The sequence below is a fragment of the Dipodomys ordii genome, unplaced genomic scaffold, assembly GCF_000151885.1.
Source record: "Dipodomys ordii isolate 6190 unplaced genomic scaffold, Dord_2.0 Scaffold24, whole genome shotgun sequence".
NCBI classification, from domain to species: domain Eukaryota; kingdom Metazoa; phylum Chordata; class Mammalia; order Rodentia; family Heteromyidae; genus Dipodomys; species Dipodomys ordii.
In genome coordinates, this window is record NW_012267240.1 from 4,771,212 (window position 1) to 4,832,421 (window position 61,210).

At 44.0% G+C, this 61,210-nt stretch overlaps 1 protein-coding gene across 1 annotated transcript; it reads left to right on the forward strand.

Annotated features, from left to right (window-relative positions):
• Positions 1-18,461: 18,461 nt before the first annotated feature.
• Kiaa1462 (KIAA1462 ortholog) lies at positions 18,462-45,380 on the forward strand. The gene is made up of 3 exons (XM_013014747.1): positions 18,462-18,797; positions 34,591-38,339; positions 43,916-45,380. Exons 1-3 carry the CDS (start codon positions 18,517-18,519, stop codon positions 43,948-43,950), a joined length of 4,065 nt encoding a protein of 1,354 aa, XP_012870201.1. The 5' UTR covers positions 18,462-18,516; the 3' UTR covers positions 43,951-45,380.
• The last annotated feature ends 15,830 nt before the right edge of the window (positions 45,381-61,210 follow it).

Consider the following 61,210-nt stretch of genomic DNA (forward strand, 5'->3'; position numbering starts at 1 on the left):
CGGGTCGGGCCGGCCCCCCTCCTCCCGCCCCCCAGCCTCGCACACCCCTGCCCCCCTGGGGTTGACAGCCTCCGTGCGGGTGCTCGCCGGGGGCACCCTGCGGGGCGGGACGGTGGGAGTTGGCTGGCGGCTCCTCCGCTCGGTCTCCGCGGGGGACTGAAGCTGCCACCCTGGCGCGGGCGGTTCGGGACGGGGGATTAGGGAGGGCGCTAATCGCGGCAGCCTCACCGCCGGTGCCCGGGGCAGCCCTGCCCCAGGCTGCTCGGGGAGGCGCGCGAGAGGGAGAGAAAGGAAGGGGCCCCGCCTCTGGGAGGGATGTCTGCAAATCCCGTTCCTCAGCTAGGGGGGAGGGAGAGAATGGTGGAGAGGAGGGGAGACGGATCTATCCAGGGAACGAGCGACTCCTCCCCCTCCCCCCCCCCCCCCCCCACAACTCGCCAACGGTTCGCCTCCAGATGCCAGCGTCTTCCTAGATGCCCATAACCACATTCCACTCCTGGTCACTGGCCGGAGCAGCCGAGTCCTGTTTGTGTGCAGATTTGAAAAGGAAGCTGGGATCTCACTAGTTTAAAAAAAAAATAAAACAAAATGGAACTTTACTCCAGCACAACCTGGCTGGTGCCCCGGTCCTCACTCACCCGTGATGCATAAGAGCCCCTGTTTGGGGGAGTGCTCCTCCGCTGCTGCTTCACCTCCCAAACGCACGCAAGCTCTCCCCAGGCTGGGAGCCTGCGTGTCTGGCCTGGATCTCACCACTCCCAGGTGTTTTTTTTGGTGATGACAGTTTAAAGGATGTTTGTCCCACGGTTTTGTGTTTTCATTGCTTGGCATTTTGTCTTTTCAGACTTAGAATAGACATCCTAGGGACTAGGGATGAGGGTTAGAAGAGCATTAGGCTCCTTGGGAAGGGCCAAGAGGAGATGCTGGCAACCAGAATTATAAATTCTCTAACCAGGAAAAACAACAACAACAACAACAACAACTCAGTGTCGTAAACGGAGTGATCACCGGCTGGATAAATAAAACCTCGGGATTTACAATGAGTAGATTGAGGTCAGCTAGCCAAGCAGGAATACTTAGAGATCTTTGGAAATTACAAAGATTTCTGTTTTGTGGGAGTTGTGTTGGTTTTAATGTGAAATTAAGAGTTTGCTAAGTCCCTTTGGTTTATCCATAATGTTCTGTGGGATGAAACTTAATTATTTACCTTGTTATTAAGTCTAATTCTTTGTCAGTATCTGAACAAGTTTCCTGAAGGTCTCTCTTGATTACTCTGCACCAGCAACATGTAGCAAACTTTCACTCCATCTGGAGTGGGCAAATATTTGTTGAACAGAGGCCTTTAGTCTATCTGTTGGGCTTTTCTCCGGCAAAATGCCACCCTCTGCTGCAGAGACTGGAAGGTCAGGCCCTTGGCAGATCCAAGAGATTTAAGGGACTGGGTGGGTGGAGGAAGCCTGTTTTTTGGGGGAAAAAGTTTGCCTTTTCACTCCCTTGCAGCTTAACACACAGAGTTGAAATGGTTGCTTGCTCTGGAGGGTTTGACAGGCTCAACTAACTCATCTGAGAGAGCTCAGATTCCAAAGGCCTGTACTATGTTGTTCAGTAGTTATAGAATGTAATTGGTGATCTGAGAAACACAGCAAAATAGATAAGGGGCAATTTTTCACTTAAAAGGAGACAGATATGACGCGATCCCTGAAGTCTACATTTCTGAAATGCACAGATAAATCTTTTCTTAAGCATCACTAATGAAAGCCCAGAAGTTAGTGTCTTCTCCAAGTCCTCTTTGTCCCCTTTAGTTTGGAAGAACAATAAACTATATAGTAGGAGGCCAGTTTCCCTTTTAATGAGCTTGGCTAGACTCCCCGGTAATTAATCTAGAGAGAGTTTAGAACATAGAGTGTAGGGCTGAAACAATTGTCCAGTTGTGGGTTGTATTTTGATAAGTAAGAACTTTATCTCTGCAAGCCATCCAATGGGCTTAGTGCTGAGCTTGGCTGCTGCTGGCTTTTGGTTCTCAGCAGTTATTTTCACCTTTTGGGTGGGAAGGCTTATCTCCCTCCTAGTACCTTCCAGCAGGCTTTGTCTGGGGACTGTTGGAATGCTTTCCTGCAGCCAGGAAAGGGAAGGTCTGCTGCCTTCCTATATTCTTCAAACACTGAAAGGTGCTCCGTAGCTCCACAGCAATCTCCTTCACACCGCCCCTCACCTCTAAAACCTAAGCTATCTTGATTTGAATTTGTTGTGTCTCCTTTCAAATGTTTTTATTACCTTTACTCTCTACAGCTAAATGCATTTTCCAATAACTTGCTAGATAATATGATCTGAAGCAGCCTGGCCAGACAAGCAAAGGTTTCTTATCAGACCACTAGTATTTCCTGCTCACCCATTATCCATGTAGCTTACCTAATAAAGTGATTTGTTCTTTATATTCATACTGTTGGGAATTGACTCCTCTGTGTCTTCAAGGAGGGAAAGGAGAGCAGAATGAGAGCAAGTGCATGTGCATGGATGGATGGAGATAGGAACTTTTTTCTTTCTGCTCAAGCTCTGAATTTTGCAGAGTTTACTCTTGAAAAAAATTTTATATGACTTTTGTAATTAGAAAATAAAAATGGAGGCTGGGAAGGTGGCTCAGTGGTAGAGTGCTTGCCTTGCATGCCTGAGGCCCTGGGTTCGATTCCTCAGCACCACATAAGCAAAAAGAAAAAAGCCGGAAGTAGCGCTGTGGCTCAAGTGGTAGAGCGCTAGCCTTGAGCTGAAGAGCTGAGGGACAGTGCCCAGGCCCAGAGTTCAGGCCCCATGACCGGACCCCCCCCCAAAAAAAAAGAAAAATGGAAAAATGATGAGAAATAATTTGAAGCTTAATCTTTTAAGAAACCCTGGCTCTTTTATGCTAAAGATATTTACAAATAAAAAAGCCAAACTATTGTATTAAAAGTTTAATAAAATATTTTAGGAATCTTAACATAGAACATGACATATAGATGCTAATAGAATAAAAACTCTAAACTTTTATTTGCATCTATATGCAAATAGTCCCATATTTCAGAGGATTTTTAAATCTTACTCAATTTGGTCCTTTCTTACTGATTTGCAATATTTCATAAATGTTAATAAGGAACTTAGGGTCTCTTAAAAATGGAGAGTAGCCAAAATACTAATTTTGTGACATAGATTTTAGAGGTGAAAGAAAAGACAGGAAGACAGAAACATCACACTAGTGTGGGGGAAAAATAACAATGAGAGGAGTTAAAAGAGATAATGCTTATGAAAAACTTGCCCAATGGGCACTTTTTCCTTTTAGTAACTTTTAATCACTACCTTAACACAACCCAAATCAACACCACTAATATTCCAAGATCCTTTTGATCCCAGACCCAAGTTTTCTATCTCATGTTTTTCCTTCTGTCATCTTAAGGAAAGTTAACTCAATGATGCTTGCCCTGCTAACATGATTACTTCATAGATTAAATATGCTTTTTATATCTTCTTCAAGTTTAACAACTTGAGAACCTGGCAATGCTGGCCAACACACTGTGTGGTATAGTAACAAGGATTTGTGAGAACTTCTTGTTCCTGGAACTTAAAATGGAACCGTGGGGTTATTTCTTTAATAATTAAGGCTAGAAAAGGAAATGGCAATCCTATTGTTCACAATAAAATACACAATTCTACCATTGAAAGGGAAAAGCAAATCTGTAGAAAGTATAGTTCACAACACACTCCATTCTGGTTTGTTTAATGTCTTGGCTATTTACCTCTTGTTTAAAGAAAGTACTTTGTTACATATTAATCATAATGTTAGAGCTAAAAGTTGTCAGTTGAAGAAATATTTACACTGAACTGCCAACAATTTGGGGGACCAATTACATCTTAACTATGGAATGTCAGTGAATAGAAGGGAAGTTGGACTTTTAGAGGAGTGTCACTAGCTAGGGAGACCTAGAATGCAAGTTGTAATTGTGTACTAGATTTGTGACAGAGCATGTGACTTCCGACTCACTGGAACAGGTTGAGTTCCCATGGCAAAGAGACTCACATGCTCTATACTATCCATTTTCTTTTGGATTAGAACATGAACTAAAAATAAAAGAAAAAGATATATCCATTCACTGTCAGAATAAACTTTTAAAAATCATTGTCTCTATTGGTTGGATGGTTTGGTGAGCTATGTTATTAGCCATGTTATTATTTGTGAAATAACTATTCTATGACAATGAATGCTATTAATATTAAGTGATCTGAATCTAATTTACATTTTACATATGGATCATTTTATGACTGATGGTGACTGATAACTAATGATGAAATCAAGTTAATATCAGTCATAATGTATTTATTAAGATACGTACCTAAGCTTATTTGAGGTATATAAATGTATTAAGTATGCTAAGCCTATGGAATTGCCAGTATTTGACCACTTCCCTTTTTTTAAAAAAAATTAGCATGCGTTAGTTGTGCCAAGGGAGTTCTGTTATGACATTTCCACACATACAATGTGTCCTTATCCCATTCTCCTTAAAACAATTTCAAGTTTCATTGTTCTATTTTTATTCAAGCAAACAAACTACTTGGATGATATTCATCCTCATTCAAGCTCTTCTTTAGTTTTCAGCCCTCCCACTAGTATCTACTCCAGCACAAAGCCTGTTTTACTTTTGAGTCATTCCCCTCCCCCCATATTATTGGTACCTAGGAGGTATTTCAGACATGCATGTATTATATTTGGTTAGAATACCTTTTCTATTGTTTTCTCTTTTCTAGCCCCTCAACCTCTTGTTGATCAACAGCTTTCATTGAGATTCCTTATGCAGTTTCCATACATAGTTATAATGTATTGACATTACTCACCTTCCATCTTTCTTTCTTCCTCTTTGCTTTCCCTCATCCCCCTAAAATAGTCCCTAGTTAGACTCATGTTCTATGAGTATGTGTATATGTGTATATATGTGTAACCACACACACATCTATATATGTGTGCATATACTATATATAAATTTATATATAGGTATATATGCATATGCACATATCTATAAATGTACATATCTTTTAGGTATTTGATTACTTTCCACTTGCAAAATAGCAAGTTCACGTGATTTGACCTGATGCATTTCATGGCAGATAATTACAAAAATAAATTATAAATAAAATGTTGAAACAAAAAATATACTGAATCCAAGAGCACAATTTAGCTCAAATAGTGAAGCATAAGCTGTGAGCAAAAATGTCAAGCCAGAGACTCTGAGTTCAAGCCCCAGTAGTGGCACAAAAAAGAAAAACAATAAAAACAAAAAAATACTTAAAGTACAGCTGTGTATTGATAGGTTATGCCCATATCTTTGCTACTCAAGAGACTGAGATCTGAGGATAATGGTTCAAAGCTAGCCTGGTCAGGAAAGTCCATGAGACCCTTATATCCAATTAACTACTAAAAAGCCAGAAGTGGAGCTGTGCCTCAAATGGTATAGAGAGCTAGCCTTGAGCAAAAATGTTCACCACACATGTGCACGCGCGCGCACACACACACACACACACACATACAACTACACACAAACAAAATTAAGTATTGTTGTTGATATTTGGTTTTCTTCTTGTTATTTTTCCCCTCTGTGTACATATGGCTATAAAAGCAATTGGTATCACACTAATCTAGAAGTTTGTATGCTGTCTTTATTATTTAACATGTACATTTAGCATGAACATTTCCTGTGCCATAATAAACATATACATGAAAATAGAATTCCATACATGTGTGTACATATTGTAACCCACCATGCAGATGTATCCCTTATTTGGCCATTTAGTCAAGTTTTTAATAAACAAAGCATTGCATATCTCTGGTTATTAATTCCACCAGGATGAATCCTAAGAAGTGAGATTATTATGCGTAGGGTTGAGATATGTAAAGGTATTTATTACCTACTGCCTTATCACTTTTAGGGAAGGCAAAGTGTATGGGCCAGGACAAAGCCCCTCATACACAGGTACGCAGCCATGCAGAGCATTTTCCAGAGAGTGCTTCTTTTTTTTTTTAATTTTATTTTATTTTGTTTGTGAACATACTGTACAGAGGGGTTACAATTGCATGGGCAGGATAATGCGTACATTTCTTACCAAGCATTGCAGCCTCCTCCTTTGTTTACCCTTCCCATCCCTTCCCAGCCTCCCCCCCAGAGAGTGCTTCTTGCCCTTACCACCCAGCGTTGCTTTGCAGAGTACTACTTCCACAGAGTACCTGGTATATGAGTAATGTCATTCCCATTTAACTTGTACTCCCGTGATTCCAGATGAGGTGAGGTGGCTTTCTTGTGTTTACTTTTTTCATATTTTTAATTGAGTATCTTTTTCTCATTCATGTTCTAAGGAAAGTTGTAAAGGAAAGAAATATTCTGGTTCATGTAATGAGTTTATTAGTGTTTTATTTCTTCTCACTTTCTTGGAGAGCCTTATTACTATAAATAAGAGAATAAAATGTTGTTGTTATTTGTTGGTTGGTTGGTTGGTAGTTTTTTTTTTTTTTTGGTCAGTTATGGAGCTTGAACTTGGGGCCTGGCACTGTCCCTGAGCTTTCTAGCTCAAGGCTAGCACTCTACCACTTTGAGCCACAGTGCCACTTCTGGTTTTCTTGTGGTTAATTGGAGATACGAGTCTCATGGACTTTGTTACCACTGCTGGCTTCGAACCACAATCCTTAGATCTCAGCCCCTGAGTAGCTAGGATTGCAGGTATGAGCCACCAGTACTTGGCTGTTTAAATAATGTTATTTTTATAAGTGGAAAGGGAAGAGAAAATGCTACCTATGAAGTGGCATTTATTTGCCATTGGTCATTGGTGACTCCTAGTGATGAGAATACCCATGATTGATGTAAGACCACCTAGACTCAACCTTTACCAGGAGGGTTGTAGCTGTGTCTGATAAGTCTTTATTTTCCAGTGTCTGGCATGTCCAATACAGAACAAGTGTCTTGATGATTTTTGATTAGAATATGTAAGTGTATGACACCTGTTCTCTGGATGGAACATTGCAGGATATCTCATTCCTGGTCCTCTACTTTCCAGTGTGTGGCCATTTACCTCTGCTCTCTTGACTGGCCTCTGCTAATGAGGCCAAGGTCAGAGTTTCTGTCTGCATGACCTATTTAGCTTTATTCTATGTCATGGCCACAAGCTGTACTCAGCCCTCAACCCCTAGCCTGTGGCCAACAGATAAATAAAGAGAAAAGGCTAGGGGTAGGACTCTGGTGGGGACCGATTATTCTAGAGGTACGAGATTCTCAAGAACTTCCAGGTGAGTCTTCCCAATATACTCTTTCAGGGAAAGACAGAAACCCAAGGATTCTTTCCTTTTCTCCCATATGGTGTCCCTGGCTGTATTTAACTCAACACACACACACACACACACACACACACACACACACTGAGCAGTACAGAGAAATAGATAATCTGACAGTGGAGACTACTAAGCTACACTTGAAAATGCCATTGTATCATTAGTCATTTCTTTATTTTGTAATTCCTCTCATTTGAATATAAACCTTATAGTGGATAATTAAAAGAACTCTGAAATCTGCTACACAATACATTGCTTTCTGCAGTCTCATTCAATTCTTTGGAAGGGACAAATAATCTTTGATTAAAAAAAACTCACTGGAGCTGGGAAGGTGACTCAATGGTAGAGCACTTGCCTAGCATGCAGGAGGCCCTGGGTTGGACTCCTCAGCACCACATAAGCAAAAAGAAAAAAGCCGGAAGTGGCGCTGTGGCTCAAGTGGTAGAGCACTATCCTTGAGCTGAAGAGCTGAGGGGCAGCGCCCAGGCCCAGAGTTCAGGCCCCACGACCGGACCCCCCCCAAAAAAAAACTCACTTGCAATTATTTGTGGGAAAGAATTTTTTCGTATGTTTTTATTGTAAAAATGCTATACAGAGGGGTTACAGTTACATGAACAAGGTAATGCATACATTTCCTATTGAGCATTGTTGTCTCCTCCTTTGTTTTCCCCCTATCATCCCTTCTCTCCCACTTCCACAACTACTCCCCCTCCTCCAAAGTTGTAAAGTTCATTTTCAACATAGTGTTTTGTACATCTCATTGTTACAATGGGTCAACCTGTATCCTTATTTAAGCATTTTGTTTTTTCCCTTCCCCTCTCCGAATTAGAGAAGTGTATATACAAGATGTAGGGCACAGACATCAAATACAATGAAAAGTGGGGTTATACCATGGGGGAGGAACATACAAAGCAACAAAATAAGTCACATGATACATTATAAATATGTTAGAAACAATAGCAAGAAAGAAAAAAGATATTTGTGTCCCTATCTTGGGGTTCATTTCTTTTAACATCAACTTATATGGTCATATGTACATAGCTTTTGGCCTTTTCTGCTTGTCCTATATATGTACTAGTTATTGCAAACAAGGGAAACCATGGGGCCTATGTTTCTTTGGGCCTGGCTTACTTCACTTAATACAATTTTTTTCCAAGTCTTTCCATTTCCTAACAGATGGGTGAATGTCATTCTTTCTGATAGAGGCATAGAATTCCATAATATGTATATATATATGCATATATATATACATATGTATATGTATATATACATATGTATATATATATCACATTTTCTTGATCCATTCTGGGTTGGTTCCATATCTTAGTTATGGTAAATAATGCTGTGATAAACATAGTTGTGCTGGTAGCCTTAGTATAGCCTTGTTTGTGATCATTTGGGTAAATGCCCAAAAGTGGGATTGCTGGGTCATAGGGGAGCTCTATGTGGAGTCTTTTGAGGAACCTCCATACTACTTTCCAAAGTGGTTGAACAAGTTTACACTCCCACCAACAATGCAGTAGGGATCTCTTCTGTCCACATACCCTCCAGCATCTGTTGTTATTAGGTTTCTTGATTATAGCCATTCTAACTGGGGTGAGGTGGTATCTCAATGTTGTTTTGATTTGCATTTCTTTTATGGCTGGTGAAGTTGAGCATTTCTTCATGTATCTATTGGCCATTCTTATTTCCTCTTCAGAGAAGTTTCTCTTTAAGTCTTTAGCTCACTTATTTATCAGGCAGTTGTTTCTTTGAGGATTTGTTGTTGGGGAATTTAATTTTTTGGGTTCTAAGTATGTTTTAGATATGAGACCCTTGTCCATTGTATGATGAAGATCTTCCCTCAATCCGTGGGCTTTCTATTGATGTTGCTAGCTATGTCCTTTGCCATGCAGAAACTCTGCAGTTTCATGCAATCCCATTTGTCCAACATTTCTTTGATTTTTTGTGTTTCTGGGTCTCTATTAAGGAAATTTCGGCCTGTGCCAAGGAGACCTAAGATTTCTCCTATTCCATCCTGTAATGTTTTCAGGGTATCTGCTTTGACTCCAAGGTCTTTGATCCATTTGGAGTTGATTCTTTTGCAGGGTGATATATAAGGGTCTAGGCTTTAGTTTTCTGCAGGTGATTAACCAATTTTGCCAGCACCATTCACTGAAGAGGCTGTCTTTCTTCCATTCTATTTTTTTAGCTCCCTTATTGAAGATTAGGTGACTATAGGTCTGTGGGTTCATTTCTGGGTTTTCAGTTCTATTCCATTAGTCCTCAGGTCTGTTCTTGTGCCATATGAATTTTATTGTTCCATATGAATTTTTGGATTGCCTCTTCTATTCCCTTGAAGAATGAGGTTGGAACATTGATAGGTATTGCATTGAATTTGTAGGTAGCCTTTGGAAGTATTGCCATTTTTACAATGTTGATCCTTCTAATCCAGGAGCATGGGAGGTTTTTCCACTTTTTAAGTTCTGCTTTGGTTTCCTTTTTTAGGTTTTTAAAATTTTCATCATAGAGGTTAAGTTAACTCCTAGATATTTTATTTTTTTGTGGGGCTATTACGAATGCAGTTGCTTTTCTGATTTCAGCTGCACTCTTCTCATTGTTGACATACAGAAAAGCCATTGATTTTTGAGGGTTAATTTTATACCTTGCTACTTTGCCAAAGTTTCGAATCAGCTTGAGTAATTTGGGAGTGGAGTCCGTGGGATTCTTTAAATATAAGATCATGTCATCTGCCAAGAGGGAGAGTTTTACTTCGTCGGAAAGAAAATTTTATAGAACTAGGTAGGTTAAGCCAAAATCAGATTGCTTGTCATTGTCTCAAACCCATAATTATTCCTAGTTTCTGTAAATGAGATAACTGTTTTCCTGGCTACATACACCAAGGCTGAAATCCATAGTATTTGCCTTGAAAATTAATTTTAAAAGGATTTTTTATTGTGAAAATACCATTCAGAGGGGTTACAATTACATGAGCAACGTAATGAGTACATTTCTTATCAAGCATTGTTGCCTCCTTCTTTGTTTCCCCTTACCATCCCTTCCCATAAAAATATTTATTGTTATTATAAAGGTAATGTACAGAGGGGTTACAGTTACTTAAGCCAGGTGAGTATATTTCTTCTTGAAGAATGTCACCTCTTCCCTCACTCCCAGTTTTTCCAAAAGTTGTATGGTTCATTTTCAACATAGTGGCTAGTAGCACTGCCGTGCTTCTTCACCCTTTGTCCTACCCTTTCTGTGCCCTTCCTTATCCTCCCAAAGACAGATAAACTAACAAACAAGATGAAATGAAAAGAGAACAAAAACAGCAACAGTGAAAAAAAACTTCGTTTCCATGTTTTTGTAGTTCATTTCAATAAATAATATTTTATATGCTCATAAGCACATAGCTATTGAGCCTTTACGATACTCTCCTAAGAACATCCTCCTCTAGTTCTTCTCTTATGTGAATGCTTAGAGACCTGTATAATTTCTCATGTCCTGGTGTATTTTTTTTTAACATCCAGTGTGTGTACTTGTAGATTTATAGGAGCATTCTAGCTACCACAAATGAGGGAAACCATGCAGCCTATGTTTCTTTGATTCTGGCTTACTTTGCTTAGTATAACTTTTTCCAGGTCTTTCCATTTCCTTACGAATGGGACCATACCATTCTTTCTGATGGATGAGTGGAATTCCATTGTGTATATATATATATATATATATATATATATACCACATTTTCCTGATCTATTTATCCACTGAGGGGCATTTGGATTGATTATTTCTATCACTTCCCTTTTCCCCATTCTTGCCTCTAGCATTACTTCATTTTATAGTTCTAACTGCTCATACCCTCACTTCTCCATCTTTGCTATTTATGTTCTTCCCACTTTGACTGTTCTTAGTACCTCGGTCCTTTCATTTTGCTACCACCTTAGAGTATTCGTGCCCTTCCCCCCATTCACTTGTGGTTTCCCACTATCTATTCAAGGATAGCCCAAACTCTACTAATTAATTTTGCGGACAAGAGTGGCTGTTTCTATGTGGAGCATTTCTTTTTCATGCAGAGTATTTGTAACAGAGTTGCAGCTGCATGTGGCCTGTGAAGGTCAGGAAATGATTAAATGGTGCATTTGTGAATGACTTGCTTGCCAAGCATTTAGAAACCAGGCTAGCCTTACCATGAAGACATTACCATCAGATGCAGCATGACCTTTGTGTGAGTGTGCATATGTACACATGTGTGCTGTATATACAAGGAAGGGGCCATGTACAGGAGCTAGCCAATTCCAAAGAATGAACCTTTTTCTTTCTAAATATATACTTTTAAAATTTAATGCCACCCTGTCTTTTTTCTTATTTGTATTTATGCATTATCTGATAAATTTGGTAGAGTTATGTATTATTTGATAAGTTAATTGATACATTTGATAAATAAAGGAAGGAACTATAAATGGATGAGCCCAAAATAGGAGCATGGATTTCAAAGCTAGACAAACATGGGTTCAAGTCTTGAATCTGCCTCATAGAGGCCATATAGCCTTGAATGAACTAGCATAGCAGCCTTATGTGTTTCTCTTTTGTAGTGGAGATATCCTTATCTACCTCAGGAAATGTATTGGAAGCACAAAATGTAACACAGTATTCTAAGCAACTAGTAAACTATGTGGCACAAAGCAGATACTTATGAGTGGCTGATAGATTGTTTCATGTGTCTTATGATCCTATGTTAGTTAAGGCAGGTTTTTCTGGTGGTTTGTAGAAAGAGAGTTTATAGGGGTCATTGTGCAAGGGGTGTGAAGAATAAATTAACCACGAATTGAAGGGTACTCTTTGTGAACTTACTCATCTACTAGAAAGTATTTTGAGTGCTTTACAACCTGTCAGGAGCATTCCCGAAGGGAGAGGAAGATAATACGATATGAACCTAGCGATGTCATGAATTTATCAAAAGGCCCAGGCCAGAAAAACTTGGCATTCCAGCTTTGCTGTTCTTCCACTTTACCTCTTTTGATTCACCCCTTCAATTAAAGGCTGAATGATAATAAGTATTTCTTTTTTGGTCCTAGCTCACAAAAACACAATTTAAACTAGTCCAATAGATATAAACGACAGGATTGGGGACAAAACCCAGTCTTCCCATACAGCTAGGTATTGTCTTTTCGTTTCTGTCCCCGTTTCTTCAATTAAAAGGTAAGTTTTAAAGCTTTTTATTTTTCATTTTAATAATAGAAGAACAAAAATCAATTCAAATTTTGTGTTCATCTTAACTGGTTTTGAATGTCATATCATACACTCATTCATCTACAGAAAGAGAACTTTCATAAATGTGGCTTTTCTTCATTGTATATACGGAGCCTACAAAGTTAGTTTTAATTAGAAGCCTTGCTTGGATTAACCCAAGTTGTATAAAACCAAACTAGAAAAGAGCAAGTAGCTGGGGGCTTGGTGGGACTTTCTCTGAGCTAGGTAACTAATCTAGTCCTGATTTCTCTCTGATGGAGCAATGCCACAAAGTCTAATAGAAATGACCAGCTAAATGTGACTCAGGACCTTCCTTGAAGGCATGCTGGTGGCAGGTCTATCTATTTCATATAGGAGAAAGCCAAGATTCGGAAGTTGAGTACATTGATAACAGCAAGTAGAGAGGCAGATGGAAGTGGGCAGGAGGAGAGAGGCAGGTGGAGTAGGCATCTTTTTGATGTCACAGCCCATGAAGCTATGCTTCCCACAGTTGGCCTGAGAGGAAGATTCCCAGCTGGATACCACGTGGTCCCTAGAGAAATAGGCCAGCAGGGACACTCATTCCTTCATTAGGCTGTCACTTTTCATTGTGGTGATAGTGTTTTTAAATCATTTTAGAAATGGTATCTTTGAAGTGATGGAATAATTCTAGGAATGTATTGGGTCAGTGAAAAGTGGGAAAATTGAGAAAGCATAAGGAGACAGAAAGCTGCTTCTTGGCCTTTTCAAACCACAGAGAAAGAATAAAAGTGGCAGCATCGTGCTGTGCCTCATTTCCAAGCCCCCTGGCTTACTGTTCACCTTGGCAGTAAGGGTGAGGCTTATGGAGGGGTTGGAGCCTAGGTGTTCCAGCGTCCTCATGTTCAAGACTTAGTCCCCAGGTAGAGAAAGGAAACAGAGGTATACTTCCCTCTGTGGAGAGTTTGGGTAGGCTAGAACAGCTGTATTTGTTGTTGAGAAAAGGCTGATGTGCCAGGTGCTTGTGTGGCTCATGCCTAGGAGGATCACAGTTCAAGGCCAGCACTGGCAGGAAAGTTCATGAGACTCTTTATATTTTCAAGTAACCACCAGAAAACCAGAAGTGGCATTGAGGCTCAGTGGTAGAGTACTAGCCGTAAGCAACAAAGCTCAGGGACAGAGTTCAAGCTCCAAGACCAACACACACACACACACACACACACACACACACACACACACTACTGATAAACTTCATATAGGTTCATAGGTTGATAAGAAAAAGTTTCAGAGGCCATCTCAGTTCATACCCTGGCCATTACAGGCATGGCTTCCACATCAGAGGGTCATGACATGAAATGACCAGCATTTTACAAAAAGCAAATTAGAATGAGGATCTGGAGGAACACGGCTTGATGTCAGCTCAGTCATAAAAGTCCATGAGAATTCTCCAAAATAGCCAGCAAAAAAGCTGGGGCTGGAAGCATGGTTCTAATGGTAAAACACCAACCAGGAGCTAACAAGGAAGCCACACAAGTGTAAGGCCCTGAGTTGAAGCCCCAGAACAGGCCAAAAGAGGAAAAACAAAAAAACATAAAGTAGAATAGGTGCTTGTCAATGCATGAGAGGAGATAATTTTGCTATAAGACTTTGATTGCTCTCTGAGCACATGTGTAGTAGAGAATAATGAGAACAAAAAAGCTTGTGAATTAGCTGTCTTGACCTTGGCCAAATGCCACAAGTCTCTACCTCAGATTACTATCAGCACTTTTTGTTCTTGGTCACTCTGTCTAGATGTACTTTGAGCATTTAATTGAAGGAAACAAAATAGTGAAGGGAACAACTTTTGGAATGAACTGCCCGGGAAACCGTTCTTACTGTATAGCCTTGAGGTAGACAGTCATTAGGGACTTTCCTGATCCAGAGACTGTCCCTGTAATGGTGCCTTGACACTGTGGAGAGGTGGCAGGCTCCCATTACTAACGCATATGTGTGGAGTCTTAATTGGATCTTCTCCATCTGTCTTCCAGCTAAAGGTTAAGACTCGCAAGGGCACAGAACATGTCTTACTTATCATTTTAGTGCTGCCACAGTATGATGGTAGAAATGTGTTTTCATGTTTTGGACTACTTAAATCACTGTGTAGCTGGATGCCAGTGTCTCATGTCTGTATTCTTAGCTTCTCAGGAGGTTGAGAGCTGAGGATCAAAGCCAGGAAAGTCCCTGATATTCTTATCTACAATAAAACTACCAAAAATGCCAAAAGTGGCACTGTGGCTCAAGTAGTAGAGTGATAGCTTTGAGCAAAAGAAACTCAAGGTCAGCTCCAGGTGTTCAGTTCAAGCCCCAGAGTTGGCCAGAAAAAAGGCACTGTTTCTCGTTCTTAGTGACTTCAATGGAGACTGGACAAGGTATATGGGTGATGTAAAGTGAGTATGGCTTTGAAAATTGATAGTAATATGTCAAACAATACAAAAAGAAACAAGAAACCATTCAAACTAGATGGAGAAAATCAATGCCTACTGTGAAATCTTTCCATAGTGCAAGTAACTCTTCAGAGAGGGAAACCAGAACTATGATAGCACATCCTTGTATGCTTGTCAATCCTTCTACATATTCTTATTGGGAATTCAGAGTAGTCCAAGAAGGTAGGATATCAGCAGCATTGCCATTTTGCAGATTGGAAAATGAGCTATTGGTGTGGTTATTAACTTGATCTGTGCCATTTGCTACCTTTCCACAATGCAATAAATAGTTATGATAGTGACAGTGACAGGTTTATGTGACACATTTGTCCCTGTGATGGCCTACACACCAACCCTCTGAATTAACAGCTAGGTGATAGAATTAAAATGCTGTAGCCTTAGAAGACTGGTATCTCAGGACTGGAAAGGATCTTTTAAACTTGTTTGATGCCAGAGCCCACTCATCAGCACCTCATTCTTCCCTCCCCGTGGTCAAGGTGGTTGGTGTGTGTGTGTGTGTGTGTGTGTGTGTGTGTGTGTGTGTGTGTGTGTGTGTGTGTGTGTGGCGGGGAACCTGCTACCTCTTAGGACAGCACATTCCATTGTAAATAGATAAGGATGCTGAAGAAGCAAGCTGATATGGCAGAGATTAGAAATAACCGTGGCCATTCAGAAACGGCCATAGGGAGAGGTTCATGCTTAGTGTGCAATGCAGAAACAAGCAGGAGCCCCGGCCATGAGATGGGCTGGAAAAGGCAAAGAGTGAGACCTCAGGAATGGGAAGCCTCCGTGAATTTGGGTTGGTGACTGTTGGGTTGGTGATGGGGTGTGTGAGTCAGCTCTTACCTCTGTTTGGGAAGCCTGTGTATTCGTACCCCTACTCCTTATGGGCTGCCAGCCTCTAAGGGATCAGCAAAAGTCAGACCACAGCTGGGCACTGGTGGCTCATGCCTGTAATTCTAGCTACCTGGGAGGCTGAGATCTGAGGATCATGGTTCAAAGCCAGCCTGGGAAGGAAAGTCTATAAGACCCATATATCCAATAAACTGCCAAAATGGCTAGAAGTAGAGCTGTGGCTCAAAGGGACAAAATGCTAGCCTTAAGCAAAATTGCTCAGGGACAGTGCCAAGGCCCTGAGTTCAAGCCCCATGACAAAAACAAACAAAACACACACACACACACACACACACACACACACACACACACAACAGACCATTAGCCTTTAGATCAATAAGGTTAAAGGTATGGCTTTTACAAGGTTGATCTTTTCTGAGTGATATTTAGGGCTTGACATGAGTTATCATACCATTTAAGTTTTTGCTAAATATATTTGTGGACATATTCCTTCCTAAACCCAAGAGGAAGATGACCTATGACCTACCTACATGTGTGAAATCCTCTTACTAGAGGATTTCTTTACCACTCAGACAAATTCCCCAAGAATAACCAGATCTGGGGCACAGAAAAAGGGACACTGGTGCTCTAGGTCACTAGGATCCTATTGCTAAGTTATTGTACTCACAGTCTATTTAGGTGCTAAGTACCCCTCATACATGGACACATGCAGTTTTTCCAAGGGACTCCTAATCATTCTTCAAAATCTATCGCAAACCCCTTTCCCCCATGTGTACATTTATCCAGGAAAATTCTGTGTGCTAGATGTTTAGGATGTGAAAAGTCTCTGACCTCATAACCTGAGTTTGTTATGTATAGGCTTTCCTCAGTAGTCCTCAGCTCAGTGATTTTGTCCAGGTTCTCTGGTCCTTTCTTTTCTGTGTAGGGCAAGAGTAGGTAACCTTCTTTCTGCCCAAGACCATTTAGATGTTTCTAATAACATCATTGGTAGGCCCTACAAAATTACCAATACAGGTAGATGGATGAGTGGCAGCTAACTAGAAGCATATATATATATCTGTCCCATCATGTACCAAATGATTTCATGAGGCAAATTTCCCACCCCTCTCGCAAGGAATGACACAGTCATGGGTCCCTGAAAGTCGTACAGTATTAGCGTCAGGAAGGTGGAGTTGCTGTGAGTACAGCAACTGTCAGAGCTTGTCAGCCTTCCAAGCAATGGAGAGACATGATGGAAGATCACAGATCTGCAGATGCCATCCTCTCCACGCTGATCACAGGGCTGTGCTGCTCCTGGGCTCCAATGAGGGACATAGAGTGAGGTAGGACAGTGCTCCACACAGGGGCAGAATAAGCCAGGACGGTGTACCAAGCAGGGACAGTTCCCACTGGCAAGAAGCACATGGCCATTGTTTACCATGGCCACAGAGACTCTTGTGTCCATCTACTAGCAAAATGGGGCTGGGGTCGGCCAGGACTTATGCTTGCCTTTCCCATTCTTAGAAGAAAGGAACTGGCAGCCTCCTGCCCTGCAACTTCCGGGCTTCTGCCCCTTTTCTAATTTCTTGGTCTCTTGCCTTCAGAGAGTTGACACTGGGCCAAGCTACAATGAAGGTCAGAGGCAGGATTTGGGTGTGGACATCTTAGACTGAAAGATGTGAAAGATTTCCCCAAAAATCACCTGGAAGAAGTTCTACTCTTAAGAGTTTCATGCAGAGTCAGACACCAGAATTCCAGCACTGGAGAGGTGGAGGCAAGAGACATCGAGTCCCAGAGTTACAGAGAGAGACCTTGTCTCAACACACAAACAAGCAGAAAACTCCTGGAGTTGGTAGATCATACCTGTAGTCCTGGCTACTCAGGAGGCTAAGATCTGAGGGTCGCAGTTCAAAGGCAGCTTGGGCAGGAAAGTCTATGAGACTCTTACCTTCAATTAACCACCAAAAAGCTGAAAGTGGAGGACTGGCTCAAGTGGTAGATCACTAGTTTTGAGTGATAAAGCTAAGGGTTAGTGGCCAGGCTCTAAGTTCAAGCTCCAGTATCAGCACAAAGAAAACCCCAATAATATGAGCAAGATAACATAATGAAAACATTTTGTATGGAAAAGCAAGCTCTTGGCTCACATTATGGGTTGTGTGTGTTTGCTTGATTGAGAACTGCTTGTTTTCTCATTACAAGCCTAACTGCTAGCTAGCCATCCTGGGTGCTGCCCCTGTAGTTGCTCCTCTGATTGCTTCCGCTGAGGTGGTCTGAGGCTTTGCATTGATTCAAGATCTTGCGGTGGCCCTCGGGAGCAGGAGTGTGAGATGTGATGAAACCGTACACCAGGAATTTCTCTTTATAGCAACATGAAGTTGTAATTGCAGTGTGCACATCTGAGTTTATCTTTGGGTCTGCTGGGTTGAGATGAGTGGTCAGTGGCAGTCACCTGGGTGCCAGCCACACATCCATCACCATGTTCCTTGGAGCTGGTACTATGCCAGCCCTTCTCTGCAGATACCTGGAGAGGGGTTTCAAAGTGAGCCATGTGGCTCAGCTTTCTATGAGCTCTGTGCTGTGGATAAAGGGAACTGTGGTTCTTCAGGGCACAAATGGAATTCTCTGTTGTTGTCTCCTCAGTGATGGGTTCTGCCACCATGATGGTTCCAATCTAGTGAGCTCGGATGACACCAGCCCATCATGTACAGTGTGGAAGATCTCCTGATTTCTCATGGATACAAACCATCACGAGACCTCCCCGGACCACGTGAGGATAATCCCAGGGGGCATCGGCAAGCCAGGTCCAGGACTCGAGCAGAACATGACTTGCTGAATGGGTATGGAGATGATTCTGCAGCCTTTGCCTACAGTCAGGCCTCCCAGGGGAAGAGACCCGTGAGCGACTCAGAGAGCCGCCGCAGCACGCCCGGAAGCCGCGGGGAGCATCACAGTGCTTCTGTTTCTCGGACTTCTGAGGCAGGGTAAGCTCCCATGGTGTCCGCCATTTCTGACTTGACATTGGGTTATACCTAAGTAGGTGCTCTCAATTTCTTATGTATGAGTAGATCTGGAGAGGGAGTCGGGGGTCAGAGACTGGAATGCCTGTGTTCTTTGTGGTATCTGGAATCCTTTTGAAGGCTGTAGCACTGGGTTGGCTAAGCTTTCAGTAAACGGTGGTCTGTAGACATGCTAGTGCTCTGAGCAATAGCTCCTCTTCTCTTCTCCTCTCTCCCCTCTCTCCCCTCATGTGCATTCACCTCCCACAGAGATCACTTTAGAACTTTGTAAAGCTCCTGTATGCCCCCACACACAGTAAGACTAACTTTGCCTTTCTTCCTCCTCCTCCTCCTCCCCTTCCCTTCCTCCTGCCCTTCCTCCTGCCCTTCCTTCTCCTCCTCCTCCTCCTCCTCCTTCTTCTTCTTCTTCTTCGCTTGTGATGGGGCTTAAACTCAGGGCTTGGGTGCTGTCTCTGAGCTCTTTTGCTCAAGGCTAGAACTCTACTACTTTGGGCTACAGCACCACTTCTGGTTTTCTGGTAGTTAATTGGAGATAAGAGTTTCATGGACTTTCCTGCCCAGGCTGGCTTTGAACCTTGATCCTCAGATCTCAGTCTCCAGAGTAGCTAGGATTATAGGCATGAGCCACCAGCACCTGGTTACTTTGCCTTTCGCATCAGTACATCTCAATATTTTCTGAGTTTCAGAGAGTTGAAATGGGAGGATGCCTTCCCCACCATTTGTGAGGAAACAATTATTTACTCTGTAATGTTCTTTTAATTTTACTAGGTTTTTAAAAAAAACCTGTTTTGCTATTGTACAAACACATCAGCCCCAATGGGGATGGGTACTGGGGGGAGTATCTCCTTAGGACAGGAAAAGACAATGGACTGACAGGAGCCTGGGACAGGAGCTCTGAAATTCTCTTTAAACAGGTTCATTTGAAGGAAATCTCTGTCATTCTTGCATAAAACTGTGATTGTCTTTTATACTACATTGGGAGAAAGCACTCAAGTAGATTGAGCATGTAGCCAGGTATAACCAGAAAGGGGCACAGGAAATACAGGGGAGAAAGGTCTGAGGAAAAAGTGTTTTGAGAGGAACTAAATAGGTGCCAAATGCTTAATATAAACTCTAAACAATGTAAATGAATAAATATGACAGACCAACCACATCACGACTCACGTGAATTCTGGATCTGAGTGAACACACGTGCTCTGCCAGTCCCCAGCCTCGGTCACTTGACAATTACAGCTGTGGTCTTGCTGCCTGTCCCATCCTACACGGTGACCCTGCTGGGCTGGTCACTCCTATCTCCAAGCCATAAGAGGACTGGGACACGTTACGAGGCTTTTTTAATGCCAGCATTCAGGCGGCAGCGTTCAGGCCTCGCACTTGGTGTAGGCCCTAAGAGGAAGCCTAGCTTAGCTCCAAGCCCTGTGCTGCTAGAAGCCAGTGGCTGCTACCCCGCAGAAGTACCAGGCCAGCACACAGACTCTCTGTATGAAGAAGCTTCTAGTTTGAAAGGGTCTCAGTTATGTGAGTTTGTCTTCCAGCCACCCAGTGCTAGACTCTCTTCTCACTTCCTCGTCCCCACTCTCCCCTGGCAGGTATGGCCATGTCCTTTCATATCCGAGGAGCTCTAGAAGGAATATTTGCTGCCAAACCTGCAATAGGCATCTTGTAGAGTTTAGAGTCTTGTTTCTCTGTGGACACTGTCAGAAGGATTACCCAACACAAAGTGGTGTTGGCCATGACCTAGGGCTTGACTGGAACTTCAGCCAAGTTGTGTCACCAATTGTGCAGCATACCTGTTGCCTCATTTGCTGACCCCTCATTGTATGAACATCTGCATACAGCATCATGGACTCAAATCTATAAGGCTTCCCCGTCACCTTCCTCAGGCCCCACCAACCAGCCTTTCCTCGGCCTCTCTCTGTCTTTTGCCCATTTGCTATAGGGAACTCTGCTTCTTCAGGTGTTTTCCATGGAAATCTCTCTCTTCTAGTACTTCTAACATTTTTCTGTAGGCCTCTAGGATTGTCAGCCTCCTGAAGGCCAGTCCCATGTCTTACTTCATCTCTGACCCTGGTTAATTTCTGTTACAGAATCTTGTACCTCATCAACACTCATTCCTTAGATTAAATTCTCTGGATCAATCCTGGCACTCCAGTGCCAGGTACCTGCTGAGTATTTCAGAACACTTGGCTCCGACGGGAGGCAGAGAAGTTGACGGGTAAGGCCGAGTCCCGTGCTGAGTGTTGTCCTCCTGGCTGAGTGGATGAGGTGGCCACTTAATGACTTTGTCCTTGTATGCCAACACATGGGGAAGGAAACAGCCCCAGATTCCACAGAACTTCTGGTGGACTGAACAGCTCTGAGTGAAAAGATTTTTCTCCTTTGTGGATTCTCAGTGTGCCAGAAACAGACCCACCCATGTGAAAAGACAGCTTGTTAGAAGGATGCAGCTTTGATGGGCAGGAAGTGCAGGAAGACTGGGCATGACAGAGCCAGAGCTGGGGCTAGCCTGTTAGTTGCTTTCCCTTTAGACAGTCCTAGGTGGGGGGTATACATACTCACCTCTGTGCCTCTTTGTCAGCCATCTTGGCCTTCACTCCTGTGCCTCTTTTCTGTAGATCCCTTCCCTCCACTGACAGTGGCCACCCTTCATGAAGGTTTAGTGTTAGATCAGATAGCTCACTACCCACCCGTGTCCCTCTGCTTAGTTTGCAGGCAAAGAATGAATGGATTGAAGCTGCCAGGTGCTTTAGCCTTGCTGGAGAGAGTCACAGGGAGGGGAGGGAGGGATTGGGAAAACATAGGTGCTATAGCTTTGCCCACCTCAGCTTTGGAAGATGATAAGTTTCCAGGCCATGGGGTGCTGACCATGCACCCCAAGACATGTTGTTTTCTCTCATCTCAAACCAGTCATTGAGCAATCCTAAAGACATGGCATTTTCCCCTATTTAAAGCATTTGTCTTGTGAAGAGTTGATCTGCATTGTAGTACACCCCTGTCAACACCCTGAGGTCATAAAGGTACCAGTGGGTTTTGCTTGAAAAGTCACTTATGTGGTACAGAAAAGACTCACAGGCCCCGTCCAAAGTTTGCTTGACGGCACGCATGCCCTGACCTACACACATGTGCCCATGTGGAGGTTAAGGGAAAGTGGCCGCAGGAAAGCTGAGTGTTGTTTGTACGTGGGGAACCCTGCACGCCTCCAGTGCAGACACCATAACTGAGTAACGCTCAGCTCCCACTCAGATATGTAAAGGCTGTTATCAGGCACTCACATTTCCTTAATGTGTTTCCTGTGAAACAATATAATCGGAGGAAGCTGTAAAATAACTTGACATAGTTGGGATTTGGTTCTGAAATCATACCATAGCAGGCTTCTCTTCACTTCACCCCAGGAATTCTGGTTAAAAAAAAAAGTTAGTTAACCATGAGAATAACGCATAATTATCCCTCACCATCAGCGGCTGTGGTGGCTAATTAAAGACTTAGCAAACTGGGTGAGTCTCTGATGTGGTGGCTTGGGGCCCTCATCTTGGGAGGTTTTTATCAGATGAATAAACATCCATTCCCGATGGTGCTACTGGATATGGTAAACAGTCTGTTTGCAGGGGCTTTTTAACTTTCTCTCAAATCATACACTGCTCATAATGGTTTTCCAAAAAAGGAATGCTTCAAGTTTAACATCTGTTTCTTTCTCTTTACAGAATTATAAACCCACACTCTATTTGTCTCTTAGCTAAGTGCCAGGCATTGTCCTCTTGGACTTTTATGGGGGAAGTGTGGATTCCTGATATCATGTGTTCCTGAGCACAAGGGTCAGGCCTCCTGTTTTCCTATCTCCTTGGGCATCTTTGTTCTTGTTCAGAAGCAGCATAACTTTCCAGAAGCATCTGGATCCCTGTTCTCTGTGGCAAACACTTTCATGTGGCTTTTATTCTCATCAGCTTTTCCCAATAAGAAGCAGGTTGGATTCTTGGAGCACAGACTTCCAGAAACACAGAACTGAGGCGGTCTCTGCAGAATGAGAGCAGACCTCTCACTCATCGTGTTTTGGCTGCCATGATGTCCTAGAAGAACCTTGTTGGTGGGAAGGCTGGAGACTGGGAAAAATACTCACCTGAGAGAAAGCGACCAGTAAACATGGGAGTCACAGGCCTAATGCTCCTGTTCTCTGTTGGTTCGGTGAGGAGTCAGAGCCACTGGATGACATGAGCATCATATCATGCAGGTGCCACAGCCATGTCTGTCCTGTTACCTGGAATAGCCCTCCTCAAAGACCGCTGCAATCCACGGGCTCCAACAGAGTAAGATGACAGTCTCTGAACCGTTGATGCAGAACTAGAGGCTAGACTGGAGATGTGGTGGATGAACTGCCATATGCCAGGCATGGGGCCATAGGGCGGTGAGGCACTGACCTCAGGCTCTGTACAGCCCTCAGACTCTCATGTAGGCTTCCTAGTGGCTACCTCCCCTACTCCTCCCTATTCTGAGCCTAATGTGCAAAGAGCAGAGGGTCAGGGGCACAAAGACCTTCTATAAATATTCATTGACTAAATAAGTGAATAAGTGGACATGCTAATAGAGCAGAAATGAGAGAACGAAGTGGGAAGCCAGTGTGGGTTGGGTTTTAATATGTACTGTGGCACTGAATGGACTATATACTAGCACAAATAGGTTACCTTAAAAAAATCTGATAGCTATGTTAAAGAGAAAGTCGAAAAATCTTGAAATAATCTGCTTTACAAAAACTGTTAGCTTTGCATGAGAACAAACAGATGGGAGCTTGCTCTTCCTGTTTTGTTCTAATAACCTAAATATTGGTTTCTTCTACAGCATCATGGTGGAAACGGGCGTAGGCTCTTCCTTAGAGACAGGCCATGCCTGGGGAGGGGCAGCGTCTTGTGAAGATAGTGGGTCAGACCTTCGTCACTTCCTGTGATTGTGAAGGCCTATTGATTACAACCTAGCGAAAGACAAGGCCGATCTAAAATAACATCACATCCAGACAACCACTCAGCTCTCCTGTCCTGTCCTGTGTGCTCACCTGCACCTCCTTCCCTATGGTGCAAGCAAAAGAGTGTCAGCATTACTGTACATGGATGGATAATGGCAGTAATAGCTACAAACCAGTTTGTGTGTATGTGGGGGGGAGGGGTTAGAGACTGTGGTAAGTTCTCCACCAAACTCAAAAGGCCAGATCATCTCCATCCTCTCCACACTGGAGGCAGAGAGAGGGTAAGGATGCCACAGAAGGCACAGTCAAAATGCTGTGGTATTGGTGCTTAGGTTACTACAGCAGAGGCTCCTTCACTCCTGGCAGGGTTGCTGCTCTGTCCCCCGTGGTGCAGTATGATGCCAGAGCCACTGGGTGGTCCTGTGCTCCAGCCTTGGCTGTCCTGTTCACGTGGAGCAGCCCTCCTCAGGGTGAGCTGCAGCTTCATGGACTCTGTCAGGTCTTATTCAGATTCTACTTCTACTGTCTCTTTTAAACATGTTCTTTCAAAGCTGGGAAATAAGGTGGCAGAGGTGACTAACAGCCTGTCAAATACAGATCCAACTACCAAGCACTGAGATGCCACAAAAGCAGAACTGGACCTACTTTTATTTATTTTTTTGGGGGGAGGTCTGGTCGTGGGGCCTGAACTCTGGGCCTGGGCACCGTCCCTCAGCTCTTCAGCTCAAGGCTAGCGCTCTACCACTTGAGCCACAGTGCCACTTCCGGCTGTTTTTCTGCTTATGTGGTGCTGAGGAATTGAACCCAGGGCCTCATGCATGCAAGGCAAGCGCTCTACCACTGAGCCACCTTCCCAGCCCCAGCCCTACTTTTAGCTTCACCTAGTGGCTCAGGTGGGGACCTATATTGGCAGCACCTCCCTGAGGATCGGCTTTCCTGTGGGCCTGAGTATGTCCTTCAGTTGTGATGGCGTGTGAGATTCCTTCTTCTGGTGAAATCTTTATGTGGATACGAACATATGGGCATATGGGGCGGGAGGTGGGGGGCGCTGCTTCTGGGACAAGAACTCAAGTGTTTTCTTGCTTTTAAATTCAAGCTCATCAGTGTGTCCTTGAGAGTTTGGTCAGTAAAATGAGTGAACTTATTTCCATATCAGACATGGGTGAAAGGTGGTAGGAGATCTGTGAAGCAGGCATTCTCCTGTGGTCAAGTGCATTCATAGGAAGGCTGTTCCTCAAAAGCCACAGGGTTTCCAGTGCTCTCCACTGAGAACAGCCCAGTGCACAGATTGACCTTCTGTGGGTCTCCATTCATCCACCAACTTCTACCCACCAGGTCACTGTATTATTTTTCTTCTCCACCAAGACCCTTCTTAATACAGATTGTAAATCCTCCTTTTTATACGTATCTATGTTTTTTTAATTGTAAAATATGGTACAGATGGGTTACAGTTACATGAGTAAGGTCATGAGTACATTTCCTATTAAGCATTGTGGTCTCCTCCTTTGTTTTTCCCCTACCATCCCTTCCTTCCCCACCTCCCCAACACCTCCCCGTACCCAAAGTTGTAAAGTTCATTTTCAACATAGTGTCTAGTACATCTCATTGTTACAATGGGTCATCCTGTATCCTTTTTTCAGCATTTTGTTATTTCCCTTCCCCTCCCCAAGTTAGCAAAATGTATATACAAGATGCAGTACACCGGAATCAAATACGGGTACAAACAGGGGTTATATGTGGGGAAGAACAAACAAAAGAAACAAAAAAATCACATAGTCCATTATAAATTCGTTACACACTATCAAGAAAGAAAAATGGTACAAACAGGGGTTATATGTGGGGAAGAACAAACAAAAGAAACAAAAAAATCACATAGTCCATTATAAATTCGTTATACACTATCAAGAAAGAAAAAACCCACTGTGTCCCTATTTTGGGGTTTATTTTGCTTAACAACATCTTAGATGGTCATATGTACATAGCTTTTGACCTTTTCTGCTTGTCCTAGACATATATTAGTTATTGCAAACAAGGGATACCATGGAACCTATATTTCTTTGGGCCTGGCTTACTTCACTTAATATAATTTTTCCCACATATTTCCATTGTAAATCCTCCTTTTATGTGAATTTTACCTTTCCTGCCACCTCTCTCTAGGAATGTTTGCTATAGTCCATGGGAATAAGGCACAACTTCCCAAGCACCTACTTCAGGACAGGGCTGGCAGAGGGGTGAGGCTTTGACTGCTTGCCTAGCATGCCTGAAGCCCTGGGTTCCTTCCCCAGCTCTGCATGAAAGAAAATGAGGAAAGGAAATAACTTCTTCAAGGAGTGTTTCTCTGGTCCTGATTTTGTTAGATACACTGAAAAGGTTGACTATCCCTTTTCCAAAATCCTTGATTTGGTCAGTATTTCAGATTTGGGGAGTGGAGACTTGGGAATATTGGCAAGGTTTACTGGTTGAATGTCTTTAATCTAGAAGTCCAGAAACATTTCAGACTTTGGAACATTTTAGATTTGGGTATCAGAGTTGCCTCTTCCTGCACTGTTACAATTATCACCAAGTATCTAAGATGGCCAAGTCTTTCATGTGAGCACCAGTAGTATATGTAGTGGAATATAAAAAGTGTGGACTGATTACAAACCCTACCCCCTGCGGTGGGGCCTCCTTCGTGGATCCTTGCTAGTCTAAAAGGTCTCTACTGGACCTTGCATAGATGATTCAGGAAACTCAGCACCCACAAGACCATTGTAGGTCTACTTCTAACTGTCAGTTTTTAAACATCATGGCATTGTGGCAGAGCATGTTGGTGCGGCAGGAGCGGCTGTTTCCACATGCCTCTTTTCCCATCTGTGTTGATTTCATGGAACCCACACTCTGGAGGTCCAAGCTAAGCAACTGTGACTTCAGAGACTCTGGTCCAGGTAGTATTACCAGAGGTTTTTCCAGAATGAATCCCACCATTTACCCTTATGTACATTGGCAGTATGACTGCTTTGGATTTCCTGTTCCCGCATCTACGTGTCTACACTTAGTGTCATTTAGAAGACCAAAAAACATATTTTACTTTTTGTTACAGACCCATTATTAAGTTTGAGTATTGATCTTAACTAAAAAAAGAAGACATCCCAAAATAGACTACCAGGCACTCAACTAACCAGCACTCTGTCATCTGCAGTCACGTAATGTGACATTGTGAAAGTAGGCATAACAGCACGTTAGCAGCCTGACCAGGCATTCAGGAATCTTTTAGTTACAACTTTGCCAATGCAACCTACAATTCTTGTTCCAAGTGTGTTGGCTGCATAGTAATATTTCCCATTGTCTGGCTAACCTTTACACTTCAGTCTTAATCTTATTCTGACTTCCTACTTCCCCTTTCTAAAGTTAGCCTATTTGCTACCCCATGTCAGAGGGTTATTTGCACAGTGTGGTATATTGAGGAGCCCTCGGAATGCTGGGTGTTCTGAGAAATGGAATTGCAGGCTTCTGGCTGAGCCATCACAGTGGCTTATCAGGCTCCTGATGCTGCTGGTGAATTTGAGTCACTCTAAAGAGATGCCTACAGCTCCTTCTGCTGTGGTGATTGAGAGAAGAAAGCAGCTCCTGAGAGGAGTATGTGGAGCTTCAAGTGGTACTCTAACTTTTCTGCTCATCTTATCCAGTTGTTTATCAATGACCAACCCTTCTGGAAGCAGGATGGCTTTGAAAAAACAGTCTGGGGGCAGAGTGCTCCAGCCATCCCAACTTGCAGAATGTAACACCAGAGTATGAAGATAGCCTCCAGCGGCAGGCATCTGCTTGCTTAGGCTATAGACATGAGGGGCTGGAGGGAAACATTGCACCAGTAAATACATGACTTTAATGGTATCTTCCCATCCTGACCTTGTCCTATACAGTGAAGGTCATTAGTCTGACTTTGGGACTATCTGAAGGACGACTATGTCCAAATTTGGGTTCCTAGAAAGAAGCAAATGCAACGTTTGTGCTCTTTTCCCACAGATACCCTAATCGATCTGGCAGCAACAAGCCTTTACTCAGTTTCTCATTTTGCCTCTATCCTGGACTCCAGGCTGCTGGGCACAGCTCTTGCACAACTTGGTGCATCTCATAAGAGTCCTGGAATTGATGGAGAAAATTGTCTTACTAGAGTGTGCAACACTTGTTGAAAGCTATCTCAGATATTTCCATTTTACTTTTTCTTTTTTCTCAGAGCTGAGGGCCTAAATCAAGGCCTTGCACTTGCTAGAAAAGTGTTCTTCCACTGAGCTAAATTCCTAACCTGGAGACGTTTACTTTTTAAAAGAAGGGCAGAGCTGGAGATGTAGCTCAGTGGTAGAATGCTTATTTAGCATGTGTGAGATCCTACAGTCAATTCCTAGCACTGTAAATAGTACTAAAAAGTAAAAATTAAAGAATGATAGTATTTTCTGTTTGGTTGAAGACAAGTGAACTGTCAGAACTTTCTCCTAACTTTCCCCTTTTAATCATCTTTTATTCATAGATTCAGTGAGCGAGTTTGCGTGTTTGCCAATTTTCTTGAGACATGATTTTTACATATTTATACATCAAAGACTTTATGGAAAGGATTTCATTCTTCCCAGTGAAAGTCATGGAGCAGTTAGCAAGTCTGACTCCCGCCTCACCTCCATCCAGAGAGAGTTCTAGATAGAGACCCTGCTGGTCTCATAGACCCCACAGTTCAGTTGATCTGCTTTGCTTGTTGCTTTGTTTTTTTTCTACCCAACATCAGTGTGTTCAGCAAGTTAATGTAAAATTTCTCCTTGTGAGTGCTTCATTTTTTTAAAAGGAAAAAAAATGATCTCACCTTATTTTCTCAAAAGTAGAAAATGTATTCTTGGCTCTGAAGTGGTGTGAGGTAACATGCTTTCTAGAGGTAGGGGAAAGCCTGGGTATGCCAGGTATGGGGGCTGCCGGAGTATCCATGTGTGATAAGCTGTTTGCTGGAGAAGTCAAGCAGAGCTCTCCCCACTGGGGGTCCATTCATGCCTCTCTCAGCCTAACTCAAACTGCATACAAGACTGGGCACACTTACTTGTTAAGTAAGCGCTTTGTGTAGTTTTCTAGGTCACATGGACTATATTTTGAAATAAAATGTTTAAGCTTTCCCAGATGATCTGTATTCTGGGATTTGGGTGTTTTGCACAAATGGGGAAACAATTTTCTAACTCAGAATACTTAGCCATTTTTGGATCATCTAGACGAAGTAGAGGTGCTAATACGTTTTCCCCTTTTTATTAATTGTATTTAACGCTTTTGTGGTACGGAGGAGTTGAACCCAGGGTCTCATGCAAGCACGATGCCACTAAGCCACATTCCCTGCCTGGTGCACATTTCTGTTAGCCACATTACATCTGTAGGAAGTCACAGGGAGTTTATATCCTTGCCCTATGTGTACCAATTTTAGCCTTTTTTGGGGTCTGCCCATCGCACGTCTATGCAGAAACAGCACCTCAGGGGTCCATCCAGTGCTCCAAGCACAACATGTGCACTGTGGGAACATCACTGGAGTGAATGAGCGAGAGCCACAGTGGACTTCCTCCCTGACCTCAGGCCCTCCAGAGTGTCTGGATGACTGCAGAGGAAGGGTGGCCCTGAGTGAAGCCCTCTAACATAGACAGCTTGCTCACCCTTGGCTTAGAATAAAGGAAAGGAAATAGATTGTTTTCTGAGGCAAGAAACCAACCACATGCTTCCTCATGCTTTCTCTTACCCTCTTCCAGTTGAGTCTATGATAATTGCAATGTCTCATTAACTTGCAGTTGTTAAGTCTTGCCCTAGGCTTTCTTTGAAGTCTGATAACCCACAGCCAGTAGATTCTGACCGTGGAGTGCCTCCTACAGGTTTCCTCATGCGGGCCGGCAGCCATTTAGGGTCCCCGAGGGAAGGGCTGACGCAGCAGCGCTGCAGGCTGGTCCCCCTCAGTGGGGTGGGCAACAAGGCCAGCACGATGATTTCCAAAATGAGTTCTTTGTAGACCTCCAATGTAAGCAGTGGTCTGCCAAGCATTCAAAACCCCAAGAGCTGAAAACACAATTTTGATGGCTCTGTGTTGACAGCCTGCCTATAGCTTTATGGTTGCTTGGTGGCATATGTTTTACGTCAGGATGACGTAAAATAGTTCCTACCCATCACTGGCTTCTTAAGTTATTTGGAAGCTGTCCTTGATGCCCTGTAAATTGAAGAAATAATTCCAAAATAGGGATAGTAACACTATATCGTTACCAGGGCTCCTTGTCAAGTGCCTCCTTCTGCCTGTGTAAGGAATGGTCCCCCTGGAGTCCATCCCATACCATTGTTGCATGGACCCCCTCCCCAGCCCTCACGATCTTCACTCTGCTATACCACAAAGCAAAATTGGACTTTTTTTTTTAAGTCAGGGTCTCACTATGTAGCAAGACTGGCCTGCACTTCCTGTGTTGCCCAGGCTGGTTTTTAACTCAGTGATCCTCCTGCTTTAGCCTCCCAAGTGCTGGAATTATTGGAGTTCACCTCCACAGCTGGTTCTGCGTGATGGAGAAATAAACTAAATCCCCAAGCAAGTTAATAACACTTCATCACATAGAAGATTGACCTCGCCAGTAATTGAAGAAATGCAAATTAAGGTAATGAGAAGTTGGTTTCACCTATGTAGTATAGAAAAAAAAAAAGTAATTATAAGGAGGAATGAGAAAGTTCAGCAGTGCTATGCCTGCACACCAGGTGATCTTTGGTGGCTTATCTAAGGCCAACTTGACATTAAGTCCTGGGATGTACTCATTTTTTTCCTCAAGATTCATTTCAAATAATCTAAGACTTGCATTTAATATTTGTATTTCTAAATATATTTCGACTCTACAGACATGTTGGCACACCCTTGTAATCCTAACATTTAGGAAACTGAGGCAGGAGAATCTTGAGTAGCCTGGGCCACAAGTAACACCCTGTCTCAAAAACAAAACAAAACAAAACAAACAAAAACCATGTGCTAGAACCAAGTCTTTGTGAATGTTTTGCATTGGGACCGTGCTAATTAAATTGCATATATATGATGGAAACTACTCATCTGTGAAAATTAAACACTTGAATTTGTATTACCTTGGGAGAAGTAAAGCATCTTAGTGGGTAGGCTTTTGGTTCACACTTCTCAGATTAGAATTTTTTCCAGCATTTTATGAGCTATGTTACTTAGTAGAGTCATTTATCCTATCCCTGTTTATATGTTGAACAGGGGAATAATGATGGTATTAACTTTCAGTGAAACAACTCATTTGACATAGTGGACACAATGCAGGAAACAGCTTGAGTGTCAGTAATGTTGAGCAAGTGACTGCTTCTCTGCCTTTGTTTCCTCCTCTGAGTGGGAATGACAAGGGTTCCCACTGAGCCTTAAGTGAGTGAGTAGGTAGGGGCAGGGAGCACTTACTGTGAACCAACCCCAAAGCACTGGGAAGTGTTCACATCAACCCTGATGACTAAGGAACATGAAGACTGTTTGAACCAACATTTTTTTGTTTTTAAATTTTTTTATTGTAAAAATACTGTACAGAGGGGTTGCAGTTACATGAATAGGGTAATGAGTACATGTCCTATTGAGCATTGTTACCCCCTCCTTTGATTTTCCTCCACCATCACTTCCCTCCCCACCTCTGCAACTCCTTCCCCTCCCCCAAACTTGTAAAGTTCATTTGGGTCAACCTGCATCCCCATTTAAGCATTCCACTATACCCAATTCCCCTCCCCAAATTACAAAAATATATATACAAGATGCAGAACACCAGAATCAAATACAGTGAACACAGGGGTTATACCATGGGGGAAGAATATATAAGAGAAACAAAAGAATCACATAGTGCATTATAAGTACATTAAAAACAATAGCAAGCAAGAAAAAAACCCTTGTGTCCCTGTCTTGGGACACATTTTGCTTAACATTATCTCATATGGTAATACGTACATAGCCTTTGACCTTCTCTGTTTGTTGTAGACATGTTCTAGACATTGCAAACAAGAGAAACCATGGGGCCTATGTTTCTTTGGGCCTGGCTTACTTCACTTAATGTAATTTTTTCCAAGTCTTTCCATTTCCTAACAGATGGGTGAATGTCATTCTTTCTGATGGAGGCATAGAATTCCATTGTGTATATATACCACATTTTCTTGATCCATTCATCTATGGAGGGGCATCGGGGTTGGTTCCATATCCTAGCTATGGTGAATGATGCTGCGATAAACATGGAAAACCAATATTTTCATATACACATAGATTAGAAGATTCATATACTACAGCAGCTACCTCTAGGTAGGAAGATTACAAGTAGTTTTTAATTTTGGTACTTTACTCTTCCAACATTCATCTGCAACAATGAGGTATATGTTTGTGTGTGCTATATATATATATATATATATATATATATATATATATAGACATACATATGTGTATCTATATATGTAGATATACGTATATGCTTATATATGTATATACACATCCATCCATATATATGTATGTATGTATACATATATGTATAAATGTATGTATACATGTATATAATATTCCTTTACAAATCAGTGATTTTAGAGTTAAAGATTCTGCTTGGCCCATTGTTAGAATACTGAATCCCTTGAGTAGATGGTTTTCCCATCATAGAGCCACACTATCTGGTCATTTATAGATCAAATCTTAATATTCTTGCCCAGATTAACAGTGTTACCCAGGTACCTTGCTCTGTTGCATTCTCATTCCTAGACCAACTAAACCTAAACATCTGGGGTAGGCATTTGTGTAAGGAGCCAAAGGAAGTTCTAATGTACAGACAGATAGTCATCTCCCCATGTCCAACCCCATGTTATGCTCAGATCACCTAAGGGTAAGAGTCTCTTGCAGTGGTTCTTAAAAATACAGATGCCAGGACTAGATCTAGACCTGCCAAATTTTAACTTTCACCAAGAAAGACCTTACAGCCACCTGTCACTTAATGGCAGGGTGATACTCTGAGAAATGTGTCATTAGTTGATTTTTGTTGTGGTGTAGGTCTTAGTGGCAAAGGTCATCACTGCACAAGGTCTCTTGACACAAATGACGTGCAATGGTTTCCCTCATTTGTTGTAACTAGAATGTGCCTATAAATCTACAAGTAAACACACTGGGTGGTAAAAGACAAAAAAATTACACTTGGACATGATCAATTATACAAGACTAGACATTCACATAGTGAGACCAAAGAAGGATATTCTTAGGAGAGGATCACAAAGGCTCAATAGTTATGTGCATATGATCATATAAAATGATGTTTATTGAGAAGAACTCCAAGAATTGTTAACAGGAGGTTTATTGAGAAGAACGCCAAGAATTGGAAGCAAGAGTTTTTTGCTTTATTTTGCTTTCTGTGTTTGCTTTTGTTTTCTCTTCTCTTTGTTTCTGTTTTTGATTTCTGTACCTTTTGTCTTCTATGTAAGTTTCGCTGACTTGGAGAGATAAGGGGGAGCACAGAAAGGGCGGGACAAACGATGAACAACTCACTAGATGATAACTCACTAGACACTGTGTTGAAAATGAACTATGCAACTTGTGAAGGTGGGAGGGAAAACCTGGGAGAGGACAAGGGAAGAGGTGACACCATTCAAAAAGAAATGTGCTCATTACCTGACTTACATAAGTAACCCCTCTGTACATTACCTTTACAACAACAACAACAACAACAAAAGACAGGAAGAATGCATGGGACTGCTGCTGGATATATGCAACACACTCCTTTGCAGTTAACTTCGGTAAGAAGTACACTCTTAATAAAAGTATAGCAAGTACCCCAATCAGTTACATCAATCATCATTTTTTATCAAGTACAGTGTGTATACATAATTGCATGGGCTATATTTCTATATGTCTGGCAGGGCAATAAGTATGTTTATACTATCATCTCTACAAACAAAGTGTTGCACTAAGGGACAGGACTTTTCCAGTTCCATGATAATCTTAGGGCACTGCTGTTGTGTATGCAGTCTGTCATGGACTGAAACCTCATTATGCACAGCATAACGGTGCTTAACAGCCTCTCTGGTGCTTTCCACACCAGAGCAGCAAGGAACCTCTCCCAGAGCTGTGAACCGTGGTCTTCCTACACCAGAGGAGCACTTGAGGGAACAAGCAGCGTTTCTGATGTCCCCGATTCTAACAAGATGTATGTAGGGCATTGTTAGGCTCTGGGAATTCTCAACTCCCTCCACATTCAAATGTGCAGACACAGGTGACAGCCATAGAAGGGCTCTAGGATGGGCAGCACCATCACTGCCTAGAGACTCGTTGGGGGTGCAGAGTATGGGGGCCCCATCTCAGTCATGCTGAATCTGAACATGAGGATGCCACCCCACTGAATTTCAAGGCTCACTGCCAAAGAGCAGCTTTGTCAAAGGCAGGTTTGCAGAGATTGCCAGGTAGATGTGGAGGGTACTTGTAGACTGAGCCAGGAACATAAAGCAGGAGGTCCAGGACCACTGCTTCAGAGCATATCCTTGGGCCACTGAGCACTTGAAAAGTAACAGCCTTACATCTCTGGTACATCTAGAGCCCAGGGTTCTTGTGGGCATCCTTATTATTGCCACTCAACCCTTGAGGACATGGTTGTTGTGCACCCATAATTAGTAGGACCCGTTTTCTTTAAAATTATCAGAGTATGGTGATTGGGAGCCAAATTTTCAAAGGTGCTGATCCAGTTGTGATTTTGAATGCCCCTTGCAGAAGCAGAGAAGGACAGACTTCTTCCTTGTCTAACATCTGTGTCTCACATCTGTGCTCTGCTTGTCATGCAGGTTGTACAGCCGACCCACATTAGCATGGTCCTCAAAGCCTCAGGTCAGCAGCGACCACACCCACAGAAGAAGAGGCCAGGAGGTCAGTAACTTGCCAGGTTCTAGGGACCGGGAAGCCCAGGAGGTCAGAAGAATGGCTCGAGTGCACGGCCTGCCGAGCCACATGCGAGAGGGTTCATGGGAAGTCGGAGGCAGGACAGAGCAAGTGATGAAGAAAGCAGTTTGGGAAGAAGAGCTGAGGATGCTGGGGCCTGCCAAGTGGCCCAGCGCAAGCCCGGAAAGCTGGAATGAGTCAAGGAAATTGGGGAGGCACATGTCTGATGGTGACGGGGAGAAACTGTTTCAAGATCTGTATCCGTTCGTTCAGGAAGAGCAGGGGCTGACGTCTCAGAACAAAAGGAAATCCCGGTCACTGCCTCGAGTTCTTTCCCCCGAAAGCCTAGCTTGCACAGAAATTCCCCTTTCCATCAAGGACAGCTATTTACCAGGTGTTCCTAGAATGCCCCCACATCCTTCCAATTGTGCACCACATCTGGAATCCACGAGGAACCCTGAGAAAGGTGCTACCTCAGCCCCTTTTCCCCGGCCAAAGTTCGGAAGGCCTGTTAAACCTCCTCCCTCCTACAGCTCATACCAGCCATCCAGGGCAGGAGAAAATAGTAGCTTTCAGGAGAGTGACGCAAACAGCTATCTGACCAAAAGTAACGACCCCAGGCATGACCTTGGGGTGTCAGACGCTGGTTTGGAGCCTCCAGTTTATGTGCCTCCCCCCTCCTATAAGTCACCCCCACAACACATCCCAAACCCCTACCTAGAAGACACAGAGCCCACAGATGTAAGTGACAGCCAGGGTCAGCAGGAGCAGCATGGAGCCGAGAAGGATGGAACAAACTGTCCGCTTCCTCCTGGCCCTGGTGGTACCGGGAACACATATGGTGTTGCCCCAGTGTTGCCCCAAGGACTCCCTTCACATGCTTACCCAGTTGCCACCTATGACGGTTGTGTTCAGTACATCCCCTTCGATGATCCGAGGATACGACACATTAAACTAGCTCCGTCCGCTGGCTTGTGCAAGGAAACGAAGTTCCGTGACAGGCAATATGACTCTGGCCCTGTGACAGCTCGAGAGCCAGCCCGCGGGCAAGCACAGCACAACGGCATCCTCCTGCACCCGCAGGACCTGACACCCTCATCAGACGCTGAGTTGGGCCCCGCTTCTGCACACCCCAACCCCCAATGGCTTTGGGGCCTACTCCCCAGGAATGGAGAAAACGGAGGCTTCACTGACCCAAGAGACCCCAGTGTGGTGAGTGGACCGTGGTCAGGAAGATGCCCGGAGAGTCAGGCTTCCTCCCCACACTCCCAGAGCGAGGACACCTGCAGAAGCCAAACCAAGCTCCGAAAGTTTGAGACTGGGATTCAGACCAAGAAAAGTTCAAAGAAAAAAACAAACGAGACCATATTTTGCTTGGTTTCCATCCCAGTTAAATCAGAGGCCCATCTGCCAGATATAGATACGAACAACAATGACTTAAAATCACACACCGAGGGAAAGCCGGGGCTTGATAAGAACGCGGATCTGCAAGAACAAAGTCTGCTGAGCATGTCTTCCACCGACCTGGAGCTGCAGGCGCTCACAGGAAGCATGGCTGGGAGGTTCGTGTTCCTCAAACAAGACCTGGAGGAACTAGAAGACAAGCAAACAAATGACCTCAAGTTCTTGTACCTCACAAAACACAGAGAGCTCAAGTATTCTGGCTCATGGCCAGGTCACCAGTATAGAGATCAACAAACCCAAACCAGTTTCTCTGAAGAAGCCAAAGGCCCTAGGTACCTCCCTGCTACAGAGCCGGGAGAGCCAAGGAGCCCAAATCCCACCCTGCCCTTAGACCTTCCTGCTTCTGAAGCTCCCTTGCACATGGCTTTAACCTCCACTGACCGAACACAGAAGCCGAATGCCCCTGACCTCAGGGGTCAGGTGTCCCTCAGCCCATCCAGCAACAGTGCTTTTTCCAGGACTTCCTCATCCAAAAATCTGGCATCTATGCCCAAAGCAGACGCCAGTCAGCCCTGCGTCGATGTCCACGGTCAGGAACCTGAAGCCAAGCCCACAGCTAAGCCAGAGGTGGTGAAGGGAGAGCCCACAGCTGCCCGGTGCAATAGCGAACAGCTGTTTGGTCAGTTTCTCCTGAAACCAGTTAGCCGTCGGCCTTGGGATCTGATAAGTCAGTTAGAAAGTTTCAACAAGGAGCTTCAAGAAGAGGAAAAGAGTGAGAGTGAAGGCAGTGGTGACAACAGCAGCGAGTGCAGCGAGGCGGATCTGCAGCAGGGAGCCTGGGCCGACAGCAGACCAGGAGCCCAGGGCCTCCCCAAAAGCCACCCGGAGATGAGCCCTGAGCAACAGCCACGTCCCCTGCCGGCACCAGGGGACCCAGAGTCTCAAGTGGGAAGCGTTAAAAGTACGTCTGAGAGCTGGAGCATAGAGCCGCGGCCCAGCGGGAACTGTGCTCGCTTCTCCAGCCCCACCCAGGCAGAAGGTAGCAGGGGCGACCCCTTCCAGTGGGGAGACACAGGTGCCAGGCTGGAGCAGCCAATGCAGGCAGCTGTGAATGGCCTGTCCAAGCTTGCCGTCGGCCCGGGTCCTGTGCAAAGATGGGTGACTTCAAGACCAAGTGACACAAAACCAGCAGGCTCAGCTTACTGGGCTGAACAGAAGGAGCCTTCAGAAGGTCTCACCAAAGACTTGGGTGCTGGGCCACTGAGCAGAGGGGTCCTGCTGAAGGGGGAGAGTAGTAGAGAGAGGGACACGGTGGTCCCGCTGTCGATGGCTCACAAAACCCGAGGTCTCTCAGCCCCAGACCTGCGGTCCACAGGGCTCAACCCTGAACAAGAGCAAAACACTACTGAGTTAAATGGGGCTTTGGGTGGAGAGGGTGCGGTGGAAATCCCTCCGGGTGAGTCTCTGCAGGCCAGGGCAGAGAGGATCCTAGGCATAGAGGTGGCTGTGGAGTCCCTTCTGCCGGGTACCAGGGCAGCGGGACAAAGCCAGCCACCCAAGCCCGATGCCAGCCCCTGCAGCCCCGATTTGTCCACAGGAAAGTCAGTGCCTAGGTCAGCACCATCCGGGGGCCCCACGTTGGCCACCGATGCCTTCTATGGCAGGAGAAAGTGTGGCTGGACCGAAAGTCCCCTCTTCGTAGGGGAAAGGGCTCCCCAGGCATCGGCATGCTCAGGTGTAGACATGGCCCCTGTGGGCCACGCCACCGGCCCTGAGCCTCAGCCCAGCTCCTTGGAGTCCAAGACCTTTGAGGAGAAGGATCTGGAGGTCAGGCCACCTTTCAGGTCCACATTGTTCCATTTCGTAGAAAGGACCCCAAATGGGACAGGCTCAGAAAAGAGGCTTCGGAGCCCTTCCAAAGTGATCGAGAGCTTACAAGAGAAGTTGGCCTCCCCTCCAAGGAGGGTGGACCCTGATCGCTTGATGCGAATGAAGGAAGTGAGCTCAGTGTCGAGGATGCGGAGTCTGAGCTTCCACAATGCAGACTCCACGGAGGAGGCCGAGGACCCCAAGGCCTCGAGAGGCCATGACTGGCAGCCAGGAGATCTTGTGTCAGGGAGCAGTGAGGACCCCGCCTGGAGACTGGGGTACCCCCACTCTGTCTCCAAGGGTTTCATCCCTCCAGAAGAAAATGGGCATCCATCAACACAAAGAAGGGAAAGGATTGTGGACCCAGACTTCTGGTGCCCAGGTAAGCAGTTTAGGTCTGGGACACGTGTTTGCTATTAGTTTTGAATGCTAAGATTAGATAGGTAGGTAGGTAGATAGATAGGTACATAATACAAATTTACATATTCATAAAAGATAAAGTTGACCCTGTGAATGGTTCCAGCAAAAAGTTATTCATTTCCATCAGGTGTGGTAGTACAAGCCTGTAATCCCAACACTCAAAAGGCTGAGGTAGGGCGATCAAAAGTTGGAAGCCAGTGAGAATTACATAGCAAGACCCTTTTTCAAAATGAAGCAAACATGAAACAGAAAGTCTTCATCTTTGAAGAATTATCCAGAAGTTTTCTTCAAAAATCATATTTTTGTCATATGTTATGAAAACTTTATAGAAATTGTGTATGTTAATATGTGTATGTTAATAGTTAAAACTATCTACATGACCAGCTTTTCAGAAGTTAGTGAGGTGAATGCATTTTGTTTTGTTTGGTGCTGGCATCAGGGCTTGAACTCAGGGCCTGGGTGCTGTCCCTTTGTTTTCTTTTGTTTTGTTTTCACTAGAGGCTGGCGTTCTACCACCGAAGCCATAGCTCTGTTTAAGCTTTTTAGTAGTGAATAGGAAATAAGGGTCTCATGGACTTTCCTGTTCATCATGGCGTCGAACCTCAGTCCTCAGATCTCAGCCTTTTGAGTAGGTAGGATTACAGGGGTGAACCACCAGCACCCAGCTCAAGAGGTGTGGCTGCTGGAAAGTCCGTGAGGCTAGCTGAGACCCCAGCTCCTCCACTCCTACTTCCTCCCCCCACAATGCCAACTATTCACCCACATGACCCTCGCTGCCTTTAGTAATCCCTAAGAAAGGACACGTAGATGGATTTGATCCACTCCTTGCCCTTGGGGCTGGGTCTTACATGGCCACTTTTCAGAACTCCTTGCTTGCCAACCTCTGTTGTTTTCTTGTTCAGAGATCACATCATTTAGGATACTTGAGAAGATTTAGTGGACTAAATGAACAGCTTTGTCCATTCTTACCACTTCATTTCTGAAAAAAAAATCCACCCAGTGTCTTAACTCATTTTCCCAGAATATTGGAGGCTAGGTAGTTGATAAGGAAAAGAGGTTTATTTTGAAGGCTGAGAAGTTCCTGTTGGGGAGCTGCATTTGATGAGGGAGGGCCTTGTGCCTTTTGGTAACATGGTAAAAAAAAAGCAGGAGGTCAAGCAGAGGCTGCCCAAAAGCAACTGTGGAAGAGGGCGGGGGTGGGGCAGGGGGGAGACAAACCATAGCACTTTACAGAATGTTTCATAAAGCTTTTGGTGCTGGCTTCAGGAGCTCAGGCCCTCTCTTGGTTTATTTGGTTTGGGGGCTTCCTGTGATCCACTGAGCCACAGGTAGTTGCCCGTTGACAACAACAGTGTTTTTACCTCAAGTGAGTTTCACCTTCTCAGCTCTTACAAAAACAGACCCAGTGCCAGGCACTGATGGCTCTCTCTTGTGCTGAGGTCTGAGGATCGCGGTTCAAAGCCAGCCCAAGCAGGAAAGTCTGTAAGACTCTGATCTCCAATGACCCACCCTCAAAACTGGAAGTGGAGCTGTGGCTCAGTTGGTAGAGTGCTAGTCTTGAGACCAAAAAAAAAAAAACTCAGGGACATTGTCCAGGCCCCCCAGAGTTCAAGTCTCAGGACCAGCATCACAAACAAAAACAGGCCCAGAGAAATTCTTGGGCATGATGTTAAGACACCAGACATTCATCAGTCATGTAGCCTCCAAATGACTCGAAGAGGAGCGGAGGTAAATATTGGAAGTTGGACAGGTTGGAGAAAACCACACTTTACAAGGCTGGTTACTGGATACCCCTTGCTGAAGCTGGCCCATCTATTTCCCTTACTTGCTTCCAGCAACTCTGCTCCCTGCCACCTCATTTCATTCTCTGGTTTGAAATCCAAGAATTTAGAAGTCGATGAAGACACGCATGCAGTTGTTTCCCCTGGAAGAATATAGAAACTTTCAAAATTAAAAAAATCACTACTCGGGGCACTTTGAAAACTTCCCACAAATACTATTACTGAATGATTTCTAGGAGCATTGACCAGTGTGGCCCTGTTCCTTGGCAGAATGTTTTATTGAAATAACTTATTTGTCCCAGATCTCTTGGGTCTTCTGCCCTGACAAGATGCTGTGGGCTGCGGAAGGGAGCTCTGGGAAGGGGCTGACTTTTAAACTGACAGATAAGGTTATTTATTTGTCTTGTACAACATGATATTTTGATGTATGCAAGTGTGGACTCAATGAAGCTAGCTAATTAACGAATGTGTCAGCTAATTAACAGATGTGTCACCTCACTCAGCTGCTTCAGTGGTGAGAACACTGAACACCCCCCTGCACTTCTCAAGAATGCAGCATGTTGTCATTTACTATAGTCATCCGCTGCACAGTATTCTTTCCCACCTGTCAGTTTCTGTCCTGCAGCCATCAGCACCCCCCCCACACCCCACCCAATATCCCAGCTCTCTGCAGCCACTGTTCTGTCTGCTCCTGATTCCTCTGATGTCAGCCATCTTTGATTAGACATGTGGGTGAAATCGCTCAGTGTTTTATCTTTTCTTCGTGCCTGGCTTATTTCACTTAACTGAATGTTCTCCAGGCTCCTCCATGTTGTCACAAAAGCAGAAAGCAATGTCTTTTCCACTCATAGTCTGGTTTCTTGTCCTGGCTGGTGTGTGGCCAGGGTTTCAGTGAACACGAAGTACAGACCTTGCTCATGTGCTAGTTTCATCTCTTCTGCACATATACCAGGAGCGAGTTTGCGCAGCCACATGTACTGCTCCTTCCGTCTTTCAAGGACCTCCTGCCCTCCATTCTATAGTTGTATTAATTTATGTTCCCATCAACACGATGTCATTCTCCATCCTTACCCATATGGACATCTTTTGTCTTTTTTCATATACTTGTAAACCATCTGTGTATCTTCTGAGAAATATCAGTTCTGATCTTTTTCCTATTACTGATCAGGTTGTTTCTTTGCGTATTCAACTGAGTTTCTCATATATTTTGGATATTAGTGTCTTGGCAGGTGTACAGTGTGCAACTGTTTTCTCCCCTTTTATAAGATTCATATTCTCCCTTCCCGCTCTTGCATTGGCATTTGAACCCAGGGCCTTTTACTTGCTAGGCAAGTATTCTATCACTTGAACTTGGACTTGTGCCTCCCAATGTAGCTGGGATGACAGGCACGAAAAGACACACCTCCCACCCCACATTTGTTTTTGTTGAAATGAGGATCTCACTAACTATATCCCTGGCTGCTTTTAAATAGTGATCTTCCTACTCTTCACCTCCCAAGTAGCTGGGATCACAAACAGGAGCCACTGTCCCAGCTCTTCTACAAGATTTTCTTTGCTTTGTTCTTTCCTTTGCTGTGTGAAGTTTTTTAGCCTGAAGTGATCTCACTTGTCAATTTTTGCTTTCTTTGCCTGTGCTTTTGGAGGTTATATCCAAAAAGATGATCAACCAAGACAGTGGGTTTTCCCCCTATTTTCTGCTGGTAGTTTCATAGTTTGAGTCTTAAGTCTTCAATTCTGAATTTTTTTTTTTTGATGTGGTGAGAGGTAGGTCTAAGATCATTTTTCTGCATTTGGATATTCAGTTTTTTTTCCAGCACCATTTATTAAAGAGATGATCTTCTCTCACCCTGTGTTCTTGTCTCTTGTTACAAGTCAGCTGCCTGTGAGGGTGTGTATATGTGTGTAAGTGCTTTGATTGTGTTTATCCTGCTACCCTCTTTTTACCCCCCCACCGATTCTTCCCAAGCCCCTCTCTTATACTCTTGTCTCATTATTACTATTGTTAGTACCATTTTATGTCTAGATTCTCCATGTGAGCAAAAAACAAAACCAAAAATATGTAATACTTGGCCTTTTGATCTTGGCTTATCTCACTCAGCATAATGATCATAAGATGATAACTCAGATAAATGAATCACCTTTTTTCCAAGCTTTATTGAGACATGATTAAGATATAAAAAGTGTCTCCTGGAGGTGTGCCTTGTCATATGTGCATATTCTAAATACCACCACGATAATTAGCAAGTTTGTTTTAATGTGTGGTGAGAACAGTCTAAGCCTGCCCTCTGGCAGATGTCGTGTTTAGTGAAGCATTATTGCTTGTGGTCAGCCCATTGCTCTTCAGTACTTGTGTTTCAGCTGAGGGTTTAGCTCTCCCAATACCTCCTCTTCCTCTCCCCACCCCGTCTCCTGGAAACACCATTCTTTTCCCTGTTACTTGAGTTTAACCCATATGCAAGTGAGTTCATGTAGCCTTTGTCTTTCTGTGTCAGGCTTAGGTCAGTTACCATAATATCCCCAAGATCAGCCATGTTACTGTGAGTAACAGGGTTGCATTCCTCTTTGAGGCTGAATAATATTCCTCTATGTATATTTTCATATAAATAGTTTCCTTGTTCACTCATCAGTTGATGGACAAAGAGGTCATTTCCATGTCTTTGCTGTGGTGTCCATGCTACAGTGGCGAGGGTGTGAGCTGGCTCTTCCACACACTGCCTCATTTCCTTTGGAGACACACCCTGTAGTGGGACTGTGGGATCATGTGGTACTTCTCTTTTTAACTTTCTTAGGGAATCTCCATTATGTATCAATGATTCTACCCCTTCCAGGTTTCTTAAACATCTTGTCTTTACGAATTGAAAATGTCAGGCACTGGTTGCCTACACCTATAATCCTAGCTACTCAGGAGGCTGAGATCTGAGGACTGAGGTTCCAAGTCATCCCAGGCAGGAAAGTCAGTGAGTCTCTTATCTCCAATTGACTACCAAAAAGCTTACATTGGAGCTATAGCTCAAGTGGTAGATTGCTAGAGTTGACCAGTAAAGCCTAGGGATAATGCCCAAGCCCCAGGACCAGCACACGTGCGCACACGCACATACACACACACACACACACATTTCAGGATTGTCACTTTTTCATATAGTGACCTGTTCTGAAAATGCAGGTATTGAGGCTCAGTTTGGAATTTCTGTGGCAGGCTATAAAATGGATCCAATGATGTCTTGACTCAGATACACCTGTGTGTCCTTCTAGAAAGTCTCAGAAGACAGGTGAGCATCCAGCTTGCTTTCTGGCAACATCTGGAGATTGGAAGCATCTCACTGCTGGCTGCTTCACACTGGAAGGACTTCATGATCCCTAAGCCTTGATGTCAGAAAAGTGTATTCTAATGCAAGCTTTGGCTAGAGTTGCAATTTACAAGGGAAAGAAAAGAATTCCTGCTTGGTATCAGCCAAGGACATCCTGGCCGGTTAAGAAACATCAGATTTATGGCGAATTATTTTTCACAGTGAAAACAGGAAGTACATCCAAACATTAAGCCACTCACTTAGTTCATCCATGTTGGGGTAAAAACCAGACATTGTCCTGTGAACCACCTTTTAACCATAATTTTTTACTGAAAGGTCTCAGACTGAAGTTCTTACATGTGTAGATTTTGCTCTCTAAGTGAATTTATAGTCTAAGAATTAAAGAGAAAAACCAGCCGGTTGAACATGCCACTCACTGCCCTTTTATTTTATTTTTTTTCATTTTGCAGAGTCGTATGACCCTAGCCGGGTAGAGCGGGTCTGACGCCATGTTGGTGGAGGCCTGGACCACTCTGGTGGTTTCAGTGTTCCTTGATTCAGTCCATGCCCTCGCGGTGCCCAGCAGAAGGTGGAAACTGCTGGTCTGACTTCTTCTTTACCTTCCATAAAGGATGAGGAAATGTGTCCGTACAGAGTTGTTTGTGGAGATAAAACCATCTATTTCATAGCATGAAGATCTAATGTCTATATTTAGAAGAGTTTTCACAGAAAAAAAATCTCCTGCCTAATGGATTTGGCTAAGCTGGCACATAGTTTGGTGTTCAGCTGGTTCTGCGTGGAAATTTAAATATGGACAATGGAGTGAGTCGAACTGAAATGACTGGGAGTGTGGTCAGTGTGCCTGTGGCCTTCCATGCTCACGCTTGGTCCTAGTTTGGTCCTAGGCCTTTGCTTGGGGCCTGGGTCCTCTGAGCTTAGGGAAACATGTATTGGCTACATGTGATCCATTTCTATCAATTCGGCCTTCCGATGCTGGAGTCACTTTACTAGTGACTAACTTGCCATCGGAAAATAAAAGCAATACTTTTCAAGTTCCTAAAAGATAACACTTGTGGTGTACTACACTGAAGAGTGTTGTTCATCTGGCAATGAAAATACTTCGATGGTTTGCAAACTTGCCATTGTCTGCTTTGCACTCAGTATTATCTATTTTTATTTTCTGAATGGATGTTTAGAAGTTCTTTATATGAAAAGTAATTGCTGGTTTAAAAATAGACCATTTTAACAAAGTAACTATATTTCTTTTTACAGAATTGCTATTTTTCTATGATGTAAAGAGTTGCTAGGTGGCAGATTTTTAAGGAAGTGTTATTTTATTTAAGAGCCTATCCCTTTGCAGAAGAGGAGCTCTGAGAGGGTCCCGTTCTGCTTTCAAGCATGTACCCTGCCAGGCCGCACCTCTGCCTCTCTTCTCTCACCTTGGAGCTTCTACAGGGTTCATCAGCTCCTGTAAAGCTTCATGGGAGAATTCCCTATCAGTCACCTAACAGCCTATGACAAAGTTCTGCGGCCATAACAACTAAACCTACCAAAAAGCATAGCTTCACTTTTGTATGTCTGCGCGGATCTGCCCTGAGAACCTGCCCCTTTAAAGAAATATGTATTTTTATCTAAAATGATCCTGAATTAATCTTGCATATTTTAAAAAAATGCTTGGAGACATTATATACATGGCATTATATATTTATATGTATATATGTGCCATAGCAAAAGTATTCTGAGGCCTATGTATTCTACTGTTTAATATTGCATTAACCTGCACAATGTTTATGCATTTTATATGCATTTGTTCCTTATTTCCAAGTGAGGAATTCTTACTAGCTTACATTTTCTATACGGTTTCTTTCTCCTTCCCCACCTTCCCTCCCTCCCTCTCCCCTATTTCTTCCCTTCCTTCTTTCTTCCATTCTATTCCTTCCTTCTTTCTCCTCTTCCTTTCTTTCTTCCCTTTTGTTGTTTTTCTCTTCTCTTTCCTTTAAATCATCTTTCTACTTTGAGACATTTCAAATTCCTAAAATGTGAACAGTTGGCTGGTCTATCCTTTGGCCCTAAATTGACTGACCAGGCTTTCATCAAGCCTGCTCTAACCTACACCATGTGATGTTATTTCAAAAGAACCTGATGGATTTGGACTGTGGCAGATGAACTAGAATGGAGGTCATCCTGACAGCTCTTCTCACAGACACCTACCAGCAGTCTGACTTCACCATTACCCTCAAAGCTATCTCTTCCCAGAACTTGACTCTCCCAGAAAGTTGTAGTAAGGCTCTGGTTTTCACAGCAGCAAGATGACCCAACTCTTTTCTGAGGGGCAACTTGGTGGGACAGAGGTGCATTGCTTTATTACTGCTGGGCAGTTCTCTAATGGAGCTAAATGCAGGCTGAGCCACCTGAGGGCTTTATGGATTGCTCTGTCCCCTTTCAGAAGCAAGTAAAAGGAACACTAGCTATGTAAACATGTGTGCACACATTCGTGTGCATGTGTACATATACCTGCCTTTCTCTTAACTAATTTGATACAATCTAGAGATTTCTTTTAAGCAAACAAATTCAGTTTTAGCTTCTTCTTGAAGAGAAAGATCCTCAAGGGTAAAAAAAAAATGTTGGACCTTATGTATGTTTCACATAATCCAAAATCTGATTCTCTTCTGTTTTGTTTTATTCTAAAATGTTGTGTCATATCATATCTTTCTGGAACCAAGCTGAATTTAATCAAAGTTATTAATATTTATACTTTAACCTTAAGTTTCCTGGATTTAAGCCTGTATGTAAATCATTTGGAGGGCAAAGGTTGACTTTCAAATCAGTAACTTGAAAAATGGGATTTTCAAACTTTCATATTCTGAAGCAAACAAGAGTCTCTAATCAAAATAACATTCCCAGAGGTTTTCAATTTCTTCTTATATGCACACAGCTGTGGCTGGAGAAACATTTTACATTTTGTGTCTGCCATTGTTTTCCCATGCACATGATTTCTTGGTGGTATTTAATAGTTTGGAGCTTGTAAAAATAAAAGTTCTAATTTTGACCATTTGAACTCCACATGAAATGTATTTGTGTTTCTAGATTTGCAGAGAGGGAAACGCTAGTAAACTGGCTTCAAGTGATAGAGAATGAACTCTCTGGCTTATCATTTTCAAACCTATGCTTTACAACTCTAGAAAAGATGCAGCCAGCCTCGAAGTGTATCGTCAGAATTTTTTTCAGGCTTTCCTAATTACTTGCATTTCTTTTTCAAAAGATCCTAACATATAGATCTACCCTTTGATAGCTTGCCTTACCAGAACTGTGAGTCTAAGTTTTTATTAACGTGGCAATTCTCAGCAGAACTTTCTCTGATCCACTTGACAGTTGGTGAAGATCCATCGTTCATGAAAGTCCAAGTATTTAAACTAATAATTGAATCTAGAACCTGGCCACTTGTACAGCACAGAAGCTCGGGCTTCCTCTTGGTGGAAGATGTCTAATGTTCATGCAAGGAGCTGATATTTTGCATACAGCTGCTTCCCAGCTGAGTAGAAACCACGCATGGACCTGAGCATTCACAACCCATTTCATGCTGTGGACTCCACTGCACCCAATAATGATAGTTGCCTGTGTGGGGTTTTGTTGCTTGTTTCTGATTAAATAATCCACTGCGAGGTGTCAGATTAACCTCTCTTGCAAAGTGACCAGTGGAGTAGAATCCTCCTTCTGTAAATACTTGATCTGAGAAGACAATTCCAATTCCCGGAGTTCTTGCAAACATGGCATTGGTGGATGGGAACATTGTTCTGCTAGATCTAGCTGTGCAGGTCAGAGGGTGTTGCTGAAGCTGAAGCTGTGGCCAGCCTGGGGGAATTTTGCATTTTCCCTTATGCTCTGTGTTTGACTGCACAGTCTATATCCAGCTCTGGATGGACAGCTGATGTTCCAAACAAGATTTAAGAGTCAGCATGGTGGGAGGTCCTTTTCCAAGAGTGTGGGTTGGTCCACCCTGGGACCCACCAGGCAAAGAAGGGAGATGGTAAAATTCCATTAAAGGAAGAATGGTCCTCAGCCTGTGTGTTGTGTTGAACAGAAAAAGGAAGGAGTGGTTAGGACTCTAAATTGCAAAGGCTTTTTGAAAAGGTCTGTTTGGTCTAGCAGCCTGCCCCTTGACACAGTTCTTGGGTTCAGCAGCGGTGCTGGGAGGCGGCTGGAGCTCCTGCACATTCTTGGCCTTGACTTTGGAGCGCCCCTGTCACAGCTGGTTTCATTCTTACAGCAGAGGCCACAGAGGTGGCCGTTCTGTGGCTGCGGCTCACTGACTGAAACTAAACCCACAGGCAAACCCGGTTGTCCAGTTGTTTGTCCCAAAGCCTGGCTAGGGTGAAAAGTTAGCCTTGTCTCTACAGAAGCCAGTCCCTGAGTGGCTTACGGACTCATCAAAAGTGCAACACATTGTTCATCTTACCTCTCTGCCCTTGCATCCCAGAGCCAAGCCGCGGTGGCTGCTCACCCTCATAGAACAAGATGGTGACCAAGGCGACTTCAAAGAAAGGAGAAATTTGAATGGAAACCATGTGCTGAAGCCCGTAGAAAAGCAGTAAACTCCAGATTAAATACAAGTCAAGTCCTGCGGGGCATTAGTGGCTCACATCTATAATCCTAGCTACTCAGGAGGCTGAGGATTATAGTTCAAAGCCAACTTGGACAGGAAAGTCTATGAGACCTTTATTTCCAGTTAACCACCAGAAGACTGGAAATAAAGCTGTGGTTCAAGTGGTAGAAAGCCAGCCTTGACAAAAAAAAAAAAGTTAAGGGATAGCACCTACATCCTGAGGTCAGGTCCTGATAATATCAGTGCACACACACACATACACACACACACACACACAATGTATAGGAAAAGCTCTGGTTGTATTAAAGGTATGCATAGTGAATGAAGGCCTTTACTTTATGGACATGATTCTTATTGGTAAGCCTGAAGGTTTTAATCTGAGGCCTGTTCTTCATTTGGATAGCCATGTCTGTTTGCAGCATGGTGGTTCTAGGGGCATATGGAGACCCTGGTCCCTCATGCTTCTGGTTTTGTTATTGCTAATTGACCTGAGAGCTTCTGAGCTGTTTTGAGTTTGGGGAAATGGTCTCTTTTTCCCAATGTAGGCTTCCTCCCTCTCCACTTCCTTTTTATTTGTTTATTTTTATTATTAAGTCGTTGTACAAAGAGGTTACAATTTCCTAAGTCATTCTGAGTATTATGCATCTTGGTCAATGTCACCTCATTACCTTTTGTGGGCTGTTTTTCTCATTTCTGGCTTGACTTCCCCTTGTGTGGGCTCTAAGCTCAATGGTTCTATAGGCTTCTAAGTTGTATAATATTTCAGATCACATTAGGATGTGGGTTTTAAAGGAAGGACTAGGTCTCAGTTGGTTTATAATTGAATCCATATATTAAATACATCTGAAAAATAGAAGTCCTTGGACTGAAGCAAGCTGAAAGGTGAAATGTACATACATGGGAGGCTGGGGGCTAAGCTTGCTCTGCTGTTCACTAGCCTTGACTTTGGCCACCCCTGAGTGAGGAAGGCGATTGGACTACGTCCCCCAGTTCCTTCCAACTATAAGATTATATGACTATTTTTTGGCAAGCCTGGAATCTCATAGGGTCCATTGCCCTGCCAGAAGGGTCCAGAAGTAAGACAACTATGCATGCCTGAGAACTGGGTCCTCACCAGGGTGGGCATCCTGCCATGTTTTCTCCACCAGGGTGGTCCAGTTCCCCAATCCAATAACATACTTTTCTTCCTTCACCCTGGCTATGTGGGACTGACAATATTGAATTCCTCCACATATTTTTCTTACACTAGGGCAGGGAGCAGGGTGTTTATGAGTCTGGCAGGCAGCCCAAGGCATTAGTCAATAGTGGACCATATAGACCACTTTTCTTATAGTGGGGCTGATGCAGGCCTTCTTCACATACATGAAGGTTCAGTGACATTCGTGTTGTATCCAAGTCAGGATTTCTGTACCGCACACGTGGACCTTTCCCCAGGCAATCAGCCTGCAGGGCACAGACTGAGGATGCCGTCAGCCACCTCCTTGCTCAGGACTCTGAACATCTGCACTGGGTCTCAGGAGCCCGCCAGGCCTCTGGCTTGGTTTCAGTTGCAGAGCCTATCTTTGAGTTGAGTTCAAGAAGCTTCCAGACATTCCATTTGTTTCTTTTCTTGACTCCTTTCCTCTGTCTCATGCTTCCTGCTACATTACGTCTGGATATTTTGCCTAGCCCAACTCCTCGTGCATATTCCTGAGGTTAAGATAGCTGGGTCCAGCTTGTATAGAAATAAACCTCACTGTGCACATGTTTGCATAGGATTTCTCTCGAGTGTTCAAAATAAAATGCTCAAAGCTGGTCCTAGTAACTCATAATCCTAGCTACTTGGGAGGCTGAGACTAAGAGGAGTGTACTCTGAGGCTTGTCTCTGCAGAAAAGCTATTGAGAACCCTTCTCAACCCATATCTGGGTGCAGTGGAGCTCCACTTATGCTAAGCTACGTGGGAGGCTGAGATCCAGAGGATCAAGGTTCTAGGTGAACCAGGGTAGAAAAACACACAAGACTCCATCTCCACAGAGAGAAGTTGGAATGGTGGTCCATACCTGTGATCCCAGCAATGACAGGAAGACTGAAATAGGCAGAGTCCAGCTCAGGCTGGACACTGGAAGCAAAATCCTATTCTGAAAATAACCAGTGAAAATCAGGGCTGAGAACATGGCTCTGTAGAATCACACCAGTCTAGCAGGCCCAAGACCTTGTGTTCAAATCCTCAGTATTGCTAAAAGTAATAATAAAAATCAGTGTTTCTCATGAGCATGAGGAGAAAGCAAGGACACAAACATTCTTGGATTTTGTTCTGAGCCAAGCATGTTAAATGCACCAACTCATCTACTACACCATTACATGGGTGACAAGATGCACCAACTCATCTACTACACCATGACATGGGTGACAAGATGGGGTCAGGAAGACTGAGTCATGGCTTGTAGCATATATTTCATCACAGCTAGAAGATACACTATTATTTTATTTGTTATTTTCTGAATAATGAGAAGACTGCTGTCTATGTTCCTTTTTGTGGCTGTGACAATAAATAAAAAATGAAAAACAAAAAAGAGTGAAACACGGTAAGGCAAGAGCGGTTTATTTTGCCTCACAGTTTCCAAGGGCTGGATCCATTGTCCTGGCAGAAGCACCATGGCAAGAGGGCATGGTGGAGGAAAGCAGCTCACCTCATGGCAGCCAAGGAGCAGAGAGAGTGGGGAAGGAAGGGGCTGAGGACAGCACTTCCTCTTCAAAGTCATTCTCCCAGTGATCCACTTCCTCCAGCTGCGTCCCACCTCCTAACATCTGCAGCTGGGCCCTCATGGTTGGGTTAGTCCATTGAGGAAGTTAGTAGCCTTGGAATCCAATCAACTCTCAGCAGTGCCACCAGCGAGGGACTCAGCTGGCAACATATGAATCTTTATGCTTTATATCCAAACCGTGACACTCGATGAAATTATGACTTGCCTTCAGTTATTAATGCGTCTCTATTTCAGAGACATTAAACTGTGTCAATGAAATATGCTAACTAACCTCCCCACTGGCCTTTTCAGGCGTGTTTCTCTCTCTCTGTCTCTGTCTGTCTGTCTGTCTGTCTGTCTCTCTCTCTCTCTCTCTCTCTCTCTCTCATCTAGGAAGTGTACCACCATTGGTGCAAGCTGTGGGAACCCTAAAGCAGTGGCTATAAATATAGCTGTGCATCCTCATGCCTCCACTATGTGAAGAGAAAAAGACAGTGTGAGTATCACCATGTATTCAGTAGGGAGACCAGGACAATTCATTTTTCATTAGTGTGTATGTGATATTGATCTAGGCAGTAGATACCCAAGCAAACTTCCAGAGTCTTAAAAGTGGTTCAAAAAACCAGCTCTCAGCTCTTACATCAGTCCTTTAACTGAGTTGGTCCCTCATGCTGGCTGACCTTTGCCTTCTGTTCACACAACAGTATCCATTTGTCCCTTTAGATCTCGGCTTGGTCTCAGATCCCATGGTAGCTCCCCTGACTCATCCAGGTGAGATCAGATAGCTCTGTACCAGGATTTTCCTTCTTGGCACCATAAAGATGGAGGTGGAAGCCAAGTACTGGTCGCTCATGACTGTAATTCTAACTAGTGAGGAGGGTGAGATCTGAATATCAGGGTTTGAAGCCAGCTGAGGCAAGAAAGTCTGTGGGATTCTTATCTCCAATTCATCAGCAAGAAGCCAGAAGCGGGGGTGTGGCTCAAGTGGTGGGCCACTAGCTGTGAGCAAAAAAGCTAAGAGATGGCACCAGGTCCTGAGTTCAAGCCCCTGTCCACACACCCACCCACGCTCACACACACACACACACACACACACACACACACACACACACAGAGTAATGAAGCTCACTTACCGTCCCCCATACACACTAGGCTACAGCACATGAGGGTTTGGACCATATCTGTCTCAGGAATACACAGGGCCTACCATTCGGGCACATATAGCTACCATAAGTTATCAGTACCTACTTCTATTGAAGCAACAACAACTGTTTAGTTATTAAGTGAAAGAGGGAAGTATGTTAGGTGTCTATTTTATTTGGATAGGGCAAGAAGTGCTCATAATAATAGAGCAAACATTGAGAATAAGGCCAGATGGGTAATCAGCAAGATGGTAATGCGAGTTGTTTTAATGTGTATGATGTTCCTAACCTTAATAGCTGCTATTCATTTATGAAAGGCAGAGAATTTTTCTTTCTTTTCTATACTTCTGAAGCCTGGAAGTTCAAGGTCAAGAGACTACAAATCGGCAGGCTACCTGTGGCTCATACCTGTCTGTAATTCTATCTATTCAGGAGGTTAAGATCTGAGGATCATGATCAAAGCCAGCCTGGGCAGATAATACTGCGAGACTCTTTGATCAACCAGCAAAAAGTCATAAGTGAAGGTGTGGCTCAAGTGGTAGAGCACCAGTCTTTAGCAAAAAACTGATAGTGCCCAGGCCCTGAGTTCAAACCCCAGTATCAGCACACACACACACACACACACACACACACACACACACACATGCACACACACACGCGCACACACACACACACGGCTCATTTCTGGCAAGAGTCTTCTGTTTGAAACATCCCAAGGCATGCCCAAATACAGAAGAGAGAAGAAAGGGAACTCGAATCCTCCTTTTATCCGGTGCACACATCTGCTAAAAAGCAACTGACCTCACAGCCACATGGTTTCCCACACAGAAAATTTGGGGAGACATGTCCAAACCATGGTAGTCATCATCTTTGGAGTTAAGATGATGGGGATAAGGAATGTGTGTGATGCTGATGTGTATGTTCTAGAAGATGGAGTGGTCTCCTGGAGAAAGAGAAGAGAAGAGAAGGAAACTGTAAAGGACAGGAAATTGAAAGCAGAGGATTATTGTTGTATACCGCAGGTTCAGGTGAGCTGTGGTGGGAGGTAGGGAGGTTTCTCTATTCAGTGCCACCAGCCTGGGGTGGGTGGTCTCAGATGCACAGCTCAGGCCAGGCCCTGCAGACACCCTTGACATTAGCAAGGACCATGTGGATGGGTCAAATCCCATTCAATCTCCCAAGATCCAGTCCGATTCTACCCTCAAATATGGCTGTCTAAGTCATCAGCAGGTGATCCCAGGGGTCCCCATTCCTATTTCCAATAGGGGACAATGCCTTTTATTCCAGTTAGAGGGAAAGTTCAACACTGCTTGATATAACTCCTGACTGAAACTCATTTTGAAGTCTAACCACTTCATAAACTGAAATGTTTTCAGCTTTGATTAAAAAAAGAAGAGTTTGAGGGTTTTCCCTTACAAGTTCCTTGAACTTGAACTCAAGGGATGGAGGGAGGACTCCAAAATGTGCCCAAGGATTCATACTCTTGAAAATCTCTACTTCCCAAGAGCAGAGCTTGAGAGACTCTTTTTTTTTTCTTTTTGCTTACGTGGTGCTGAGGAAGCGAACCCAGGGCTTCAGGCATGCAAGGCAAGTGCTCTACCACTGAGCCACCTTCCCCCAAAAGCAGAGCTTGAGAACCAACCAATATTCTGCAAAAATTACGGTGCATATCGGAGGTTAGATCATAAAAAGCTCAGTGGGGTTGGGGCGTGGCTCAACACCTGCTGCCATTCCCACCCCTCAAAGAAAAGTCGTGTGGCTTCCAGCTGGCTTTGTTCAATACCTCACACGGCATGTCAGGATCACACCCAGGCAGCCCCACGGAAGGATCCACACGGTGAGAGGCCAGCGACCCTAAAAACATGCCAGTCATGTAAACAAGTCTCCTTGCGAGGAGATCTTCCACCCACAGCCCAGCCTTCAGGTAATGGCAGCCAACATCTTGGATGTCACTTCAGGAAAGACTTCAAAACCACCAAGACAGTAGAGTAATGTAAAATAGCAAATGTTCATTGTTATTTTAAACTGCAAAGTGTGAGGGTAGTTTGTTTTGCAGAAATAGAAAACATGTGTAGGAGGTTTGACCTTGAACTTGAGAAAATTAGAAGGTAAAAGGAAAATTAAGTTATTAAGGAAATAGAACTTGGGCTGGAATACATTTCTTTCCCTTCCTCCTTTCTTCCCTCCTTCCTTCCCTCCTTCCTTCCTTCTCCTTCCTTCCTTCCTCCCCCTCTCTCTCCTCTTCCTCCTTCCCCTCCCTTTCTTTCTTTCTTTCTCGCTTTTTCTTTTTCTTTCTCTTTCTCTCTCTCTTTTCTTTCTTTCTTTCTTTCTCACTTTTGAGTGCTGCACTGGAACTCAAGGCTCATGGATGCTAGGTGATGGCTCTACCCCTTAGCTAATCCCCAGACATACCAAATACCAAACAGGGTTCCTTTTGATAGTCTCAATTTTTTGTTGTGGCATCTGCAAATTTCTTAGGAAGAACAACTGGAAGTTCTGAGAAGGGCTCCTTTGGGAGGAATCTATACATGAATGAATTCAGACAGGACGCTGTTTGAATTATGCCAATGTTGTGCTGCATAGTTTGCACCAAAGGTTTTTTCTTTTTATTAACAATACCAGAGTTTGAACGGAGGGAGGGATTCATGCTTGCTAAGAGAGTGCTCTACCAGTTCAGCCACTCCTACAGGGGGGCAGACTTTTGAATGATTGCTTTATTACAAGGAGAACTTCTTGTCAGAGTTATTGGTGCATCAAGTAGTGTCTGGTTCAGACCATCTCATGCATATAAAGCCATACCATGGAGAAAAGCTGCACTTTACACAATTGGGTGTGAGCTTTCATGGCATAGTACCCGCTCCGGGTCTCATTTCCCTCTTCATCCAGAGATGTGTTGTGTGACCCTGGTATAGCATACAATAGAGAAAAGGCATCATCTTCTAAACAAATAAATAAAAGTAGCTACCCAGGGAAGATATCTTCCATATTCCTTCCCCAGGGCCCTAACTTTCCTTGTGGCCACCGACATCAAAGAGCCTGTGATCCAATACATTTCTTCTGAAATATGTTTGCTTTGTAAAGAGAGATGGTGACATAAGAGAGAATAAGAAATGTGGTTGAAGTGTGCAGAATCAAGTTGAAAATCATGAGCCACTGGGATAAAGGGCTTCGAGAGGGGTGGATGATAATAAACTGTGTATAAAAGCCCCCTTTGGAGGTACATTCCTCCCAAGGTGGCGGTGGCTCTATCTAGCACACCGCCCAGGATATTTTCACACAGGGGTGCTGGCCATGGAGACAAGGCCATGGAACAGAGTGGGAAAATGCTGGGAGGCTTCCTACCTGCCTTGTAGAGCAGAGGATGTGGCCCACTGGTGTTTTACCACTAGAGGGCAGCATTCCTTCATGCCAAGAAAGAAATCTGTTCCCAAAGACGTCCCAGTGCAGACAGGAACGGCAAGTGTTTGCTGCTTTCCTTACAGGCAGAATGCACACATCGGAACAGCCGTGTGCATCTACTCAGAGGTACCTTTCTGTGAGAGGAAGGTACAACAGCTTTGAAAGAGTTTTGCTCCCGGACCCTTGCGGTATTTGTACAACTGTGCAGATAAATAACCCACAAGCACATCTCAGCCTAAGAATCAGATCTGATAACAAACAAGAAAAAGCGTGAAGACTTATTGTGTGGTGCCAGCATGTCCCTGAGAGAAGGGTTTGCATGCATGATGCTGGCATGTTACTGAGAGAGGGTTACTGTGAGGATAACCGTTGTGGGAAGGGCATAGCTTTGTACAGCTTGGGGTACTTAGCATGTGTTCAGTCAATGGGATTCAGTAATCATACTGGCCGAGTGCAACAGATACCTGCTACAGTTTAAAACAGTGTCCCTCAAAGGAACATTTGTTGAGGGCTGGGTTTCCAAGTTTGGTGCTACTGGCAGGGGCTGTGGACCGTGTTGACCTGGAAATTTATATGTAACCTAGACTGGCCTGAAACTCACGATCTTCCTAGCTCAGCCTCCTGAGTGCTGGGATTGCAGACCTTTCCTCTTCATAAGCTGATTCTTTCAGGTGTTTTATTACAGCCTACTAATACAATGCCACAAACCCAGAAGCCCTGAGAGGCATAAGTGTAGAAGTTGGAGCCACCAACCAGACCCCACTCCCTACCTGCAGGAGAGCAAAGACCCTCGTTCATGCTTAACTCATGCAGCCACCTGCGTCTCTAGATTCACTACTTTTTGCCCATAGAAAGAACCTTCCCCATCAAAGCAAGGGCCAGTGTCTCGCCAGCCCCACACTTCTCAGTCCTGCTCAGTCGCTGGTGCCTGTGACCTCCTTCATAATGCCTGGATGCCCATATTGGCAGATTGGAATGGACAGTGGAAGACTTTGATAAGCCAGAATTATAGTCTAATTGCTTAGCACCCCATCACTGCTGTCAGGTGAGCTTAGCCTGGAAGCTGTGGACGTTTCTACTGGCAGTGGCTGCTAGGGGCCTGTGGGGGTCCGAACTTGCAGATTGCCATGAGACCTATTGGCAGGGATGTGGTGGAAATAGCACAAAGGGTCTGGGGAGTTGGTGGTTCACGCCTGGAATCCTAGCTACCCAGGGGGCTGGGATGTCAGGATCACAGGTCAAAGCCAACCTGGGCAGGAAATTCCATGAGACTCCTATCTCCAATCAACCACCAAAAAGCTAGAAGTGGAGCTGTGGCTCAAGTGGTAAAGTGCCAGCTTTGAGCAAAGAAACTAAGGACAGCACCCAGCCCTTAAGACCAAGCCCCAGTACTGGCCCAAAACAAACACACAAAATAAAACAAAACCAGCACAGCACCTGCAGTATGCCTTTCTCCGTGTTCAACACAGTGAGTCACCAGAGCCAGGTGGCCTTGGGCACACAACCTGCTAAAGCTGAATGTTGGGTGTAGTTTTGCCCCTTCTCCTCCTTTTTTAGTGGCTAACTGGAGATAAGAGTCTCGTGAACTTTCTCACTTGGGCTGGCTTCAAACCTCAGTCCTCAGATCTCAGCCTCCTGAGTAGCTAGGATTCCAGGTGTGGGCTACTAGGACTTGGCTTATGCTGTATTTTTGTATGGAGGCAAAATCCCTTTGGTTGTTTGCTTTTCTGACCCTTGGGCCCAATTGAGATGCTGGTAGCCACAGCTCCAAACTTTCAAGGATGCTTTCCCAGGGCACCTGCTAAGCAGGTGGGTTGAGAAGACAGACACAGGGTCTGCTACCAGAGGAACTGGCATCTCTGCTTACTGCTTAGTAGACTCTTTCTAGAGGTGGGATGCAAAAAAAAAGGTAGGCAGGCTTATTATCCATTTTCAAGAACTTTGCTCAGCTCTGCTCCAGCCTGTGTGTATCTTACCTGGCTGCAAACCAGGAACTAAGCATTCAGCATGAGAAGCACTGAGCCCTGGCTACACTGAGTAGTAAGTGTCCTCCTCTCCCATCTAGGAGTCTGTGTCCTTCTCCGGGGCCCTGTGCAAGGTCACTTGTCAGCCTATAACCCAGGAGAAAACCTCAGACCCGTCTCAGACCTCCCTCCATGACTCTAAGCTGAAATTCCTCAGCAAGTTTCACACAACTCTGCTTTCCAGGTGTGTCTATCCCCCTCCCCCTGCTCTTCTTCCCCCTCCCCCTCCCCCTTCTCCTGCTCCTCCTCTTTCTCCCCCTTCTCCTCCTCCTCCTCTTCCTCCCCCTTCTTCTTCTTCTTCTCCTCTTCCCCCTTCTCCTCTTACTTCCTCTTCCCCCTTTCCCCTCCTCCTCCTTCTCTTTCTCCTTTGTTTTCATCTTCATCTTTGTCTTCATCTTCTTCGTCTTCTTCTTGTACTAGTTTTGAGGCTTGAAATCAGAACCTGGGCTTTCACTTGTTCATGGCTGGCATTCTACCCCTTGAACCACAGTTTCAATTCCTTCTTTTTGGTGGTTAATTGGAGATAAGCTCAACTTTTCTGCCCAAGCTGGCTTTGGACTGCCATCCTCCGATCTCAGCCTCCTGAGTAGCTAGGATTACAGGTGTGAACCACCAATGCTCAGATGGGAACACTTCATACAACAGGGGAGACATTCATTTCTAGAAAATAAGTGCTACATAATTACAGACAATATTTTCTTCAAACCCCTTATTTTCTCCTAATTAAGAGTGACATATGAAAACAGCCCAGATACCCTAAAATAGACGAGTGGATCCTAAAATTGGTACCTATATACAATAGTATTTTATATAGCCATTAGAAGGAATAATATGTCATTTACAGGGAAATGGATAGCCTGAGAAAAAAAATCACATTAAGTGATGGTAGTCAAGCTCAGAGACAAACTGTGCATGTTTTCTCTCATATGGGGAAGTTAGATCTAAAATATACTGGGATATGGTAAATTATATGAGAGAGACAGAGAGAGAGACAGAGACAGAAAGGAGGGGGAGAGAGGGAGAGAGAGGCTTCAGCATCTAAGTTTTAATGGTGCTACTGGAGAATTTAGTGCTCTGTGGGGCTGTCATTTGCACTCAGATTATATTTCTATTGGACCATGTGGTTGTAAGTCGCACTCAGGCTATATTTTTATTGGACCATGTGGCTGTCAGTTGCACCCAGGCTACATTTCTATTGGGCCATGTGGCTCCAGTAGTCACTTTACTGTTTGGGAAGAGGGCCTGAGCCTGTGCGGCTTGCCTAGCATCATAATCCTGCTCAGAGGCAGACCTGGGATGAAAAAACTTGCTCTACTACCCAAGCCCAGGCTTGCAGCAGAGGTATGGCCATATTTCATCCCCATCTAGAGGGTTTTTGTTGTTGTTTATGTTTTTTAATATTATTTGCAATACCACATTTTGAACTCAATGCCTCAGCTTGCTAGACAGACACCTGATCCACACCTCTAGTCCATTTTTGCTATAATTATTGTTTGGGTATGATCTCATCTTTTTGCCCAAAGCCAGTCTTGGACTTCAGTCCTTCTACTTATGGCTCTCATGTACCTGGACTCACAGTCACACACCCAGCTGATTACTAGAGATGGAGTATGGAATCTTACTGATTTTGGCCTTGGCTGACCTTGAACCATGATTCTCCCAGTCTCTGACTACTGAGTATCTGGAATTAGACACATGCCACCATGTCTGGTACCCCTTGAGAGTTACTTAATTGTGTTTAATATTGTTTTTGTTTTCTTAAAACAAGATCTTGCTATATAGCAGGATACTGATGCTCCTGCCTGATTTGGTGGAGTGCTGGGATTACAAGCGTGTATCACCACACTGGACAGAAAGTTTAATCTTGAGAGAAGGAAACGTATTTCAGTGTTCCTCATTGCTGAAAGTACAAAACACAATGCTTGGCCCATAGTAGGTCCTGGGTACAGGTTGTAAAGAAGTTTAACTAGATCTTCATTTTCATTTCTTCTAGAAAGCCTTTGCAATGCTGTCCCCTGCTGGCTAGTTCCTGGAAGTGCTCATGAGGCCCTATAGTGTTGTTTGGGTGTGTGGGTATTAGGCATGCATGTATTATACACAACAATGCTGTGTTTGTGTGGGTTGCAGTGTATACCTGTGTTGTGCGGGCTGAATGGACAAGTGCATGTGCTGTGTTATGTGTTTGTGTGATGCACTGACTGTAAAACACGGCTGGTGTGTTACAGGTGAGCATATCATCTAGCTTAGCCATTCCCTCCTATCCCCTGAGGCAGCTGATGACCAATCTGAGCAGGTGCCAGCAGCTCAGGAAGAGTTCTGTGCTGACAAATCGGTGTCTTCAAATCCATGAGGGTCTGCAGTCCTGTTTTCTTCGACACAAAATGATTCTCAGAGCAGACTGCCTATTTCTGCAGGCCTCAGGTAGGAAATCTACTTCAAGCCTGTTCTAGTGGCTCCAAGTTTTGAGGGCTGAGATGAACAGGTTGCTTTCAAGGCCAGAGGCCAGACTGGGGAAGGTAGAATGTAGCTGAGAAAGCTGCAGAGATAGCCCTGGTCTTGTGTCAGGCATAGAGGGAAAAAAGTAAAACAAAACAAAAACACATGACTGTGTAATGCCGGTGCTGTCTGGAGAGCCAGCCTCAAGCCCCAGGTGCAGATGTTCACGCATGGGGAACACCTGTGAACCTCTGGCTATGTGTTCTCACATTCCGGCCCGAAGCAGCCATATGGAGGGCTGGGGGGGGAGGGGCAGCACTCTCAATTTTTTCCCTTACTTTTTTGTTAGTTTTTGTAAGCATAAAATGAATCACATTATCCCTAGAAACCACACAGACAACTCATGAATCTACACAGTCTCGGTTTCCTCTGAGGGGTAGTTCAGGTGTGGTCTGTAGCTAAGAACCTCATAGCAGGTGTGCAGATCACCTCAAATCTATATATCCTCTCATGTGCTGAGACTCTCTTTGTTCACAAGATAGACCAGTTTTTTTTCAATGAGTTGACCTCAAAGATCACTTGAGATATTTGTCACTGCCCCCCCCCTCACCGCACTGCAGTTAATTGATCTAAACTTTTCTTCACTCCAAATCCGTAATTTCTGGGTTTGGATTAGGCATAGTGATTCTATCAAACTTTTGCTGGGGCTCAGTGATGTGGTTCATACCAGTAATCCTATCTGCTCTGGCAGTAGATACAGGAGGATCACAGTTCAAGGTCAGTCCAGGTGAAAACTTAAGAAGAGTGTTTTGCTCCTAATCTTAGAGCAAGCAGGGCATAGCAGTACATAGCTGTAATTCTAGTTATAAGGGACAGAGAGGTAGGAGGATCAAGGTCCAAGATCATCCCCCAGGTAAAGCAACATTTGGGTAGTGATGACTCTAGACCTGGTTCATTCTAGACCTGAATGAACAATACATGTGCAACTTGACAGAGTTGTCTAGGGCTTTTCTGGGGAAATGGGTGGAATGAAGACAGGAAAGTATACTTCAGAAAGATATAGAGTCTGAAGGACTCAAGCAAGCACCTTATTATACTATAACAAATACCTGATATAAATCAACTTACTATGAGAAAGGTATCATTTATGCTTAATGTTTTAGAGGTTTTGGTCTATGGTCAGTTAGCACCATGGCTTTGGCAATGATGTATACATGTGCTTGGAACACAGTGCTCACTTAACGGATGCCAGGAAGTGAACAAAAAAAGAGAAGAAGAGACCAGAATCCTACAATGCACTTTCAGGTCAATGATGAAATTTAGGTCCCACCTCTTTTGTTTATTGTTTTGGTGTGTGTGTGTGTGTGTGTGTGTGTGTGTGTGTGTGTGCGCGTGTGTGTGCGTGTGTGTGTGTGTGTGTGTGTGTGTGTGTGTGTG

What these genes read in the sequence shown, in the direction of transcription:
- Kiaa1462 (XM_013014747.1), top strand. Translation starts at nt 18,517, where the DNA reads ATGTACAGTGTGGAAGATCTCCTGATTTCTCATGGATACAAACCATCA. An exon ending in TCTCGGACTTCTGAGGCAGG is followed by an intron (nt 18,798 to 34,590) that starts GTAAGCTCCCAT and finishes CTTGTCATGCAG; the next exon opens with GTTGTACAGCCGACCCACAT. An exon ending in CCCAGACTTCTGGTGCCCAG is followed by an intron (nt 38,340 to 43,915) that starts GTAAGCAGTTTA and finishes TTCATTTTGCAG; the next exon opens with AGTCGTATGACCCTAGCCGG.